The sequence below is a fragment of the Anser anser genome (genome assembly GCF_964211835.1).
Source record: "Anser anser genome assembly, chromosome: 1".
Lineage (NCBI taxonomy): Eukaryota > Metazoa > Chordata > Aves > Anseriformes > Anatidae > Anser > Anser anser.
This window is the reverse complement of record NC_139720.1, coordinates 182441-250163: the sequence shown is the minus strand read 5'-3', so window position 1 is coordinate 250163 and position 67723 is coordinate 182441. Positions and strand designations below refer to the sequence as shown.

The 67723-nt window shown below is 53.8% G+C and overlaps 6 protein-coding genes across 18 annotated transcripts in view; 4 read left to right on the top strand and 2 right to left on the bottom strand.

Annotated features, from left to right (window-relative positions):
* SHANK3 (SH3 and multiple ankyrin repeat domains 3) overlaps window positions 1–14217 on the bottom strand; it is a 389687-nt gene extending 375470 nt beyond the window's left edge. For 3 of the 10 annotated variants that reach the window (XM_083835495.1, XM_083835501.1, XM_083835494.1), the window contains exons 1-2: window positions 13345–13764; window positions 3648–3697 (exon numbers count right to left, since the gene is read on the bottom strand). The gene's annotated coding sequence lies outside the window, so the exon portion shown is untranslated. Of the gene's footprint in view, window positions 1–3647; window positions 3698–4695; window positions 5092–12250; window positions 12343–13344 lie in introns of those variants that run through there. The other 7 variants (XM_083835500.1, XM_083835499.1, XM_083835493.1 and 4 more) reach the window with 6 other exon arrangements.
* An 18370-nt stretch (window positions 14218–32587) lies between these two features.
* On the top strand, window positions 32588–39825 carry LOC310880033 (acrosin-like). 2 transcript variants are annotated; one of them, XM_083795216.1, is made up of 4 exons: window positions 32588–34475; window positions 34746–35011; window positions 35294–35439; window positions 35906–39825. In XM_083795216.1, exons 1-4 carry the CDS (start codon window positions 34297–34299, stop codon window positions 36275–36277), a joined length of 963 nt encoding a protein of 320 aa, XP_083651342.1. In that variant the 5' UTR covers window positions 32588–34296; the 3' UTR covers window positions 36278–39825. The 2 variants fall into 2 exon arrangements, with proteins under 2 accessions (XP_083651342.1, XP_083651343.1); XM_083795217.1 differs by having other exon boundaries at window positions 32594–34475; window positions 35583–36047.
* A 23-nt stretch (window positions 39826–39848) lies between these two features.
* ARSA (arylsulfatase A) lies at window positions 39849–44886 on the top strand. Its single transcript, XM_083795188.1, has 8 exons — window positions 39849–40174; window positions 40499–40739; window positions 41232–41450; window positions 41945–42114; window positions 42589–42713; window positions 42890–43017; window positions 43440–43542; window positions 43649–44886. Exons 1-8 carry the CDS (start codon window positions 39918–39920, stop codon window positions 43948–43950), a joined length of 1545 nt encoding a protein of 514 aa, XP_083651314.1. The 5' UTR covers window positions 39849–39917; the 3' UTR covers window positions 43951–44886.
* A 139-nt stretch (window positions 44887–45025) lies between these two features.
* On the top strand, window positions 45026–50618 carry LOC310880025 (acrosin-like). 2 transcript variants are annotated; one of them, XM_083795195.1, is made up of 5 exons: window positions 45026–48143; window positions 48452–48649; window positions 48920–49185; window positions 49468–49613; window positions 50080–50618. In XM_083795195.1, the coding sequence occupies exons 1-5, from the start codon at window positions 48043–48045 to the stop codon at window positions 50428–50430; spliced, it is 1062 nt and encodes a 353-aa protein (XP_083651321.1). In that variant the 5' UTR covers window positions 45026–48042; the 3' UTR covers window positions 50431–50618. The 2 variants fall into 2 exon arrangements, with proteins under 2 accessions (XP_083651321.1, XP_083651322.1); XM_083795196.1 differs by having other exon boundaries at window positions 49757–50221.
* A 1181-nt stretch (window positions 50619–51799) lies between these two features.
* RABL2B (RAB, member of RAS oncogene family like 2B) lies at window positions 51800–62138 on the bottom strand. Its single transcript, XM_083795235.1, has 8 exons — window positions 61965–62138; window positions 61834–61863; window positions 61441–61520; window positions 55993–56072; window positions 54911–55022; window positions 52871–52968; window positions 52534–52617; window positions 51800–52240 (listed from the first exon to the last, which is right to left on the bottom strand). Exons 1-8 carry the CDS (start codon window positions 62066–62068, stop codon window positions 52160–52162), a joined length of 669 nt encoding a protein of 222 aa, XP_083651361.1. The 5' UTR covers window positions 62069–62138; the 3' UTR covers window positions 51800–52159.
* Window positions 62139–62290: 152 nt separating this feature from the next.
* Window positions 62291–65619, top strand: NME6 (NME/NM23 nucleoside diphosphate kinase 6). 2 transcript variants are annotated; one of them, XM_083847746.1, is made up of 6 exons: window positions 62291–62449; window positions 62536–62638; window positions 62745–62784; window positions 63228–63388; window positions 63655–63832; window positions 65345–65619. In XM_083847746.1, the coding sequence occupies exons 1-5, from the start codon at window positions 62360–62362 to the stop codon at window positions 63819–63821; spliced, it is 561 nt and encodes a 186-aa protein (XP_083703872.1). In that variant the 5' UTR covers window positions 62291–62359; the 3' UTR covers window positions 63822–63832; window positions 65345–65619. The 2 variants fall into 2 exon arrangements, with proteins under 2 accessions (XP_083703872.1, XP_083703871.1); XM_083847745.1 differs by having other exon boundaries at window positions 63655–65619.
* Window positions 65620–67723: the final 2104 nt, after the last annotated feature.

Genomic DNA, 67723 nt, shown 5'->3' with positions numbered 1-67723 from the left:
AGACCCATGGCTGTGCAGCCAGGCAAAACACCCAGTCCCTGGGCGCGTGGGCAATGCCACGGACCAGGCTGAGCCAGCTCGCCATCGAGCACTGCCCTGCCCTGCAGGCACAGACGTAGGGCTGCACAGACACCCCAGCTGCCCTGTACCTGTTGCAATCTCCACTCTCCTGGCTCCAGCTCAGGAGCAGCACAAGGCAATGGGAAACAAGAAAACCAAGAACCTCCAGGAATTACACAATCCCTGAAGCAACCTGGACAGCCCCACGGCTAGCAGGACTGACCCACCCTCCCGTCACTGCCACTGGGGAGGCCCATCACGATCCCCCTGGCTCAGCCTCACCAGTGATGGCCTGGGCCTAGCCCCAGCACAGCCCCACGCTGCACTGGTGCCCCACACTTGCTGGTGTCCTGCCCACCCCCACTGACACTCCAGGCCCCAGAGGCAGATTGCAGGGCGCAGGGCTGGAGGTGCTGCACCCATGTCTGGGATGGGGGGTGTACCTGACCTGTTTCCAGGGACTCCGTGCTGCCCAGGTGCAGCCGCTATCCAGAGCCAGAGCCAGTGTCGGGGAGGATTCCACCCCAGAAAAGCATCCTGCCTCTGCAGGAGCCCGGCGTGCGCACTGATCAGTCAGCCTGCACTCACTACTCGCCTTCTCCTGCTTAGCTCTGGTAATAGGATAACGCTGCCTCCATCTGTTTGTCTGGGACTGAGAAGCTAATCGCCTCCTTGGCATCCTCCCCTCCCCACATCCCTGCCTCCAGCCCCATCCCACCCTTCAGAGCAGTGCAGGGCAGAGCTGCTGCACTCACAGGAGCCAGCAGCAGCTGGCCAGGCAGCCATGCCAGGACAGATCCAGGCAGGACTGAGCCAGACTCCAGGCTCAACGGCAGCCTCCCTGCGTCCCCCAGGCATGGGCTCCTGCTGTAGCTGGGGAGGACAATTTGCTCCTTTAGGGTTAGGAACAAAGCCCTGCAATGGGGTTCGCCTTGGCCGAGCCCAGCTCCACAGGGCCCTGCTCCCACTGGAATCTGCTGTGTTGCTGCTGAGCAAGGAGGAGGAATTTTGTCCAAGTGAGAGTGCTGCCTTCTGTGGAGCAATCTGTTGGAAGCGTTCAGAAATGATGCTGCCACAGCATTCAGCTTTGGGCCCAGCAAGTTGTGGATGCACTCTTGGAGCAGGAAGGACTGACTTCATTGAACTCACAAGCCAGTAAAAGAACAGCTTGGAAAAATGTCCACCTCTCAATAAAAGCACAATTCAAGCCCACTGCACACATTTCAAGGCTGCACCTGCCCTGCATAGGCAGCCAATGCTTAGGCAACTGGCACAGCCCTACAGCTTTTCTGGAAAGCACCACTCAGGGCACAGCCACTCCCCAGCCTTGAGCCACCCAGCACAGCATGGCTTAGCACAGTGTAGCACGGCACTGCATAGCACGGCACAGCGCGGCACAGCGCAGCACAGCACAGCACGGCGCGGTGCAGCACAGCACGTCACAGCACGACATAGCATGGCATGGCACAGCAACTCCCCTGTACGGAAGCACGTAGTGTGGCCCACGCAGCACAGCCCATGCAGCACAGCCCACCCCTGCACGGAAACACGCAGCACAGCCCACGCAGCTCAGCCCACGCAGCACAGGCAGCCCTGCACAGGCAGCCTGAATTAGCTGCAGGATTTACAAGGTGATGTTGTAGGGGTCCTGGAATGAAGCTGCAGTCTGTGAAAGAGCCCGCTGAAGCCAGACCCATGCTCAGAAAAAGCACCTCAGTATTCTTGTGCCTTAGTATTTTACTTTTCCTTTGTCTCATCCTCTGGTTTCCAAACCTTTACACTGAAGCCTACACATTGCAGGCTGCACGCCACAGCTCAGCCTGCCAAGTGCACAGGGCAAGAGGGCTGGGTGAGCCTGGCAGTTCTTGAGCCCCAGCCCCACAGAGGTGTCCATGGGGCCTGTGCGTGCACTGGAGTCCTGCAATTCTCAGTTCGCCCCTTCCCCAGGGCAGGACTTCTGGGATGTGTGCACGGCAAATACCTGCAGTGAATGGGGCTGGCAGGAGACAGGGGCAGAAGCTGGAGTCGGGCTCCCCTGCAAGCCCCAGCACTTCTTGCACTGGTGCATGGTGAGCAGTAGGTGGGAACACACCCTCAGGGACGCACTCCAGGTGTGCACACCCAGTGCACAGAAACAGCATCCACCAGACCCTCCAGTGGCAGGAACCAGCTGGTGCTGTGCCTAGTTGGCGCTGGGGTCCTTGCCGGCCACTAAGAGACCCCATGGGAGACGGGAGGGAGAAGGCTGCTCAGAGGAGCAAACAGGAGGGGCAGGGCAGAGACCAGGGCAGGAAATTGGGTCTCTTGCCAAGCAAAGAATGGAGAGAGTCAGCCCCAGACCACGAGCAGATACTTGTCATTTGCTGTCTTCCATTCCTAAAGGACATCTCTCCCCTGCCTTTTCCCAGCTGGGTCTTACAGCTCAAGCTACATTTCCACCAGCCATGGGCTCCCCAGCACTCCTCCCTGTGCTTTCTCTAGTGCCTCCCTGTCCCTGGTGTAGCTCTGTCTGTCCTTATATAGCTCTGTGCCAAGTTCTTGCCCTACCACAGTCACAATAAGACACGGCTACATCCCTTCCCTGCCCGCATCCATTCAGTGCCCTGGGAGGAAGCATGCACCCCTGACTCTTGTCCTGGCATCCTGGGGTAGGGGCATCCACCACTGCTTTGATTCTCCTAAGGGACAGGAGTTCTGGCACCCATCAGCAGTGGTGCTGCAGGTTAGCCATGCACACATGGTGCTGGCTGGCCTCACACCATGGCTCTGCAGCCTCCCTCATGTCAGCCTGACAGCAGCCATGGAAGCAGCACCAAAAGCCTAAATTTCTCTGTGTGTCCAAAGAAAATGCCCTTCAGAGCACACTGCATAGTCCCCCAGAGCTCCCACTGAGATCTTGTCCTGCCCTGTAGCACAGCATGCACACAGCACCCAGTTCAGACACAGCTGTGGGGTGACATGATCCCACACCAGCCACATCAGCTATGGGGACAGGCAGCGCTTGCAAAGGGTTCAGCTTCCTTAGGCAGGGCAGGAAAAAGCCCCATTGCATGAGTCAGCATCTGAGTAGCCAGGGCTGGAAGAAGCACTCACAACAGTGAGATGACCAGGAGCCTCCTGTCCTCCAAGACCAGTGGTACTTGCCCCAGTCAGTGATGCTATATCTCAGCTGGATGGACCTGGGAGGATTCTGTGAGAGATGGCGTGCTGGATCCCAGAGGGAAGGGTCTGGGCGGACCCTTTCTCCCCTTGTCTTTTCCTTTTGATATCTCCTCAAGGCACATTTATGATGTGATGACCTACTCCTGACTCATAACTGCTTCTGCATCATTTACAACCTGCCTGAATGCACCCTGTTCCCTTCAGTCTGACACCCTCCATCCTTTTCCAGCCCTCAAAAGCCCCATTTTTGCCCTCAAGTCCTCCATGCTGCTGCTCAAGAGCACTGGCCAGGTCTCCATCCCCAGTGCCCCAGACAGGTCATGCCCTCCCAGGCAGAGGCAGCAGGGCCCTCACCAGCCTCACCTCCTGCTGGGAGGCCCAGGGCATTTCCAAAGGCAGAAAGGGAAGAAAAAAACAGCATTTACCTGAAACAACTGTCACGGGCACAGGGTCACAGCACTCCCTCTTCATCAACCTGCAGATAACAGACAGCAAGGACATTATCAGTGCAATGCACCCCATGAAAGGCCCCAAGCACGCTACACCTATGTCTGCCCAGGGAGAGCTGGTGCAGCCTCAGGACAGCAGGGAGATGTGGAGACCCTCCTAGGACCTGAGTCAGGGAACAGGAGCATCCCAGAGCAAATCCACAGGACAGCAGGGAGAGCAGCAGCGTCATCCACGGCTTGCAGCAATGCCCACTGCCCTGCTGCACTGGAGCTGCCCTGCCCCGGCCTCCTGCCCACATCGCCAGCAGGGGACCTGAGGGGCTCCCTCCACACCCAGGCAGGCTAAGGGACCGGCAGCTCCACATCGCTGCTGACAACGCAGCATGGGGCAAAGTTGTGTCTGAGGGCAATGCAACTTCCTGAAAACCACGGGCAGGAGAGCAGGGAGCTGGCACAGCCGTGGGTCAGCAGGACTCCCTCCCACATGCCTCTCCCACTCCTCAGCAGGACTGAGCCTGAGAGCAGGGGCTGGCTCCAGACCAACACCAGCTATGCCAAGAGCCAGCTCCTCTTTTTCAGGCACCAGCCCCAAGGCACCTGCAGAGCCTACCTTCACAAGATCAGGAAGGAAGTTCACCAGGCTAAACTCAGAACAGTGACAGGCAGCCAGGAGAGAGCAGAGTGTTTCCATAGTGCCTCTGCTCTCCTGTGTGCTGGAAATGTGCATGCTCTCTATCCTTGTTTCTCATTAAAGATCCTTTCTGGGTGAGTGGCTGAAATGGCTGCTCTGTTGTAGAAAATTAAAAATGTATGACTTGGGATTTCTCGGAGTACGCTTGTTGTGCTGCAGCTGGTGTCGGCAAGTGCAAGGTGCTGTGGGGGGGGAAGGGGCCGCAGCAAGGATCCCATTTTTGCAGAGCACGCGTGGTGCACCACGCAGGCAGCTGGGTGCCACCAGGCTTTCAGCATTTTACAAGATGTATTCCATTCAACTGGCAGAGGTACCACAGGCACTGCGATTCACCTGGAAAACTCAGCGGCTATTGTGTGCCTCTGTAAAGTGACGCTGCTGAGGTCACCACGCGGCCTTCACACGATGCTCCGGACATAGCTGTTACCACCCTGCTGACCTCTCTCCTGAGAAAAGCTCACGGGACACCTGTGCTGCTAAAACAGAGGAAACCTACTGCAGCAGCTTATGTCAGACCTAAACAAAGCAGCACAGGGCACGCACGTGTCCTGCTTGGACATGCATCGGCCGCAGTGAAAGAAGCTTCTCTCCCATCCCTGAGCACTGGGAATACCAAGGCTGGGACAGGCAGATGCTGAGGCAGTGGACTGCCGTGCCCATAGGAACATCAAACCTGGATGAGCCCAGACTTGCAGGGCTTGGGGCCAGAGGGGTGACACTACACAGCCTCCCGCCCACCATGTACCATCTGAAACCCCTCACTGCAGCACATAACATGGCTCAAGGGCACACAGCAGCCCCAGCCCTTGTGCACCACTGCTGTCAACACTGCAGGGAGACTCGTTTGCTGCAATTAGGACACTTGGACAAAGGGTTGTGTGGTGCTGCAGAGCAGGAGCTCCCCACCCACCAAAGGCACTTTGTGCAGCTCATGCCCTCACTCACCCTGCTGCCTCCGGGCAGCCTCAGCCCCGGGACACAGTGGGTTTGGGCTGGAGCTATACAGCATGGCTACGAGTCACCAAGGGTAGCACAACGCCGACACCCGTCACACCTGGTGGCCCAGCTCCACACCCTCTGGGCGTCCACATGGCTGTTGGACAGGTGCTTAACCACACCACCCAGCCACAGGCAGCGGTCTGGATTGTGGGAGCCTTCTCCAGCAAGACCACACCAAGGCCTCAGGTTGAGGCTGCTGCTTACCCAGCCAGGGCACAGCCCAAGTAGCTATGCTGGGGACCCAGGGCTCCACATTTGCACCCAGCCAAGCACTCCGTGCACTCTTCCACCATTCCCCTGGGACCAGGAACACTGCGGCACTGCAGGCAATGGCTGGGAGCAAGACAGGCAACAGAGTGCTTGGGGAATGAGCGCCTGAACAGCTGTCCTGGGTGCAGTGGGGGTACCAGGGCTCCCCAGGAAACTGCAAAGGCAAGGGGACTCAAACAGGAGGCAAGAGTGGCCAAGGGACTAGGAAAAGTGTCATAAGAAGAGAAAGGAAAGAGCTGGGATGGCTGCCTTAAGAAAGGAGGCAAATAAGAAGGAACCCAGATAAAAGGCTGTAACATCCTGAACAGTCTGCAGAAAGGAGACAACGTTTCTGCTCTTTTCATCTTGCAGCTTAAGGGCAATGGAAAATACAGTGGAACCTCGCGCTAAGAAAGGAAATGTTCTGTCACAAACCCATAATGAGACAGTGCAACTCACTGCCACAGGAAGCCCTTGAGGACCAGAGCTTTGCAAGTTTCCAACCAGGTCTAGATGTTTCTATGGGCAATGACACCAGCAACTCAATCAGTGGCAGGAAATCTGGCATGGATGTGAAACCCCATTCTGCAGGGCTCCACCGAGGCCTGCTGACGGTGAGCAGGATCGAGTCTCACATGGAGGCAGCTGGTCTCCACCTTCTCAACACGGGGAGCCTCTGCTGCTTCCTCTGCTGCCTCGGGCAGAGTCAGAGATGGGCTAGGACAGCAGGGCTGGCCCCAGAGGGCTGTTCCTAGCTGCAGAGCGGTACTCAGCACTTACAGGGATCTTGTTCCATCTCCAGCACGACGGCTCTTCCTCCCAGCTATCCTCTGCACCTTCATCTGTCCACCCAGCCTCCACAACAGACCCAGGCCAGCATGACCACCTCCTGGACTCGTCCTGACACCAGCCATTCAAGCATTGTCTTTCTGTCCTCCTGTGACAAGGGCCCAGTGCAATGTTGGCCACATGAGCACGCATCCTGTAATGTCAAAGCACCAGTTTGCACAGGAAGCAGCTCGGGAGCTAAATTAAATCCTTATAATACGAGCATCTCCTCCCAACCCTGATAACAGGCAAAGGAGATTTATGAGTTTATTATTGGACCTGATAAATTAAACTCTTCACAGAGGAATAAATTATGCAGATGATCTGCAATGTGTTTAGACTGTAGCTTGTACATTGCCAGTATCTGAGCCCTCCCAGTCCCTGAGGAGTCTGCTGCCTGTGCAGCCAGAGGGACCTTGTTCAGAGCACCAGGGAGGCTGTCCTGTTGTTGTTCTTGCTCACAAATGGCAATTCTGCCTTTCACCGGTCCAAGTTTGACTCTTACTGTGAATGTCCAGACTTCCTGCTTTTCGTTCAGCTTCTTCTCTTTCAAAGATAAGAGAGCTCACAGTGATCTCAGCAGCTGGTCCCCAGCAGTCTAACGAGCACGACATGATCAGAAGTGAAGTTAGCAGAAGTAAAACTGTCCCCAGGACAGAACTGGGAACTGGGAAGCATCTGGAGATTCCTGCATCAGGAGGGCTGTGGGAATGTGTCTGCATGGAGAGACATCCATAGGGCTATGATATGGCAAGTGGGACTCACAGAGATGCCTGTGATCAGAGTTCGTGCAGAGAAGACCTGCCCATTTCTGCCTGCTGAGATGTCCCAGGGCCCTGGCCCCACAGAGGGACAATGCCGCTTATTCCCTCTCACATGCATGCTTGAGGACGCATCATCCTTGTCATCCTTGACATCTTCTGCTCCAGCTGCTCCAGACAAGATCTGCAGGCAAAGCTTTCCCCAGCAGTGGGCAGCCACGAACCCAGGGCCAGGAGATGAAGAGCCACGAGCAGATACCACTGCACATCTCCATGCAAGCCCAAGCCCAGCCACTGCTCCGGCCATACCCACAGCCAAACTGCCACTGTGCCAGAGCCCAGCCTAGCACAGCCTGATGCAGCACAGATGCTCCAGGCACCCCAAGGGCCTGCAGGACTCATGCAAGAGGTCAGCAGGCAGGCAGGACGAGCTACAGCACTACCATCATGCCCTAGCAGGCTCTTGTCACAGCCCCAGGGATCTGCAACCCAGTGGAAGAGCAGGAGTGTCGACAAAGGGGTATGTCCTGCAGCCCGAACCCCAGCGTGATGCCCTGTATCCCCGCAGCATGCCGGGAGCTGTAGTCCCTTTCCACCAAGGCCAGGAAATGTTACATCAGGCTGTGAGGAGGTCACTGAGCCTTGCGCTGAGCTTCCCATGGGGAAGGCCCCAGCCAGCGCTGAACAATAGCGTTGGGGCTGAGCGCATACGGGGCTGCTGCTCTTCCTGCCATTCTTTGCACTCCCCTGAGGATGTCTATAAAAAGCAGAAGGATCCAGACCAGGAAGTTTAAACCACTCCTTAAATCAGCCACACAGACCAGCCTCGCCCAGGGTGGTGGAGCCCCGTGGTCCCTAGCTGGGGAGACCGTAAGGAGGTGTGACACAGTCCAGGACCAGTCAGTTCTGTCCTGAGGAAAAACACAGCCCTAAACCTAACTGCACTTCGGGTTTCTCTGTGCAAACAAGTCCCAGCCAACTGCCAAACCCACCCCTGTCTCTCTGCTGCTCTTGAGCTCACACAACCACCCACCTTAGCATGAAACTGCAGCCCAAAGAGTCACCTCCTTCCAAAGGACCAGCACCTCAAAGCAGCAGCTGAAATACAAAATGCTGCTGGGCTGGAGCACAACCACCAGCCCCACACTGAAAGGCTCATGGCAAGTTGAGGTGCAAGAGGCTGCTTGTGGGGTGAACACCACGCACACGTGCCAGCGGCTCAGCTAGGCCCAGCTCTGCCTGGGGGGAAGTGCTGGGATGAGAACAGGCACCAGTGGTCCCTCCTGCACCGTCCCAGGCACTGCACAGCCCCATGCCCCTCCAAAGTCACTTGTGCGGCCACAAACGAGTCTTTATCCAAAATCCAGAATCATAAACTCACAGAGCTGCTGCCAGGGAGTGAAGAATACGTCGCAGCCAAAGAAGATCTTTCAATATTTAATGATAGATGATCCTCCTCATCGACCTGCTTCTTGGGTTACAAAAGTCTCCATCCACTCTGCTCCCCACAAGAAGATGGGCAGCCTGGCTGTTCAGTAGTGACACAGACACCTGATCCCCTAAAAGTTTAGGCTGATCCTTGAGAGACTTCCACAAAGCCAGCGCTGACTCCCCCTTCCTACGCTACCAATGGGAGCCAAGGCACTCAGAAGCCAGCGCTTGTGCCTGTTGTCACAGTTACAGCAGCTCAGCTGCATTTAGGAGTGGGATGGCAATTTACTCTTTGTGCTCGTTTTAGCTCCATGGCCTCCCCTGTGACAGGTCTGCCATTGCAGAGGGGATCCCCGCCCCACAGTTCTGCTGCCCCTGGGGCAGCTGTGCCCCCTCTGTCCCCAGTGTCAAGGGCAGAACTGGACCAGCAGGTCCCAGCATCCAAGCTGGCAGCGCTGGGTGCAGTGCTGGGAGGAGGCAGGCAGACTGGGGCAGGGCACAACCGATCCTATCCTGGCTCTGACGGCGCCAGCTCGTTTGTTCCCCTCTCAGCTCCTTCTTATCTCCTGCGCCAGCAGGCAGGAGCCCAGAGCACTGCTCGTGACATTACCTTGGGCTGTGGCTGGTCCCTGCCACTCTGAGGGCCTGAATGCAGCCAGCAGAAGCGGCTCAACTCCATCACAGCCACACATGCCCCTGCCCGGCTTACACAGCAACATGCCCAGTGCTACCCCAAATGCCATGGCCAGATGCTGGCCTGGCTCTGCAATGCCCCACAGCAGCGAGACGCTGTCTGCCATGCTGCAGGGCAGGACCTGCCTGCAGGCAGCCCAAGGGCCCTGTAGTCCCGCCATCAGGGAACCTCACCCCGCTGGGCACCCCAGCTCCACGCACACCTTCCTGCTCTCCGCAAGACAGGGAAGGGAGCCCAGCCTGCCAGCCCTGCACCCAGCCTCAGCCTGCTGCCCCATGCACCCCACACAGCCCCACGCCCTGCCCCACACCTCCCGTGTGGAGACAGCAGCAGTAACAATTTTTATCTGGCTGAAATCTCAACAGACTATTCTGTAATGGGCTGCTTGTACATGTGCACTTTTATAAGATAACAGTGGTTTAACTAAACGATATGGTACAAAACACAGAGTATAGATTATTCATTATCAAGAAAATACCAACAACATCAAGAATACTTAGGTGTTGTGTGAATATTTACATGTTCTAAGCTGTAAAACAGAAAAAAAAAGATTATCTAAAAAAAGAACCTTGTAATATCCTCCTTTGTGCCCTTTTTCCCCCTCTCAATCTCTGTTGCCACATGCACAAGAACTTTGTAATGAATCTAAGTGTTAGTTAAAAATAAATAAACTATGGAAACTTGTTATGCATTGTCTCCATTACCTGTATGTCACTATTGAGAGAGAACGACAACAAAAGCGTTGAGTGAAATTTATGAATTTCTGGTGGAAAAGGTCCCTAGCATGTAAGAGCCATCCCTATTCCCACTCAGTTCCCTTGCAAGCCCAGCCCCAAGCCTCAGTGCCTGCATGCAAGCAATGCACGCAAAATGTGCTGCATCTCACGCACAGCCATACAATCCCAAAGATTCAAGCTCACACTCACACTCTCAGGGTGCAGGCTCTTGTGCAACATCCACATTTGCAAGGGCTGCAGCAAGCACTACTTGGCCAGCCTAGGAGACACCAGCCAAGAGCAACTGCACATCCCAGGCAAAGACACCTTCTGGGGCACCTAGGCCAAGACAAGAGCAGAACTGTGCCAAGGTCATTCCCTAGCCCTCATCTCCTCTCCTTGCAACCCAAGGCTCTGGCACAAACACACTACAGCTAAAAGAGCAGCTGGTATGCTAACACAGCAAGACATTTGCTATAGGCATGGTTACACAGCTAGCCTCCTGTTTGACTATGTTTCTCACAGATGCTTGACAGATGTAACCCTTACATCACTGAAGCCTTTGAGGATCCCTGTCCATAGGCATTAAGGCAAGAAACAGAAGGTACAGTTCCTGTTTAAATCCTGTTTGCTTCCAGGGCTACCGTCTCTTCATTCTCACATCCTGATTCACACAAACACGGACACTCGTGTGTACCAGTACCTGTGCAAATCCAGCTCTGGAGTTTCCTGCTTCCTTGACCCATTTTTAGAAGAGGAGGAGAATGGCAGACTCCCATTTTTCCAGCAGTTCCCCAAGACATCAGGGGGCAGGCCAAAACTGCAAACTGAGGCCCAGGCACAGAAGCATGGCCACATAAGTCCCGCACACAGGACTGTACAGCACATCCTGAGTCTAGAGGACAGCACATTATCCAGAAGAGACTGGGTTGGAGATGCCTGACTACACAAATTGTGCTTACATACTGACAACAGAACACATGGAAAAATGGTGTGCTGAGCATCATGCACAGGTATGTGCAAAGCCCTGGGTGTGGATAGGCTCAGTTATACGCAGGTACGCAAAGATCAAAAAGAGACGTGTTACAAAAACAATGATGTGCCCTCACCAGAAGTAACCCTGCTCTGTTTAAATGCTTCTGGACCATGCCACAGGCATCATGGTCCCTACCCTCTGAGGCACACTGCGCCTGTGTGCATGATACCAGAAAGCAGGGCTCCCGTTCCCCAGCACGTACACCCAACCATAAATCATGGCCCCTACTTCCCAGCACGTACGTGTCACTGCAAACCATGGCATCTACCCCCAGCTACATTCAATTCACTGCAAATCACAGCCCTTATCCCCCCAAATACGCCCCCACTACAGCCACAGACCCTCCTCTCCAACCTGCATACCCCGTAGCACGTCACAGCCCTCGCTCCCCAGCACAGGCACACCAGTGCCAACGACAGCTCCTGTCCTTAAGTGCTGGCACCCTAGCGCAGCCCATGATTCCTATCCCCCAACACCTGCCACAGCAAACCACGACTGCCACTCCATGTCCCAATACACAACCCCACGCAAGCCACAGCCCCATTCCCCGGATCATTCGTCCAGCCGCTCACCGGTGCCCCTAACACCAGCACGGACACCCAGCCACAAACCGTGGCCCAGATTCACCGGCGCAGACGCGCCAGACCGCACACCGTGGCCCCGTTCCCAGGGCATAACCCCACCGCAACCCACGGACCCCACGAGGCAGCGCGCTGAGGCAAACCACGGCCCCCGGCCCCCCGCCGCGCGCCGCGCCTGCCGCCGCCCAGCGCGGACGCCCCGCCGAGCGCCGCGGCCCCCGTCCGCCCGGACACCCGGCCCGCAGCCCGCGGCACCCGCTCCCCGCAGACGAGCCCGCGGAGCCACGGCTCCGCCCGCCCACGGACCCGCTGCCGGCCGCGGCTCCCCCGCGCCGCTGCCCGAGCCCGCCGGGCAGCCCCGCCGCCGCCCGCCGCCACGCGGAGCCGTCCCCGCGCGCGCCACAGAAGCGCCCCGCGCCTCGGCCGGAGCGCGCAGCCCCGCGCCCCGGGGCGCGCTCCGGGGGCCCAGCGGCGTCCGCGAGCGGCGCCCGCCGCCCCCGGCCCCGCCGCCGCCGCCGCCGCCGCCGCGGGCTCTCCGCGCGCCCGCCTCGCGCCCGCCCCGGCGCCGGCCCTGCCCCGGGGGCCGCTCTTACCTGCGGGGCGGCGGGCGGCGGGGCCCGAGCCACCATAGCCGCGGCGCGGCCGGGGGCAGCGGCGGCCGCCGGCAGCGGGAGAGCCGCAGCGCGGAGCGGGCGGGGGCGGCGGGGCGCGGGGAGGATCGCGGCGAGCGCGGCGGATCCTCCGCGAAGTCGGCCCCCGCCGGCGGCGGTGGGGCGTTAGTTTAAGGAGTCGTCATGGCGACGGGGAGCCTGTGCGCGGGGAGGGGAGGGCGCCGGGGAAAGTTCGCACACGGCGCCGAGGGTCTCCGCCCCGCGCTCCGACGGCCGGCCGGCGCCTGCGGCCGCCGCGGTGCGGGGCTGCCCGGCTGCCCCGAGCTCCGGAGCTCCCCGCGCCTGCCCCCGCCCCCCGTGCTCCCCGACCCCCCGGCGCTCGGGCTCTCCGGGCCCCCGGTCTCTCCCCCGCACCCTCCGGCCCGGCCCCGCCGCTCCCGCCGAGCCCGCGGCCCCCGGGAGGTGCCCGCGGCCAGCGGCAGCCGACGTGGGCGGGGAGCGGCGCTCCCCGCCGTGGGGCACCCGCCGTGGGACACCCCAACGTGGGGCACCCGCCGTGGGGCACCCCAACGTGGGGCACCCGCCGTGGGACACCCCAACGTGGGGCACCCGCCGTGGGGCACCCCAACGTGGGGCACCCGCCGTGGGGCACCCCGCCGCAGCACGGCCGCGACCCCGGCATTGCCGGCTGGACGGCGGCAGTGTGACAAACCAAGAGCAGGGCAGCGGGTACTGAACGCAGACACAGCTGCACGACCCTGCCCCACAGCCCTGCCCAACGGCCCGGCCCCATGCCGCTCAAAAGACCTGCCCCAGGGCCCAGTCCTGTAGCTCTGCCCCATGCTGTAGCCTGAACACAGCCAAGACCCGTGGCCCTTGCTGCCAGCCCAGCCCCACTGACCCCGCAGCAAAGCCCTTGGGACAGCCCATTCTGCACCCCAGGGTGAGAAACCAGAGCTGCCAGCGGAACCTTCCCTTGCCCGGGCTGCCCCAGCCCCATGTCTTGGCAGGGATCAGAGGAGCCCCAGCCGCATGATGCTTGGGGCAGCCGGGATCCTGCAGCCCAGCCCCATTACCTGCCGTGGGCCCGCGTGGTGCTGCTCAGGCTGCTCTGGCTCCTGACGCCCTCAGAGCCTGAGCCTACAGGAAACCTGCAGCCGCCGGCTCAGCCCCTTTCCTGCCAGGAAGGGGACACCCCTGCCCCTGCGTCCTGCCAGCTGCCAGCTGGGCTGGGCCAGCAGCGCGGGACGCACTCGCACGTCCTGGGTCACAGCCTGGCCATGGGCTCCTGCGTGCACACACGTGGCTGCATGGGCATAGGTTTGTGCTGGAGTGCTGCGGGATGTTTTGCGTGGCTGGGGCTTGGTGACGCCGTGTACAGCTCAGGGTCAGCGCACACACGCAGGGGTCAGGATGTGCCTCCGCATCCTATCTGGGGAGCCAGGAAACACCTTGCCGGAGCAGAGATTCTCCCTTCCTGCGGGAGCGCCACGGCTGGGAGGAAACCCTGAGAGCACTGCAATGGCAGCAGAGGCTGCAGCAGGAACGGATGGACAATGGGCTGACTGATGGTGCCCAGCCTAGAGGACAGGCTGGGCGCTGTCTGCCCCGGCCACGCACGGGTGGGATGAGCTTGGGAAGGGCAGAGTGTGAGGCTGGACCAGCAGACACAGGTGGAGCTCGTGGCAGTGCGCTGCACGGCAGCACTACGGCCCAGCCTAGCCTTTGCCCGGCGAGCAAGGGGGACGCTGCCCTTCCCAGACAGCTCCCAGTGGGAACCCTCCCCTCCACTTTGGGCCCCCCACCTGCCCAGCCTGGCAGGCCCTCATGCCCCCCATCTGCTGAGCCTTGCTCTCCCCCTGCCCTGGCTCTGTTCCACAACCTCTGTGCAAGTATCAGCGGCACGTGGCCAGGGTGCAGCACAGGGACCCGTGTTTGAGGGGGCTGCGTGGGAAGGAAGTCAGGCAGGCACGCCCGAGTTGCATGGGGACCTGCGCCCAGCAGCTGCACAACCCCACAAAGCAGCTCTCCTGAATGTCATGTACCCTTCCAGGGACAGGCTACTGCATTGTCCCAGGCGGTGGCTCTCTCTCTGCATGACAACTGTCCCACCTTTGGTCAGCATGAGTCACACACAGCAGTCACACCCAGCTCAGGGGTGATGCAGGAGAGGCAGAGCCATCCAGCCAGCTGCAAGTCCTCATGAGGCCCTTCTCTCCGTCCACAGGGCCACTTTCCAGCGTGCCCTAAGACCTGCACTGGCCATAGCTCCTACACATCCCCTCTCCACCCTCCAAGGGGAGCAGGACCCACCAAGAGATGTCTTCCTGCTGCTTCCCAGGGCAGTATTACCACCTCAGAGGCTCAGAAATAGCGTCCAGGCTCTGTCTGTGCCCTTGGCCTGGTTTTGATCATGAGATGTTTAGTTGCAATTCTTTGGGTATTTTTTAGCTCATTGAGGCAAACTTCCCGGATTTCCTTCACAAGCCTGGAGAGCCGAGAACGCACTGTTCCCACACAGCTGACACATTCCCCCAGTCCCATGACTCCGGGCATTTTCAGATTGCTGTGATGATCACAGCAGCAGCTCAGAGCTGGAGCTGTGGTATGCTCTGCAGCCTCACAGCACTGAGAACAACTCCCGTATGCACAGGAGGGAACTGTTCGTTGGGTCATAGGGATGGGACCAGTCTTAGGCACATGGCAGTGGGATGGTATGGGGCTCACAGCCCTGGGAACCCCACATAGTCGAAGTGGCGTGTGAACAGTTCCTGGTGGAAATCAATTGAGACAAATCTGACTGCAAGGCACAGGGAGCAGTTGAATGGCCAGGGACAGGCATTCATGAGGTGGTGTGAGGCAGAACCTCTTTCTTCTGTCCAGTAGCCGCAGGAAGGGCACAGCTGCACTGGAGCAGGCCACTCCTGAGCCCCACGGTGTTACAAAGGGCAGCTCAGAATGCATAGCATCTGACATATTGAATGTGGCAGCACCCCTTGAAACAAGCCAAGTGTGAAATAGAGCTGGTATGAGCTGGGAGAAGAGACATTGCTCAGGGAAGAAGAGACAAAAGTGTGCTCAGCTCAGGGTATCTCTGCAGCAGCCAGCACATGAGCACAGGCGATGAGAAATCCATGCCTGTGTACATGCAACTTGCCCATTCCTGAGAGCCAGGCAAGCCCAAAGAGTGGGAAGCCATCCCTCCTCCTGCCTGTTCAGGAAGTCCCAGAGCAGTCCTGTGGAGAGGACCTGTGTTTGTGTGCATGCAGAGATGAGCTTGCATACACAAACATGCACAATAGGCCTGTGCCAGTCACGCCTGAGCCTCACCTTCCAACGAGGAACGTAAGTGTGATGACACTTGGGTGAGCATATCAGGCAGGTCAATCTGCTAGAATGCAGTCTACGAGGTTGGGCCAGATCACAGACAGATAGGCTCTGGCTTGGTTAAGTAGGAGTCCCAAGCGGGGGCTCTGCCATGGGGCAGGTTGATGGTGGTGCACACGCAGATGGCTCTTGAGGAATGGGCTCTTGGGCACACTGGTCCCTGGTAGCCGACACCAGGAACAGGAGTGCTGCCCAGAGTCCTAGCCTGGGTCTGTAGAACTGAGCTTGCTGCCTGTGCTGATTTCTCCAAAGGTCAGAGAATAAGTGCAATGCAAACGCTGGTGAGTGGGAAGCAGCAGGAAGCAATGTCTCCCAGGCAGGAGCGAGGAGCCAGGCGGAGGCAGGGCCCATCTGGTCCCTCCAGTCTGGCAGCCAGGAGAATAGCAAATAGTGCACTGGGGACCCAGGAGAGACAGGGAAGGGGCAGACAAGGAAGGCATCCAGGGCTGCCCGTCCCTGCTCCCAGACATACCAGGGCATCCCACACCAGCAAGGCTGGGAAACCATGTCTGGCAAAGGAGCTAAGGGGACCCTGGAGGCATTCCTCTGGGCGGTGAGGTACAGCACAGAAGGAAGTAGCTCCTGGCTGATGACCATGGAAAGATTAGAGAAGCAGAGAGCCAGGCAGAGCTCAGGGGCTTCAGTTAGGGTCTTGGGGGACTCAGCTTCTTGCCCACCTACTGGGGGTGCATGGCTGCACATGGGGATGCTCTGCCATGTCCAAGATAGAGGTATCACTCTATCAGCAGAGGCAGATAATATCTGTGAATCTTATACTCAGCACATGAACTGTGCTGCGTATGGAGCATGGCACTGCCTTTCCCCTCTCCAGACATCTGTACATGTGTTTTGCTGAGATTTCATGCCCTGACAAACGCAAGCTGTTGGGCAGCAGGGCCCAGCGTCCAAAGGACAGCTCAGCTCAACATTCCCCTTTGTGCCCCCTCATTTCACTCTTGCCCTTTCCAGCACTAAGTGGCCCAAGGTACAGCATGAAATGGCAGGAAGGTGGGAGGCCAGCTGAAGCCCCCTGGGCTGCTGCCCTTTGGAGGGAAGGATGTGGCAGCAGTGGCTGCTCCCATGCTCCTCTGCAATACACGATGAGCTGCACACAAAAGCAGAAGGGCAGAGCTGGCACCAGCTTGGGCCAGAGCCCAGCTGGGAGCCACTGTGGGGCCGCAGGGGAGGCAGCATTCCCAGCACTGCCAGGGTCACAGAGGGGATCATGCTTGAGCTGGCCATCTCCTTCAGCCTCCATCTAAGTCCGGTCTCCGGGAAGGTCAGGACATGGTCATGGAATTAATGGGTGGCTCTTGAAGACGCTTTCTCCCTGGCAGCAGTTAGAGTGAAAACACAGCCCAGCAGGAAGCCCAGGGATGTGTTGTAGGCTCAGTCCTCCCAGGAGAGAAGTGGACAGAGAGACATGATGGAGACCTGCACCCCACTGCCTAGTCCACCTGAACAGAGCATTGCAGCCATCACCTCTCTAGCACATAGTAACATCTGCATGAGCTGCTCAGGCTGCATTAGCTCACATGCCAGCAAAGTGTCTCTCATCATACAGTGACACCACTTCTCCTGAGGTGCCCAGAGTGCCTGGGGACTGACTCCAGGAAGAGGAGCAATTGGCTCCAGCTAAGCACAGGCAAGGACAGGGCAAATGTAGTAGACAGAGAATGCTGATGAGCCTGCTTCACTGCACAGTGCTGGTTCACAACTACTCTCTGCAGCCCTTCTTGAGGGTGATTCCTGCTGAACCCGATGCTCAGAGACTCATTAGAGTTGCAGTGCTGAAACCTGTGGATGGAGATGACACTTCACCCATCACCTAAGATGATACAAAAGGATTGCAGTGTGGCTTCTCAGCAGCATTGGCTACCTCAGCCAAAGCCTCAGGTCTCTGCTGGCCCCCGAGTCCCTCTGACCAGTGAGCCTAGTTCAAGGTCTGGGTCCTTGTCTGCAGGCAGCACCGTGGCCTGGACCAGCACCTGGAGCTCTGGGCTGAGGCTGTGGCTGACCAGAGTGCTCGGGCACAGCAGCATTGTCCACAGCCAGGGTGAGACCTGTCAGTTGAGGGACAACTTGCTGAGAGCTCACCAGGCTCACCTCACAGCCTCGCTACCTCCTGTTCCCAGCACTGCCACTCCTTGTTGGGTCGTCTCTGCAAACACAAGTGCAGAGCAGCCCAGATACTGATGGGTGTACAACCTTCAACCCCACATTGCCATTCCCAACGTGAGTGCTCAGTGGCTGCGCTTGCCTACCAACACTTCTGGTATTTGTGCAATAGCTGCATTTGGGATATGCTTGGACCTGGAATCTCTGAGTAGGATTCTGCCTCTCCACTGAGTCCTACCTAGATGCTTATAGAATAAACCACATTTTTTCCAGGACCCCTTCTCTGTGCCATGTCCCACATGCTGGATCCCACTTTGCAGCCTCTCCCCTTCATTGCCATTCCTGGATGTTCAGGCCAAAGCTGCAGGTCCAGGAACAGGTCTCAAAGGTGGACAAATCCAGGATAAGGTCTTGTGTTTTCCAACCGCTGATGAAAGCAGAAGGTGCAGCTGTCTCTTTTCCCTGAGCTCATGGTGTAGGAGCAGCTGCTGTGGGACTCCGAAACATCAGATCTTCCTAGCTGACACAGATAAGCCTTGGGCTCTGCCAGCAGCAGCCTCTGAGCATGCAGCTAAGGGCACCCTGTGCCTAGCCCTCTGTTTCCTACAGCAGAGGCTTTGATGAGTGCATGCATTCCATTGTGCATTTGCCTGATTCAGGCTGTAATCTACCTGGGCAGAGAGCACAGGCATATGGTGAGGGGGATCGAGGTGACAGTCCTGGGCCTCTTGCTGCAGCCCATGGTTTCTCAAAACACACGTCACACAGTTCCACTGTGTCACAGGAGCATGCAAGACATCATATACATTACCACATTTCCTGCCCTTGCTACTTGTGCCTTGCTGGGATCCAGCTCCACAACATCACCACCTACAGCCTGTGCACAGCAACCGGCATCATTATCCTCCTGTGGAAACTTCCTGTGCTGAGTTTTGGACACAGTCCCTGTGGTCCTGCTGCCAAGGAGACTCTGGCTAACACCTGTTAGTGAAGATCTCTCGTCTGCAACAATGCCCTGCGTTATCAGATCTTTTTCCAGCCCAGCCTGCTGCATGGCAAACACCCTGACTCTTAGGCACCTGACTGGATTACACCTGTTGAATGGGAAGTCCTGACATGTGCCTCACATAACCCTCTACACAAGACAAACATTGTGGTAAGATTTAAGAACTCTCTTACTAGATGACTAACCATCAGCAACACTGTGCCTAGGATCAGACAGACAGGTGACATAACAAAGCTTTACTTACAGCTCCCTGTGCTATAAGGCAGTGTTATCTCTTTTCCCTTACACAGATCACAGCTGTCGGTATGCTGACACAGCTTTTGGACACAGTCCTTACTCCAGTCTCTACCCTAGGTAGTTCTTTTCCTGACGGGGTGCTAGCTGTGGTGCTACCTTGGCACACAGAACTCTCCCTTGACATCTTTCCAGGTTCACATGTGGACTCTTTCTCTGGATGCCAATCCTTGTGCTTCTCCCACAAGGGAGCAAGGCGCCTGCCCCTTCCCACTGCTTAATCACCATTCTCTGTGATAATGAGGTGACAGCTCCTTGAGGGAAACACGCCTGCTAATTAAGCCCTTAATTTGGTGGCACTGCACATTTCCAGAGGCTGGTTCTCTGCCTGCCAGTCCACAAGAATGTCCTTCCCCAGCCCGGCCATGGCACAGTCTTCTGCCCTTGTACCCTGACTGTGCTTGAGCCACAGGACCCCACAGTCCCAGACTCTCACCGCAGAGGACTGGGGTGAAAGCAGCTGCCTGCATACACCCCACCTCAGCTGCCACTGCCCACTGCATCATGATATTAGAGAGCTGAGCAAGCTACAGGGACACACTGACTGTGGAGCAAGAGCACGCAGGGCTGCACACGTGCACAAGGGCTCAGCCAAGGTGTGCACACATGCAGACAGTGCTCACCAGGGACCGTGCACATGCACTGGCAGCGCTCACCACAGGATGTGCTTGCACACAGGCACTGGACTACCTATCTTGAGGGCAGTGTTCAGTTTGGACTGTGTGTCCGTTCAATGTTCACTCTGGGATGTGCATGTCTCTGGTGTATGTTAAGTCTTGCTCTACCTGGGAGGGTCTGGCTGATGTCTTTGGTCTGTGTCATATCAGCCTTGGGGCCACCATGACAGGGACCGGGTGAGGGGAAGAGCTGTCTGGCCAGCAGGGAGTGGGTCAGAGTCATGACACACCCAGAGGGCTGTCTGCAAGTGGTCAGAAAAGGCAGCAGCATGGGATCATCTGCAGTTAGTCCACGGCTTTTATGGAAGGTCTGTGGGAATGATAGGAGTGCAGAGGTCTACAGGCTGAACAGATGATGGTCTCTTTTCCCTGTCAAAGGGTGTTAAAGATGCAGACAGTGTTGATACTTTGCACCTCATGAGGGCTTTGCACAGGCAGAGTTCTTAGTCTGTCTCTCTTGGCACTTGTGAAGGAGTAGTTTGGATGGTACAATAATGGCTCATGGCAGTGGTTTCCACTCCCAGGTCTTTGCTTTGTCACTTGACCGTGGTACAGGGGCATCCAGCTCCCTTTGGGTCCGTGAGCCCAAAGGCATCAAGGCTGGTGAGGCCCCATCTCTGCTACCCAGTGTTGATAGCACCTGGAGTCTGCAGCCAGGGATGGTTCTGCAGGGGACTGGCTTTGGCCAGGATGACCATGGTTTGTCACTTCCTTGCAGCACCAAAGCACTCTGTCCTTCTAGTCTGGGTGGAAGAGGCCAGCAGGCAGACAAGAGGCTGCATGGCCAGCAGCTTTGCCAGACAAGGGACCATCTCCCTGGAGTCCCCGCTGGCACATTGTCACAGCACAACATGGCATAGCAGAGTGTTTCCACACCATGCAGACACTCCACAACCATCATCAGGGACAGTGGGTTCAGAGGACAGTGCCCTGCCTCCATGTCCTCCACGAGCACACAGGGAACAAGCAGGGCACGACTGTTGCCCTGAGCACTTGCAGCTGGGGACCTCACAACAGGACAGGAGTCACTGCGTTACATGGGACAATTTCCCAGCCATGGCCAGGCTCCCTGAGGAGGCAGCTGCTAACTCCACTTGTGTCCTGGCAGGACAGTGGCTCCTTGTCCGCACAAGGCAAAGCATGACCCCAAGAGGGATGCGACCTGCTGCATAAAGCCAACAGCAGCCACTCCCAAGCTAATTGGTAAGGTGCTAAACCCTGAGTATTATTCATCGCTGTGATTACACATTCAGATAAGCACGAGTCGTGTAGTTATTGCCATGTGATTACAGCTCGCTCTGGGATTAATCAGGTATTTCTCTCTCTCTCAAAAACCCTGGAAGACAGTTAAAGCAATCTGCAGGAGTGTCCAGAGGGTAGGAAGGAAGCTGTCTGGATAGGGACAGAGATGAACAGAGGTGGGGAGCATGATGATGACAGGGATGGGAACAGGGTTGAGAATAGGGATAAGGATGGGGTTGCGGTGGGGATGATGATGTGGCTGAGTCTTTAGCTGTGAACAGGGATTGAGATGGCAGTTTCAGAAAGGGCAGGTGAATAAGGCAGGGAAGGAAACATTTCAGGAAAAGCTAAGCTTGCTGCAGAGAATGATTTCACAGGACTGTATTAACACAGCAGCTGGGCTTGCCCAGCCCCTGCGTGCTAGTGCTCAGTTTGGGGCACAGCTCTGGGGCTCCCAGGCCAGACCAGGCACTTTTCTCAGTCATGGAGTCCTCCTGAGCCAGGCCAGCGTGACCCACCACAGGCAGCACCAGAGAGAACAGCTATCCCACGGCTGGGGCAGTTATCTTCATGCCTGGAGGCAGCTTTCTGAGCAGGAAGGGGGCTGTGTTTCACCCATGCGCATGCTGGGAAAAGACTTGCCTGGGCCCACCAGCACTGCCGACACAAGAGGCAGGTGCCTCTGCAGCCCTCCTTGGGGCTGGAGGACTCTGCCCGCAGGGTTGTGCTGCAAAGGGGCAGCAGGGCACAAGGCAGGTGGCTGGGGAGGGGGCATGGCTCATGCCAGAAGATGAGCAGTCACTCTGGACTTCAGTGTGGCAAAGGCACTGTCCTAAATCTGTAGGGTCATCCAGGGAGGATGTAGCTATTAGAGAAGTGAAATGCCCCAGGAATCAAATCTCTTCTGGGCTGTGGGGCAAGACCCACAATTGCTCACCTCAGGGTGACAGCCACAGCAACAGTATGTGCAAGGACATTCTAAGTTTCCCCCAGGAAGCAGTGACTGTGGGGTTTACATGCCACAGCCACTGCTAAACATGATCATAGAATCATGGAATAATTAAGGTTGGAAAAGACCTCCAAGATTATCTAGTCCAACTATTCCCCTAACACCAATATTACCCACTAAACCACATCCAACTTTTCCATAAACACCCTGTGGAATAATTGCCTAAGGTGACTTGAACTGATATTCACATTTTAAAGAAAATGTACAGCATTGAAGAAGCTTCCAGGGTGGAGCATAGCTGCACTATATAAAAGTTCCCTAGGTCTCCAACCTCAGATGCTATCACACTGGGGGAACCTGGTGTGCTGACTGTAAGGAACAGTACAGAGTGTAGATCAGAGTGGAGACACCGCGGCTAGGCTCTGTGACCAGGTGGGGACCCGATTGTTCTTGTGCACACCTAGACCAATAAATTGCATATTTGCTACCCTGAGCCAATGATCTGTCATGTTTTTGACAAAATGCTGTTCTCTAGTGTACTTTGCTCATTATAATATCCTTATAACACCAAAACACATCTCCATCCCCAAAACTCCCCACCTCCAAGGTGTGACCACCCCTCACTGAGCATGCGCTCTGAATTTCTCGGAACCTATACCTTTAAATGAAAGTGAGAAAACTTTTTACTAATCATAACCAAGATATGCCTGACTAGAGTTACTCAAGCTCCACCTCAAATATAGAAAATAATATAAATTGACTTAAGAGAGAGGGGATGTGAGAGAAGATACCATTGTGACTTCTGGGATCAGTTGATGAGCTGAGCCTCTCTTCCCCCCCCACTGGGACACCTTTGGGTAAGATTTGAACACTTGGTCATACCAAGTGCCTCCCTGGGAAACTTAGAAATCTCTATAGAGACTTTGTGCCTTTTAACATGTTAATAGCCAGGCTGTGTTACGCATACTTTTGGCATTTGAGTTTTCTTTGTAGACAGTGAATTTATCACCTGCAATCCAAAGAACCTGTGTACCTGTTGCTGTTACCTGGAGATGAAGCTTGCAAAAGAGATAAAGGATAATAAGAAGTTTTGTGGTTTTTTTTTTTAAGTATGTAAACAGTAAAAGGAAGACTAGAGATAATGTGGGTCCCCTGCTGAATGAGGGGGGTGTCCTGGTAATGGGGGATGCTGAGAATGCGGAGATAGTGAATGCCTTCTTTGCTTCGGTCTTTGCTCATACTCCTCCCTGGAACCCCTGGACCCTGGAGGGAGAAAGAGTCTGGGAAATGAAGAAATCCCCCCAGTTGACAAGGGAGTGGTTCAGTAGTGTCTGAGTGGGCTCAACGCACACGAATCCATGGGTCCCAATGGGATGCATCCACATGTGCTGAGGGAGTTAGCGGAGGTGATCGCCGAACCGCTCTCTATCATCTTTGAAAGGTCCTGGAGAACAGGAGAGGTGCCTGAAGATTGGAGGGTAGCCAATGTCACTCCAGTCTTCAAGAAGGGCAAGAAGGAGGATCCAGGAAACTACAGGCCAGCCAGTCTCACCTCTGTCCCTGAAAAGGTGTTGAACAGCTTGTTCTGGATGCCATCTCCAACCAATTGGAAGAGAAGAATGTTATGAGGAGCAGTCAGCATGGATTTACCAAGGGGAAGTCGTGCTCGACCAACCTCATTGCCTTCTATGATGACATCACCAGCTGGGTAGATGGGGGGAGAGCAGTGGTTGTCATCTACCTTGACTTTAGCAAGGCTTTCGATACTGTCTCCCATGACATCCTGATAGCAAAGCTGAGAAAGCGTGGGATAGAGGAGTGGACAGTTAGGTGGGTTGAGAACTGGCTGACTGGCCGAGCTCTGAGGGTGGTGATCGGCGGCGCAGAGTCCAGCTGGAGACCTGTGACTAGCGGCGTTCCCCAGGGGTCGGTGCTGGGTCCGGTTTTGTTCAACATCTTCATCGACGACCGTGATGACGGAATAGTGTCTGCCCTCAGCAAGTACGCCGATGACACAAAGCTGGGAGGAGTGGCTGACACACCAGAAAGCTGTGCCGCGATTCAGCAAGACCTAGACCGGCTGGAGAGATGGGCAGGAAGAAACCAAATGAGGTTTAATAAGAGCAAGTGTAGAGTCCTGCACCTGGGAAGGAACAACCGGACGTATCAGTACAGGCTGGGGGACGACCTACTGGAGAGGAGCTCTGTGGAGAAGGACCTGGGGGTCCTGGTGGACGACAGGTTGACCATGAGCCAGCAGTGTGCCCTCGTGGCCAAGAGGGTCAATGGGATCCTGGCATGCATTAAAAGGAGCGTGGTCAGCAGGTCAAGGGAGGTGATCCTCCCCCTCTACTCTGCCCTGGCCAGGCCTCACCTGGAGTACTGTGTCCAGTTCTGGGCTCCCCGGTACAAAAAAGACAGGGAACTCCTGGAAAGAGGCCAGCGGAGGGCCACAAAGATGGTACTGGGCCTGGAGCATCTCCCCTTTGAGGAAAGGCTGAGAGACCTGGGCCTGTTCAGCCTGGAGAAGAGAAGACTGAGAGGGGATCTTATCAATGTGTATAAATACCTGAGGTGTGGGAGACGGAGGGATTTGGCCAACCTCTTCTCAGTGGTTTGTGGGGATAGGACTAGGGGCAATGGCCACAAAATGGAGCATGGGAAGTTCCGCACCAACATGCGAAAGAACTTCTTCATGGTGAGGGTGACAGAGCACTGGGACAGGCTGCCCAGGGAGGTTGTGGGATCTCCTTCTCTGGAGATATTCAAGGCCCGTCTGGACGCCTACCTGGGCAACCTGCTCTAGGGAACCTGCTTTGGCAGGGGAGTTGGACCCGATGATCTCTTGAGGTCCCTTCCAACCCCTACAATTCTGTGATTCTGTGATTCTTCCAAGCTCCACCATTCTGTGATTCTGAAGTGCCTGCAAGCTGAGCACAACAGAGTAGCCCTGAAGCCCCAGGCGATTAGCAACAATATGAAGTTCAACAAAGGAAAATGCTGGGTGCTCCACCTGGGACACTGCAATGCCAGACACAAACACACAGCTGGAGACAAGTGGCTGCAGAGAAGCTCTGCAGAAAGGGATCTGGGAGTGCTGGCTGACAGCAGATTCAACATGAGCAAGCAGAGTGCTCTGGCAGCCAGAAGGGCAAACTGCGTTTTAGGATGCATTAAATAGCACAGACAGCTGGTCTAAAGAGGTGATTCTCATACTACATTTAACATCGGTGTGTGCAGTTCTGGTCTCCACAATATAAAAAGAATGTTAAGGTCCTTGAAAGCATCAGAGAAGGGCAACAAAGCTCGTAAAAGGGCCGGAAGACATGCCTTATGAGGAGAGGCTGAGGACACCTGGGTTGTCTAGTCTGGAAAACAGAAGGCTAAGAGGAAACCTCATCGCTCTCTCCAACTTCCTGAGGAGAGGAAGTGGAGAGGACAACACCAAACTCTTCTCCCTGGTAACTGATGACAAGATGCACGGGAATGGCACAAAACTGCACCAGGGGAGGGTCAGACTGGACATTAGGAAAAATGTCTACTGTGAGGGTAGTCAAACACTGGAACATGCTTCCTAGAGAGGTGGTTGATGCCCCATCCCTGTCAGTGTTCAAGAGGCATTTGGACAATGCCCTCAATAATATGCTTTGACTTTTGGTTAGCCTTGAAGAGGTCAGGGATTTGGACTAGATGATCTTTGAAGGGCCCTTCCAGCTGCACTATTTTATTCTTTTGCATGGGTATGTGAGCTCAGGAACAATCTGTACAGAGCTACTGGAACTGCTCCTAAACAAATGCCTTGGGGTTCAGCTTTTCTGCAAGGTGGCAGAGGCCCCAGCAAGCAGAACCAGACCCAAAGGGAGTGAAAGCCGTCTCAGAACAACTAGGTGACGTGCAAGCTCACTGAAGTGCACACACAAACACAGTGCAGGGGGAGATATGTGCACCTGCACACAAGCCAGCCACATGGCAAATGCTCTGCACTCACGGAGGAGGACTGTGGGGGAGAGCAGGGAGTGCTGGATGTGCAGGCTGTCCTGCTTTGCCTGCCTTTGATGTATCTTTGCTCTTTACCAGTCTCCTGTGGCCGGTTCCTGTTGCCCTGTGGTTCAGCTCATTGTGTAGAGATAACCTGACACCCATGCAAATTGTGTCATGGAGCAGTTCTCCCCTTACTATGTGCCCTGTGGCAGAGCCTCTCCTGCAGCATGCTCCTCCCCATGCCCAGGATGATGGACCAGCACTCACGTTGATACATGGGATTATTACACTCAACACTGAAGCATTAAATATTGAGCGGCAGTTAAATGCTTATTAGATAGATTTAAACATTGAGACCCAAAGAGCCATTAAATATGCAGCGTGCAGGATGGGGGAATCCAATGATTGACTGCACACCATCTCCGTTGTGCAGAGCTGCTGCAAGCTTCCCAGCCCATTTGAAGTCTCTCTGCTGTAGATGTGTCTGTTCCATCTTCTGAAACATTATCTCACAGCAGCCTCTTGCAGCTGCAGGAGGTGGGGGAGAAACAAGCTGTGGGAAGCAGCAGGGTGTGGAAGAGCAGCTTAGTGATAGAGATAAGAGCATAGATCTGGTGCAGAGTGGTGCCAAGCAAAGATTGATCTGGTGCAGGCCTTGCCTCACTGCATCCAGCTATGTCAGCCTCAACAGGAATGTGGGAGTCCTGCAGGACAGCTGTGGGGCCATGCAGGGCCAGAACCTTCCCATGGGGCCAGGAAGTCCTGGGGACACAGCACAGCACAGCACAGGTAGACCTGTAGGCTCCGGGCCACCCTGCAAGTTTCCCTTTCTTGCCACCACACTCTGCACTCCTCGCTCCCAATTTTCCCCAGCACAACACTCTGCACCCCAAATGCACTCCGACAGACACAGAAGCTCTGCCCCCACCCCATGACCACTGCCTCAGCACCCAGCTTCAAGCACCATCTGGTCCAGCCCTGATCCCAAGGGACTGCCACAGCATCTTCCTTGGGAGCTTGTAATGGAGAAGGTGTGAATGCCTCTGGCTGTAGTCCTGGAGCTGTTTAAGGCCTCACATGTTCTCAGATCCACTGTCAGGTGCACTGCCTGGGTACAGATCACCTTCCTGCCCCAGACAGAGCAACAGAAAACATCAAGCAGCACCCCCAGAGCCACCACTGGCCCTGGGGAGCTGCTATGTCAGACCCTACATGACCTGGCAAGCTCTGGGCTGGCTGCGGGTGGACGGAAGCACGGGGTTTTTGAGAGGGTGGTGAGCAAACGAGGAAAGCTGGGCTGCCAGAAGCAGTTTCTTCCCCTTCAATACTTTTTCCTGAACCCACTCCCCTTCAGCCAGACTCTCCTGCTGTCTCCAAGGCTTTCTCAGGCTGTCATTCTTCCTAACCCCATTCCTCTCTTGTCAGTCTGTTGACTCCCCTCCTAGCTGCTTGGATCACCCCACCACGCATAGCCTCGGAACTCATCTCAGACAGACCCTTAGCCTGCAGCAAATACTGCATTTGGCTCCCATTTGGGAAAATATCAGCTTTCTCCACATCACTTTGCCTGGCACTGAGAATATCCCCTCTGCTCCTGGCAACCCATGGCATGGCACTGGTGCTGTAAGCAGCCAGCATCATCCTGTGGTCTGCTTCCTCTGCTCCTACTCATTCAGCTGCGCTCACGGTCTGCAGGAAAAGCACCTTCTTGCACCACATGCAACCTGCTTTATTTAAAATGAGTCACAAGCCTCTTCTGCAGGAGCCCTCATCCCAGCCAATGTCTGTACTTCATGTTCAAAGGCCTGCCTGCAGCACATCTTCCCCATCACCTGGCAATGGGGCCACTCACTCCAGGGAGCAACTGGGAGCACAGACCTGTGTGGGTGCAGGCAGGGAGGCTGGACAGGAAAAATGAGGGACTGTGGGACAGCAGCTGAGCTGCACTTGCTCTGAGACAGGAATGCAAATCATGGGGGTAGGAACGAAGGAGGGGGAGAGGGACCTCTTGAGATTGCAAAGGGGTGCAGCATTCCTTCAGTGCTGTGGGTTTACATGGGCATAGGGGGACTGGTCTTAGATATGGGACTATTTTGTCTTGGGAAGGTGTCCAGCTAACTCTGTCTCATCCTGTGGTCCAGGGAAGTGCTCCTTGGTGCTCTTTACTGTGGCACAACCTTCTAGGAGTGGGGCTGCAGCCCAAGGTTGAGTTTTCTTTGCCCTTTCTGCCACTCACTTCCCAGCTCCCTGCCAGCAGGGCTATGCAAGAACAAGTACCTGTCACTCTTCTAAAAGCAGCCCAGAGGGGTGGCAGGAGGGGGCTGATTCTGAAGCACCCAGGGCAGAGGAAACATCACCTACCTCCACGGAAGCCAGATGCAGCCACAGCCCTGCTGGGTTCCAAGCCATTATCCAGGTGCAGGACAGAGAAACACATGCTAAAAGTGGCTCCTGGAATCCCTGGTCTGCTGGGACATGGCAGCGCACATGGCAAGGAGGCAGGCACCTACACACTGGGCCAAGTGCCACTGCCCTGTGTTGGGAAGAGAGAGGCCAGGAATTTGGCCAGAGCCTCCCCCTGCTCCCCTCGAGCAGGGCTGCCCGTGCTGGTGCAGGGCAGCAGCCTCTGAGGGCAGGGCAGCCCAGGGACACAGCCTGACCCGGGCACAGCCAGCCTCCCCCCGCTGCACACAGCCAGACCCAGATAACCAGCAGGAACTTGGCTTTCCAGCCCACAGCTGGAGTGACAGCAGAGAGAGCTTTTCTGAGCAGGGCTGCATGCGCCATGACAGCCTGGATGGCCTGCTGTTGTCAGTCCCTGCCATGCTCTGTCCCATGTCATCTCTTCCGACACCATGGTCCTGGCTCGCATGGCCCCATCGCAGTTTGCGTGACCTAGGAAGGCTCCGAACTGACAGCTAGGGACAAAGTTGCCCCCAAGGCAAGGGCGGCCAAGCACCTTGCTCTAGGTGCGTGCCTGCCCCACAGTGCCAGGCTGAGTGTGGGCACGCTCACCAGAGGCACAAAGCGTCCAGTGAGATGGTGTGAGAAGCCCAGTGCAACCAGCCTGCTCTCTGGGGTGGGGAGGCAAAAGAAAGTGTGACAAACAGTGAAATGGGAGCAGGTACCCAGCTCTGCATAGGCAGGCAGGTGAGGATGGCTCCCAGCATGACACAGTGCAGGACGTTCTGCAGGCAGTGGCCACACGCACCTTGAGACTGAGCATGGAGTGACTCTTATTGGAGAGGAACTTTCTCGTGTGCTCAGACAGAACCATGCTGTAAGCTTGTTTCATTTTAACCTTTCATTTTCAGGCTGCTGTGTGGTTGAGATGACAACCCAGGCACTAGTTCTGTGGAGCTAAGAGGATGTTCAGCCTCTCTGGGAAGACCTACCCAGACACAAAGGGTGGCAAAAGCTGCATCCATCACTCTGTGCTCATGGAGGTGGGCACCATTGCTCTTAGAAAGGTCTGAGGAAAGAGAAACCCTCCTGCAGGGTGAAAATGCACCTGACACAGCCCTGGATCAAGATAGGAAAGACATCAGACTCTTCTCTGAGTCCCAACAGCAAGGAGTGTCATCCCATTCCTACACTGCAGCCAGCCCCCAGGGTTAGGCCCCTCCATGACTCCAGCACCCTGGTCTCCTCTTCAGCCCAGTAGGATCTGGGCAGGTGGCTACCCAGTTGTTCTGGGCTTTGGGAGCCTCCACAGAGGCCATGCAGACATAGTGGCCCTTCACCTTGCCATAGCCGTCCCATTGTTCTGCAGCCCAGGATAGTTTCAACCATCTGCACCCCACTTGTCAGCTCTGGCAGGTATCGGCTTCCCTGGCACAGCTTATACAAAAATTCAGCCTTGAAATGGGTGTAGATGAGAGGTGCCAGGTGCCAGGGCAGGATGGGACAGCCAGGATTTATAAAGGGGAAATTGTGTTTAACCATTCTGATAACCTTGTACAATGAGATGACTGCTTTGGTGGATGAAGGAGAGCAGTGGATTTTGTTCACTTTCACTTGAATAATGTTTTTGATACTTTCTCCCAACACCTTTGTAGGCAAGCTGACAAAGTATAGATTAGAAAAGTGGAATATGAGGTGGGCTGAAAACTGACTGATGGGCTGAGCCCAGATGTTGGTAAACAGCAGCATCAAGTCCAGCTGGAGGACAGTAACTAGTGATGTTGTTTTACTGTGAGAGTGACTGGGAAATGGCACAGGATCCCAGAGAGGTTTTGGAGTCTCTGTCCTTAGAGATACACAAAATCTGACTGGTCACGGTCCTGGGCAACCTGCTCTGGGTGGCCCTACTTGAGCAGGTTGGGGTCCCTTCAGAGGTCCCTTCCAACAATTTCCAGGGGTCCCTTCCAACCTCAACCACTCTGATTTTGTGACAGCTTCTCACAGCACTGTCCTTCCTTGCCAAGGTGAGCCGGCCACTCCATGCCTCCTGGTGCCCCACATGCTTATGCAAGGGAATGGTTCTTCAGAGATTTTTCTAGCCCTGGGGGCAGGCAGTTGTGCTTTTCATCACAGAACACAGCATAACTGCTTTGCTGTTGCTCTGCAAGCTGTATGCATGCAGAGGCAAGGGCTCCATCCTGAGACAGTTTGTTCTGCATGACCAGCAGCCCAGCAGCGTTCTCCACCACACAGATCATCCCTGCCACCCAGCCCACAGCATAAGCATGCAGATGGAAAGTAGCAGACATGGTCTATGGAAAATAATGTCAGGAACAGGATAGAAGAGACCCAGCAGGAGACTCCAGCTGGCATGTGAGGGGTGGTACTGGGCTGAAGAGGGACATCCCAGATCCATCTGCCACCTGGAAGCTGCAGGATGTCTGCCCAGAACCACCCCCTGCCCAGGAACAGTGAGGCCATCTGCTGGGGACAATCTCTGCCACGTCCTCACACTGGCAGAGCAGGACATTGGTCTAGGACCAGGGCTCCCCACGTCAGGAAGCAGCAGTAACTCTGGCCATTCTCCTGGGAGGGCTACAGACTCTTCTGAACGTCATTCCTCTTCCCATGCCCCCTGAAGATAGCCCCTCCACACACATGTCTCACTTGTGCGAATCTCCATCCCTGCTGCTCAGGCAGCAATCATCCACATGCCCTGTGTACTCCAGGCTATGGCTGCATGTGCTGTTGGTACATTGGTCCCCATTCTGGGGACTCAACTTCTTATTTATCTACAGGGCCTGGCCCCCTGTGGACAGAGGACTTTGCTTCTAGCCCTGCCTATAGTCACTGGGTTTTTGCAGTGCTCTGCGTAACCAGCACACCAAAGCAACACATACAAGTTCTCCGAACAGCCCAAGCTAGTCAATGTCCCTGGGACCCCATTTCACAGCACCCACCCTTCTGCTAGTTGCAGCACCTTGAACATTACTCCAGCCTAATGATGAGCACCGCATCCCATCCACCACTCTACAGCACCCTCTTGCTGCCCTGCTTCACCAGCAAAAGACTCCTAGACCTTCAGAAATAGGCAATTTGAAGCACAAAGAAGAGAGCTGGCTGTTATGCAAGAGATTTCCAAGTGCTCTCTCATGAAATGTGACTGTCCATGTAGCTGCACTCAGCTTCACAATAGTGCCACATGAACACTGATGCTTGGGGCAGAGAAGGGACCAGAGCCTGTCATTGGTGGAGCAGTTGCCTCACCTCTTTTCTGTGGATGTCCAAATTTCCCTCACACCCTACTGCTCTGCCTAGCAGACCCTTGTCCTTGCAGTTCACAGCCCTCAAACTCTACGGCAAGTTTTCCCCTGTGTCTCAGCACCAGGCAGGCTCAGGGACATGCTCCTGTCCCTTCAGCACCCGTGTCATGCACCAGTGACAGCACCCCTGTCATCAGTGCAGCATGGGTGAGACCCAGCTATGAGGCAGCAGCATCGAGCTGGCTCAGAGGCAGCTTTGTGCATAGGGAGGCACAGGCAGGCTGTGAAACAGTGCTGAAGAGGATCAGCAACAGCCGCTGCCAGGCCCACCAGCCTTGGCAGGTGGAGGACGAGAGAGAGGCAAGAAGGCTGTTCCAGAGGTGCAACCCAAGCTCTGGGAGCTGCTCCCCTGCACGTGCAGAACAGGAGTGCTGCCCACACCCCACACCTACCCCGAGGTTGTCCTCTCCACTCCTCGGTGCTCTCCAGCTCCCCCACTGCGAAGCTCCTTACCTCCCACTCCTCCTCTGCATTGACATTTTAAACCACAAACCCTGGAGAAGAGGAATATTGCAGTCAGGGGCGCCCAGAGCTCCGTCGGCATCGGAAGTACCAAGGGCAGCGCCCATGCCGTTCTCACCCCTGCTCTGCCACCCCTGCAGCTCCTGCTCGCCCAGCCCGGTCCTGGCAGCCCCGGTGAGACTGCCACCCCGGCAGGAAGCTGGTGCGAGGACCTCCCTCGTCCCCTCCTTCCAGGAGGGAACAGGGCTCATCAAAACGGCAAGCGGTCCCAGGGCCTGAGATCAAAGCTCCGGACACAGGAGGTGTCCGGTTCCCCCGCAAAGCCCGGAGCAGCAGCGGCTCCAGCTCCCCGCCATGCGCACCCCGCACGCTCCCGCCCGGCCGCCCGGGGAATTGGGTGCCCCGGGCCGCGCCGGCAGCGGGGTGGCAGCGGGCGTGTCCCCGGGAGGACAACTTCCCACCCCCGGCATGGGGACACAAGGGGGGACAGCCCCCCCCCCCGGCACGGTCCGCGGGGGGAGAGGACCACAGCCCTCCCGCACCGCGGGGCCGGGACCCCGCGACGGGCGGCGGCGACCCCTGGCGGCACGGTCCGCGTGTGCGGACAGACGGGGCCACACACCGCACCCCGCAAACACAGGTTGCACATCAACACGGCCGCACCCCCACAGGTACACAGCCTGCACACCAACACGCACACGCAGCAACCCAACACGCATGCATGCACGTGGACCGCACACCAACACGTGTATAACAAACGCCATGCGCGCTATCACACGCTGCACACCAATAGCTGCACATGCACATGCACACGCAGACAGCATGCCAACACATACACACACAGTCTGACTGCACATCAACACACAGAGTATGACTGCAAACTAACACACATTCTGCACACCAAAACACACACACGCACAAACACACCGCACGTCAGCACACACACACCAATACACATTGCACACCAGCACCAAGTAATGTGCACATACAAATCTCTTGTACAATATGGAAAGCAGGCACACATGGCATGCACACATGAATCTGAGAATGCATCTTCACAGTCTGCACACACAAATCACCTATGCTACAATGAATGTGTACAAGGTGCACGCACACGATGTGTGTACGTAGATACAGGGTGCACCCATTCAGAGTGCAAGCATGCCTGGTGTGTGCACACTCGGAGTGGACACCACCAAAAGGCACTTCAACACATCTGTGTACTTATGCATGGACATGGCATGCATCACCAGGATTCATTGAAACTGCATGTCACTCACTGCTCATCTGCCCCAGCTGTATCCAGCCTAGCTCCACAGCGCTCACACATGCATACTGTCTACAGTAGCTATGTGCTCTGGTGTGTGTCTTCGGGGAGAACCTGCTGGTAAGCAGCTGCAGAGAGCAGGGTGGCAGTGAACTTCCCACACAGGTTACAAAATCACGCTTTGGTGTCTCCTGCTAGCTGTCAGCAGGCAGTGCTTGGAGCCATGAGCTGTGCCTGCCGTGTGGCCTGCACACGCTCGTGCCACCAGAAGAGCGTTCAGGGGGTGTCTGTCAGGGGAGCCCAAGCCCAGCTTCCGCCTCCTTTCCTGCCTGGAACCCCCCCGTGCAGCCACCCAGGTGGCACCGGCACAGCCGTGCCCAGCACCCGGAACCAGGGGCTCTGTGACATCGGCGTTGGCGCTGAGGGCTCCGTGGGCAACGCGGGCACCACACCACGATCAGCTGCTGCGTTGGTCGTGACAAGCCCAGGGCATGAGCAGCTGCCTCTTGCCACGGGGAGTGATGAAGGTGCCGCCCCTCCTCCTGTTGCTGGCCATGTGCTGGCCTGTGCAAGGCACATCAGGAAACTGTGTGTGAGTAGCCTGAGGCTTTGGGAGGGAGCCTGGGGGGACCCTTATGGAGTTCACTGGAGGACGTCCCCTCGTCCCCTGTAGCCACACCAGAGCTTCCAAGACCCCATGGGGGAAGCTTGATGCCTCACCAGCACCCGGGCTGCTGGCACGACTCATCTGCAGGGCTAAAGCAGAAATGGGCATGGTCAGAGACAACCCAGGGGCCCCGCTGTCCACACGGTGCCTCATGGGGAGGGAAGGCGGCTCACCTTCAGCGTGAACAGAGCAAAGGAAAGGCGAGCAAGGCAGTAAAGAGTTTCTGATTACAGGACCTGCGGGCTCCGGCCCATGGCCGATCACTACGGCATGATGCGCGTCGTGGGTGGCACGAATGCCCAGCCAGGGGCCTGGCCCTGGATCGTCAGCATCCAGAATCCCTGGTATTCAGGCGTTGGGCATGTATGTGGAGGGTCCCTCATCAGCCCACAGTGGGTCCTCACAGCAGCACACTGCTTCGATAATGCAAGGTAAGGGCCCATCTGTTTCCCTGCAATATGGCCGGTGCCTGGGCACTGCAAAACCCAGCTGAGGGACTGCTTGTGAGAAGGCTCGGCTCACGCCGAGCTTCCTAGCAGCCTCCACATCAATGTTCCTTGTGCCCAAAGCATACAAGGGCTATCACAACCCTCATAGCACTGCTTTCCTTTTTCCTCCATAAAGCAGAGTTCAGGGAACTGCTGGGCTGCTACAGCACATGGCTCTGCCTCCGTCTGACCCCTTTCTCTATCTCCTTCCAGTTATGTCACGATGTGGCGTGTGGTGATCGGTGCCAACCGGTTGACTCAGCTGGGCCCTGAGGTTGAAGTGCGCAATATTAAGCGGCTAGTGATTCATGAATACTATAGAAATATCAAAACAGGGTACGACGTTGCACTGCTGGAATTGGACCAACCTGTCCAGTGCAGCTACTATATACAACTTGCCTGCGTGCCTGATGCCTCGCTGAGAGTGTCAGAGCTGTCAACCTGCTACATCAGTGGTTGGGGTTCCACAGAGGAAAGATGTGAGTTCCCAAAAACACTGCTGTCCAGAGTGAAAGTTTAGCATGCTGGGGAGACGGGTTGGGCTTACCTGATGGCAGAGGCACAACCCAGGGTCAAGCCATGGGGAAGAACGCCTACAGAGAGGTGGGCCAGACCCATTTCCCAAAGCAAGACAGAAGGGAAACATAAGCACAGTGCCTCTCAAGACACAAAGCCAAGGGTTGGGGAAGGGGTTCACCCAGGCAGGGGGGAAAAGAACCAGCAATGAGTTGCTGGGTGCCAATTCCTCTATCTGCTCGCAGCTGGACGATCTCCCGATGTCCTGCAGGAGGCCATGGTCCATCTCATTGACACCAAGCTCTGCAACAGCAGCCGGTGGTATAGAGGGGCCATCAAGACCCACAACTTGTGTGCTGGTTATATGCAGGGTGGCATCGACACCTGCCAGGTAGGAGCATGCTACAAGTCAACACACTGCCATGTGGGTAGCCCTGACGTACCTGCCCAAACGAACACCAGCACATGCAAGCCACCCTTCTAGCTCTGGGTCTCCACCACTTCTGGAGCTCACCTCCCCTTTCCCATCTGCAGGTCCTTGCCAAGGCTCCCCTTGTCCCATATCCCCAAGACTGCCCAGAGAGCCCATGCAATGTTCTTGGTGCCCGGCAGACCCACTCCTGGAACACCCTTCTTCCCACAGCTGGGATTGTTGCACAGGAGACATGAGAGAGAGAGAGAGACCTACCTTCCATGTCCACGACCTCCTCCCAGAAAAGCCACTGTAGGCTCCAGAACCCAAGCAGAGCTTTTCTGTGCTGTGAATACAGCTCTGGGAGGAGCTGGGAGAGAGGAGCCAGCTCTGCTGCTGACAGCGGACACCTAGTAACACCTTAGGCTTCTCTCCTCCACTGCAGGGTGACAGCGGTGGTCCTCTCGTGTGCAAAGATAACACTGCTGACTACTTCTGGCTCGTTGGTGTGACCAGCTGGGGGACAGGCTGTGGTAGAATGCGTCGGCCTGGAGTATACGCCTCCACTCAGCACTTTTACGAATGGATCCTGGTACAGATGGGACTGCACTCATCAGTACGAACCTCTCCAACTTCACGTCCAACTTCACGGGATTGGAGTCATTTTCTCACTGCCTCCACTCCTTTCCAGAGGCCAAGGCCAATACCAACACAAACAAGCGAGATTAACGACTGCCCATTTCCTCTTCAGAAACTCAAAGAATTCTTTACTCGGGTGCAGGAGCTCCTGTATGCCCTAAGGGGAAATAATGCTTGAGCAGCAGGCTGAGCATGATCCAGTGCAGGCTACAGTGTACTATAACCATTTTCTTCAGGGGCAGTATCTGGTGATCCAAAGGCAGCCCCAGTGCCAAAGGCCTGCTCTGTCCTGCCCACTCTCCTCTAGTTTTACTTACTCAAATATACTTAGTTCAAGAAATAAAACTGCCTATTTTCACAGCTAACCATGCCTCATCCCAGTTCAATCTCCTGTGCAAGGCAAGGATTTCCATACGTGGCACTTGCAAAATAAGGCTGTGTGCAGACCATGGGTCACAAAGCAGAAAGAGTCACCCCAAAAGTACAAGTACAGACTGGGAGAAGAACTCAGTGAGGGCAGCCTTGCAGAGAAGGACTTGGGGCGCATTCAACATGAGCCAGCAGTGCACACTCGCTGCCCAGGCCAACTGCATCCCGGGCTGCATCGAAAAAGGAGTGTCCAGCGGGGGGGGGGAGGGAATTGGCCCCCTCTACTCTGCCCTCGTCAGGTCCACCTGGAGCCCTGCGTCCAGGTCTGGTGCCCCCAGCACAAGAAGGATGTGGGGCTGTTAGAGTGGGTTCAGAGGAGGGCCACGAAGATGATCAAGGAGCTGGAGCACCTCTCCTGTGAAAATAGGCTGAGAGAGCTGGGGCTGTTCAGCCTAGAGAAGGCTCCAGGGTGACCTCACTGTGGCTTTTCAGTATTTAAAGAGATCTTATAAAAAAGATGGAGAGAAACTTCGATCAGATAATGACAGGACAAGGGGAGATGGTTTTAAACTAAAAGAGGGGAGATTTAGATTAGAGGTTAGGAGGAAATTCTTCACTGTAAGGGTGGTGAGACACTGGAACAGGTTGCCCAGAGAGAAGCACAGAATCACAGAATCATTAAGGTTGGAAGAGACCCCCAAGATCATCTGATCCAACCATCGCCCTACTACCAACGTCACCCACTGAACCATGTCGCTAAGCACCACGTCCAACCTTACCTTAAACACCCCCCAGGGACAGTGACTCCACCACTTCGCTGAGCAACCTGTTCCAATGCCTGACTACTCTTTCTGAGAAGAAATGTCTCCTAATTTCGAACCTAAACCTCCCCTGGCACAACTCGAGGCCATTCCCTCTAGTCCTATCACTAGTGAGAGAAGAGGCCGACCCCCAGCTCCCCACAGCTTATTTCCTTTCAGGTAGTAGATGCCCCATCCCTGGAGGTGTTCGAGACTAGGTTAGATGAGGCCCTGAGCAACCTGATCTAGTGGGTGGCATCCCTGCCCACGGCAGGGGGGCTGGAACTAGATGACCTTTCAGGTCCCTTCCAACCCAAGCCATTCTGTGATTCTATGATTCTATGAAGAAAGCTGAAACCATACTTGCTCAGGGAGGAGGGTGCAAGCAATGGGACAAGGGAATGCAGGTATTTACTGCAGGTATTTAATGCAGGTATTTACCGCCCAGAGGTCTTAGGGACAGCAGCTGGCAACATCAAGTGTCTCTAGAGCCAGCTACTGGTGGGGTCCTTGTGTGGGTGTGCATGCAATGCACCAGTGAACTTAAAGGTGGACTAGCTCTCGCACCAGGAGATCCAGATCAGGAAAGACCCAAGGTCTGCCCCAATGAGTGGCTGAGGAGCTTGACATCCAGCCACAGCTATTACATGGACTTAATTCCCATGCTATTATTTGAAGGATATATGAATCTGCTCTGCCTATGAATCAAGGGAGTAAAGCTGCATGTATGGTTCACTACTGAACGCCAGTCCTGATAACTGGAGAGGCAGAAAAATTCTGGGTTGTGTTTTTTTGTACTATGTGGGTGCTGGTAAAGGCATTGCTTCTTGTGCACATGAGCACAACATACAAAGAGACTAGACGCAGACACACAGTGTATGCACACCCAATACGCATATGCACAGTGTGCACCCAGCTGGTTACCCGCATGCATGCACACACTGCATCCAAAGTGGTACGTGCATATGCAGAGCACACTCCCTACACATGCGGGGCTGCTCTCAAACATACAACTAGCAAGCACCCCACAAGCTCACAATCCACTCTCATGCACTCAGCCTGTAAAATCTACCCTTACCATTCCCAACCACAACGTGCCTGCACGTGTCCTTGCAGAGTGGGCTCCCACAGCAATGCAGCAGTCACTTGGACCTCCCCTTCTAAGCCCAGCCGCATGGACACTGTTCATCTGTATGTTCTACCCCTGCTTGCTGGCATTGGTGCAGCCTGAAGCAGTCACACAGTGCCTTGCCTGGCTCCGTACAACTATGTCACCTGTGCACAGTGCACACAGTCCCACATGTCCTTCCCTCTTCCTTGTCTGGTTCCTAAAACTCTGTCCTCATGTCGTGCCCTTCCAGAGCTCAGAACTGCAGTTGTTCTCCTCCCCTCAGCATCCTGCCTGCCATCCCCTTGTGCCACAGTCACCATGGCCAGGCACTGCAAGGCAACCACTGCAATGCCCTATGAATGAAGTAGGCTACATGAATTATACAGCAGCTTTGCCTCCTGCTGCAGTACCAGCCCCCTTGCTCTGCCTCTTGGCCCTGAATAATTGATGGCAATGAACACAGCAGAAGCAGCAGCCCGAGCACCCTACTTGTGCCAGGGCCAGGCCTTCAGGAGGCACAAGGTGACACACGTGGGAAGGCCAGGAGCTATACCAGCAGTCTGAACTGTTGAGAATAGGGAGTGATGGGAAGCTAAGTTCCCAAGCAAATTATAAAGTGGTTGTAAAAGTGGGATGGGTCTTAGGAAGTGCTGACTAGTAATAATGGCAAAATCCAGAATAGATTGATTACACAGGCTGAATACAAAATACGGTGTATCCACATGACAACATTCAGACTAGGACTTCAGCAAGTTTTACACCTGCTTTGTTTTTGGGTGAAAGTCCTCACCTCTGCCTGCTGTGTGGTTAACCCCATCCCACCACCAGTACATCTGTTAGTACAAGATCTCTGGTCTTGCTTTAATCTCATTTTGGGTACATTAAGCACATGGTGCTCTTCAGGATATTAGGCCCCAATTCGTTTTCAGTGCCTGTCTTCTGAGTTTTCTCGTTTTCAAAAGCAGGCACAGCAAGAGTCTTCTCAGGTGCAGACTCCCACCACAGAATTGCTATTGCTCTTTGCACGGCCCCTTCCTTACTCTGATTGCAACTCATTGACCGCGAGGGATACGGGCTTCTGTGTCCCAAGCGCTGCCAGCAGCTCTTATTCGTAAACATGAAATTCTGTCATTGCTGTACAAATACACACCTCACTTGAGGAGCACCAGGACTCCCACAGGGCCTAGTCTGCCCCGAACAAAGCTCACTCTACTGATTTTGCGCCCCGCAGGCACCCGGGGAGAAGCCAGGTCACTTCTTCCAGACAGCAGGCACCCGGGAGCAGAGGCCTGGGCCAGCCGGCCGGGGCACACACAGCCCGGCCCCGCTCGCCGCCTCCCTCCGAGGTGCTCACCGCCCCCCGGCAGCCTCCCGGCGGCCCGGCCCCAGCCCGCCCCGTTCCGCCGCGGGCCGGCAGCGGGACGCCCCCGGCCGCCACCGCCCCGGCATGCCCCGCGCCGCCGCTGGGTCACGTGGCTGGCCGCGCGGGCCGGGGGAGCGCCCGCCCGGCACAGCCCGCGGCAGGCGGCGGCAGCGCCATGGGGCCGCGGCGCCCGCTCCCAGCGCGGGTCCCGCTGCGGGCCCTGCTGCTGGCGGCGGCCCTGCGCGGGGCGGCCGGCGCCCTGCCCGGCGCCCTGCCCAGCTTCGTCGTGCTGCTGGCGGACGACCTGGGCTTCGGGGATCTGGGGAGCTACGGGCACCCTTCTTCCGCCACGCCCAACCTGGACCGGATGGCTTCTCGGGGGCTGCGGTTCACCAGCTTCTACAGCAGCGCCCCGGTGTGCAGCCCGTCCCGGTACGGGAGCTGCCGCGGGGCGGGGGCAGGCATCGGGGCGGCGCTCGGCAGCGACCCGCGGTGCCGGAGGGGCAGGCGGTGAAGCCGCTGCGCCCCGGGAGGCGCCGAGGCGCAGCCGCGCTGGGAGGGGGCCGGGCGCGCGGCCCCGCGGCGGCGGGGGGCTGGCGGCGGCGGCTCTGAGGCCGGGGCGCGAGGTCCCCAGGAGTGAGGGACCCGCCGCGGAGAAGAGCTGCGGGCCGCCGGGTGGTGTGGGGCGCGGGCTGTGCCGTGCCGTGCCGTGCCGGCTGTCACGGCCGTCTCCTGCCTCTCCGATCTCTTCCGCAGGGCAGCCCTGCTGACAGGCCGCTTCCAGATGCGCTCCGGGGTTTACCCTGGCGTGTTTGACCCGGACTCCCGGGGAGGCCTGCCGCTGTCTGAGGTCACTGTTGCAGAGGTGCTGAAGGCCAAGGGCTATGCTACGGCCATGGTTGGCAAGTGGCACCTTGGCGTGGGCATTAATGGCTCCTTCCTGCCCATCCACCAGGGCTTTGACCACTTCTTGGGAGTGCCGTACTCCCACGACCAGGTGAGAGATGGGTCCAGCCCACGAGGGTGCATCAGGACCAGGTGGGGGGAGTGCCTCAAAGGTGAACCTTGTGTTTGAGGACGTGTAGGCTGAGTTTGTGCCTGCATGGGCAGATGGGTGTGGGTGGCCGTAGGCCAGGGAAATGGACGTTGGTGGGGAAAGACCTTCTCTGAGTTTTTCGTATGGTAGAGCAGTTCTGCAGAACATAGGTAGCAGTTGTGCCTGAGGATGTACACCCTTTAGTGGATTGCAGGACGGAAGGTCAGCTTCTGGGCTATAAAGAAATATCTGAACTGCTGTCAGCAGAAAGTGATACTGGTGCAGCATGGTCCTTGGATGGTGCTAGGGTGGACACAGACCCCTGGGTTTCTGAGAGTGGTTGCCCAAAGGGTTCTTGTAGGACCTGGTGGTGGGTTGCTGTGAGTCTCTTTGTCCCCTTCCATTCACTGTCCTGCAGAACAGATGAAAGGCAGTGTTGTTTGTTCTCTCCAGGGCCCCTGTCAGAATCTCACCTGCTTCCCACCTGATACCAAGTGTTTTGGGACTTGCGACCAGAACCTTGTGCCAGTCCCACTGCTCTGGAACCAAAGCATCGTGCAACAGCCAGTCTCCTTCCCTGATCTGGTGCCACTCTACAACAAATTTTCCCGGGACTTCATTGCTGACTGTGCACAAAGAGGCCTGCCCTTCCTGCTCTACTATGCCTCCCATGTAGGAGAGGGGGAGGGCTATTCCAGGTCTGAGGGTGGGGGAGGAAGCCTTTGTTCAGCTCTGGAGAGCTGGGAAGCGCCTCAGCTCCTGTAGCCCTTGGGCTGTGCTGAGCAGTCAATACTTGGATGAGGGATGGGTGAACTCCCCACGCCTGGCTGACTTGGGTTCGGTGTTCCCATGTCCAGGCTCTGTGGCAGCACCGTTCTGGTGTTATTCTTGCGTGGCTGCTTTCTGGAACGTTGGCTGTTTCCCTTGGCCAGTAGTCCATCTGGGAAACCTTACTACCGTCTGAGTCTACGCATCCTGCCCGGGACTCAGCTTCTTTGTACCATTTCTGGGAGGTGTTTCTGAAACTTGGGGGCATGCCCCTTGTTATGTCTTGGGCATTGTCATATATCTCTGTCCTAGCTGGGGTTTTCGCTGTCTCTGAGTGAGTTGGGAAAGAAACGCAACTCTGGGAGTTTGTGTAGCAACCCTCTCTGCCTTTTCTCCAGCATACACACTACCCCCAGTTTGCAAGCCAGGAGTATGCAGGACAGTCACAGCGTGGGCCATTTGGTGATGCACTTTCAGAGTTCGATGGCTCAGTGGGACAGCTGCTGCAGGCGCTGCAAGAGAATGGTCTTTTGAACACAACCTTGGTGTTTTTCACCTCTGACAATGGGTGAGTGGGCTCCCTGGAGGGACTTCATCCACTGATAAGACTGTACTACCATGATATGGGACCCCATTGACTGGGGCCCAAGGGACATGGCGTGGCAGTGCCAGGTGACATCCTAGTGACCTGAACTGAGTCAGTGGGTGGACACTGTTCTGCTGAGGACCTATTGCATGATCTCCTTGCTCCCATCAATCAGCTGTACCCCTCACAGGCAGAAGCTGCACCGGCTTAGGTCCAGGACTATGCAGCCTGAATATCCCCAGATTCCTTTCATGTGTGGGTGGCCTCAGTCTCTAGTGCCCTGCTCAGGTGTCTTGCACAGCTTCTTCACCCCTCCCATGCCTCCTGCCTCACAAGGCTGGAAAGGATCTCAGTGTCACTGGCACAGTGTGTTTCTTGTCATGGTCCCACTGGCAAGCAGGGAACGGGTTGTGTGGACCTGTGAAACTGATGGTAGGTGGTTCTTCTCTCTCACAGCCCTTCTACCATGCGGATGGCACGTGGAGGAAGCTCTGGCCTTCTGAGATGCGGGAAGGGCACAACATATGAAGGTGGCATGCGGGAACCAGCAGTAGCTTATTGGCCAGGCCATATCACTCCAGGTGAGACTCAGCACTGCTTGTGCCTTTTGTGTGCTTATACCAGCCAAGGCAGGGGTGTCATGGCAACTCAGTTGCCTTGGGACAAGCAGAGGAGGGGAGAGAAGCGAGGATGGTAGGGATGAGAGTGGGATCAGGCATTTGAACCTTTCTTTGTGCCTTGCTGTCGTGGGTGGCAGGGGTGACTCATGAGCTGGCAAGCACCCTGGACATCCTGCCAACACTGACTGCCTTGGCCGGAGCGGCTCTTCCCAGCGTTACCCTGGATGGCTATGACCTCAGTCCAGTGCTGTTTGGATCAGGGAAGGTGAGTCCTGCAGGCCAGTTCTGGCTGGTGCGGTATGTGAAGGCTGGGTATGAGGCCTGAGCTATGCGCGTGATGATCAGTGCCAGCTGAGGGGTCAGGGGGAGACCCATGAGCTGGGAGATTTTGTCTGGTCTGGACCGTGCCATGGGCTTCCCTGGTCTGCTCTGGGGCACACTGTAACAACCACAACGTCTTGCGAAGCCTAGTCCCTGTGGCTGCAGTGGATGGACAGGAGCCTCTGCAGCTTTGAGCAGGGAGCAAACAGGATGCTGCTGCTCGTTAGCTTCCTCATTTTCTGGCCATGTTCTGGCTGTAGTGTCAGGGCTTCTTTGTGATTCCCTGGAGACTGTCTGGTCGTGTACTTGGGCTCTTGTCCAGCTTCATGGCTGCACAGACAAGATCACCTCTGTTGCTTTCCACAGAGTCCCCGTCAGACCATGTTCTTCTACCCACCATCCCCTGATCCGCTGCATGGCCCCTTTGCTGTCAGGCTTGGGAAGTACAAGGCCCATTACTTCACACAAGGTTAGTCCCGCCTCCCTTCTGCACGGGCAGCTTTGTGAAGTCCTGCCTGGTTCTGCTGTCAAAAGCTGAGTAGCAGCTGAGCTACACTTGGACATTTCTGTTGCAGGTTCCTTTCACAGTGATACCACCCCAGACCAAGCCTGCCATGGGCTGACCCCACTGACCCATCATGTGCCACCACTGCTCTTTGACTTGGAGTCAGACCCTGCTGAGAACTATGATTTGTTGCAGAGTGCTGCAGGGCCGGAGATTTGGCAAGTTCTGAAGGACATCAAACTGGAGAAGATGCTTTTTGAACAGCACATGGAGTTTGGAGAAAGTCAAATCAGGAAGGGCAGGGATCCTGCCCTGCAACCCTGCTGCGTACCAAACTGTACTCCCAAGCCCTCCTGCTGCCACTGCTCCTAGTCTCTTGCTGCTCCATCCCCTTCTGTTGCTTCACAGTGGTGCCTGTCCCAAATGCACCAGACCCTCCCCCGCAACTAATCAAGCTTAGCCTTGGAGCTACCTTGGAAGTTTGGCTCAGTGACACTTCTGACAGTGTGCTGGCATAGTGAGCTGCAGGGTTGGAAGGTTACCAACCCTGCTGGGTGTGCAAATATTTGTTGGACCTTCAAGCTGAGCTCTCTTGAGAGAAACTCTGACTTGATCAGGGAGGGACCAGGATGTAGCATCATCACCAGAGCCAGCACAGCTCCTTCTAGACCATGTTTAAGATGAAGCAAAGGGCATGCCCCAGTGGAGATCTCAGCTCAGTTGGAAGTATGCTGAGCAGTTGAGAGCTGCAGCATCATCACTTTCCGAGGGCTAAGGGCACAGTAAGAGAATGATGAGATGGATGGTCCTTGCGGTTTACGGGGCGGGGTTCTGTACAGATACAGCAGAAGGTATATGTCTAGGTGGGAAGTCTCCTAGGGAGTTACTGAAACGCACCTGGGGGACAATGCAGTCATAGGTCACAGCCAACATGGGTTCATGAAGGGTAGGTTCTGTTTAACAAATTTGATTTCCTTTTATAAGATCACCCGTCTAGTTGATCAAGGGAAGCCAGTTGATGTAATCTTTTTGGATTTCATTAAAGCTTTCGATACAGTTTCTCTTAGGATCCTACTGGACAAAATGTCCGGCATATACTGCTAGATAAAAACGTATGATGGGTGAACAGTTGTCTGATGGGTAGGGCTCAAAGGGTTATGGTAAATGGGGTTACATCAGGCTGGTGGCCAGTCACCAATGGGGTCCCCCACAGTTCCATTTTAGGGCAAGTTCTTTTCATTTTTTTCATAAACGACTTGGATGTAGGACTAGAAGGGTGTTTTGAGTAAATTTGCTGATGATACTAAACTGGGAGAAGCTGTTGACTCTGTTGGGGGTGAAAAGGCCTTGCAGAGAGATCCGGACAGATTGGAGATCTGGGCAATCACCAACCGCATGAAGTTTAACAAGAGCATGTGCCGGGTCCTGCACCTGGGACGGGGCAGCCCTGGTTATACGTACAGACTGGGTGACGAGACGCTGGAGAGCAGCCCCGCAGGGGGGGATCTGGGGGTTGTGGTTGACAGCAAGTTGAATATGAGCCAGCAGTGCGCCCTGGCAGCCAGGAGGGCCAACCGCATCCTGGGGTGCCTCAAGCACAGCATTGCTAGTCGGTCAAGGGAAGGGATTATCCTGCTCTACTCTGCGCTGGTGTGGCCTCACCTTGAGTACTGTGGGCAGATTTGGGCACCACAGTACAAAAAGGAAGTGAAACTGTTGGAGAGTGTCCATAGAAGGGCTGCAAAGATGGCGAAGGGCCTAGAGGGGAAGACATACGAGGAGCGGCTGAGGTCACTTGGTCTGTTCAGCCTGTAAAAGAGGAGGCTGAGGGGAAACCTCATTGCACTGTCATCTACAGCTTCCTCACGAGGGGGAGTGGAGGGGCAGGCACCGATCTATTCTCTTTAGGGACCAGTGATAGGACCCAAGGAAATGGTGTCAAGCTGTGACAGGGGAGGTTCAGGCTCGATATCTGGAAAAGGCTCTTCACTGAGAGGTTGGTCACACACTGGAACAGGCTCCCCAGGGACGTAGTCATGACACCAAGCCTGTTGGAGTTTAAGAAGCGTTTGGAATATACTCTTAGTCACATGGCCTGAATTTTTGAGTAGACCTGTGTGGTGCCGGGAGTTGGACTCGATGATCCTTGTGGGTCCCTTCCAACTTGGGATATTCTATGATTCTATGAAGCAGCTTAGGGTATGCAGCTCAAACAAGTCTGTATGACAACAAACACCTCATGACTCCAGAAGGTGGAGATGTGGCTGGCAGTTGGTAGGCCTGGTCCATCTGTAAGGTCTGTGAATGCTGGAGCTGATTGCAATCAGGTGGGCTGCATCCAAATGACAGAAAGAGTCTCCTCTTGTTCATGAGCTAATCCAGCTTCAAGTTAACTAAGTGAAGTGCATGTGCACAGTGATCCCCCCAGTAGCTGGCCCCACGTGGTGTTTCCAACTGCTGGGTCCCAAGGAGCTGTGATTCCTTATGGCATTACAAGTACCTGGGCCTTGTATCCACAGAAAACAAGTCGTCTTCTCTAAGGCCTTCTGTCTACTATAGGCAGATTTGAGGCACCACCATCAGGTCAATTTTCAGACACAGCAGTTTTGAGTCCAGTTTGTTTGGAGCCCAGTTCTGGTGCCTATAAAGCCATGCTCAGCATCAAGGATCTTAAGAACAGCTATTCCACTTTCAACCAGAGGCTGAATCTTGTGCTTCTCTGACATCCAAGGAACTAGGTTGCCTTTACATCCATTTGCACAAGCACAGATAGCAGTAGGAAACTCCCCCACCTCTCACAAGCTTTACAGCTGCTGTTCTTCAAGTCTTATGTTCTTACTGAATGTATCAGTACAGGCTGACCTGCTGGAGAGGAGCTCTGTGGAGAAGGACCTGGGGGTCCTGGTGGACGACAGGTTGGCCATGAGCCAGCAGTGTGCCCTGGTGGCCAAGAAGACCAACGGGATCCTGGCATGCATTAAAAGGAGCATGGCCAGCAGGTCAAGGGAGGTGATCCTCCCCCTCTACTCCGCCCTGGCCAGGCCTCACCTGGAGTACTGTGTCCAGTTCTGGGCTCCCCGGTACAAAAAAGACAGGGAACTCCTGGAAAGAGGCCAGCGGAGGGCCACAAAGATGGTACTGGGCCTGGAGCATCTCCCCTTTGAGGAAAGGCTGAGAGACCTGGGCCTGTTCAGCCTGGAGAAGAGAAGACTGAGAGGGGATCTTATCAATGTGTATAAATACCTGAGGTGTGGGAGACAGTGGGATTTGGCCAACCTCTTCTCAGTGGTTTGTGGGGACAGGACAAGGGGCAATGGCCACAAAATGGAGCACAGGAATTTCCGCACCAACATGCAAAAGAACTTCTTCATGGTGAGGGTGACAGAGCACTGGAACAGGCTGCCCAGGGAGGTTGTGGGATCTCCTTCTCTGGAGATATTCAAGGCCCGTCTGGACGCCTGCCTGGGGAACCTGCTTTGGCAGGGGAGTTGGACCCGATGATCTCTTGAGGTCCCTTCCAACCCCTACAATTCTGTGATTCTGTGAAGTCACTGTTCTCTTCTTTCTGGGGACCCAGTCCTGCTTGGAAAAATTGCAGTCCAAGTGGCTGGCCCCAGCCTTTCTCCCATAACTTCCCAGCATTCCAGCATGCAAACGAGATGGGTTTCACCCATACAGCAGTAGGAAGCAGGCTGATAAGAGGTTGATGCAGTATTTAGCAAAGCCATGGAGAATGTGGAGCTGAGAGCAGCAATATCAATAGAACTACGTGTGTTTAGCCACATATACCAGACTCCACAACTGATATTGCCAGACTAGGCCAAGAATGACAATATTACTCATTAAGATCAACAACGTGAATCCTGCTACAGGATGTTGCTATGGCTGACATAGCCTGTGTAAGCTGTGCATTTCCACTATGAGTTGTGTAGGAAGGTTAACCCTGCGTTGGTATGCTTGGCTTGTTCAGCTTACACATGACTCACTGCTCATCTGCCCCAGCTGTATCCAGCCTAGCTCCACAGCGCTCACACATGCATACTGTCTACAGTAGCTATGTGCTCTGGTGTGTGTCTTCGGGGAGAACCTGCTGGTAAGCAGCTGCAGAGAGCAGGGTGGCAGTGAACTTCCCACACAGGTTACAAAATCACGCTTTGGTGTCTCCTGCTAGCTGTCAGCAGGCAGTGCTTGGAGCCATGAGCTGTGCCTGCCGTGTGGCCTGCACACGCTCGTGCCACCAGAAGAGCGTTCAGGGGGTGTCTGTCAGGGGAGCCCAAGCCCAGCTTCCGCCTCCTTTCCTGCCTGGAACCCCCCCGTGCAGCCACCCAGGTGGCACCGGCACAGCCGTGCCCAGCACCCGGAACCAGGGGCTCTGTGACATCGGCGTTGGCGCTGAGGGCTCCGTGGGCAACGCGGGCACCACACCACGATCAGCTGCTGCGTTGGTCGTGACAAGCCCAGGGCATGAGCAGCTGCCTCTTGCCACGGGGAGTGATGAAGGTGCCGCCCCTCCTCCTGTTGCTGGCCATGTGCTGGCCTGTGCAAGGCACATCAGGAAACTGTGGGTGAGTGGCCTGAGGCTTTGGGAGGGAGCCTGGGGGGACCCTTATGGAGTTCACTGGAGGACGTCCCCTCGTCCCCTGTAGCCACACCAGAGCTTCCAAGACCCCATGGGGGAAGCTTGATGCCTCACCAGCACCCGGGCTGCTGGCACGACTCATCTGCAGGGCTAAAGCAGAAATGGGCATGGTCAGAGACAACCCAGGGGCCCCGCTGTCCACACGGTGCCTCATGGGGAGGGAAGGCGGCTCACCTTCAGCGTGAACAGAGCAAAGGAAAGGCGAGCAAGGCAGTAAAGAGTTTCTGATTACAGGACCTGCGGGCTCCGGCCCATGGCCGATCACTACGGCATGATGCGCGTCGTGGGTGGCACGAATGCCCAGCCAGGGGCCTGGCCCTGGATCGTCAGCATCCAGAATCCCTGGTATTCAGGCGTTGGGCATGTATGTGGAGGGTCCCTCATCAGCCCACAGTGGGTCCTCACAGCAGCACACTGCTTCGATAATGCAAGGTAAGGGCCCATCTGTTTCCCTGCAATATGGCCGGTGCCTGGGCACTGCAAAACCCAGCTGAGGGACTGCTTGTGAGAAGGCTCGGCTCACGCCGAGCTTCCTAGCAGCCTCCACATCAATGTTCCTTGTGCCCAAAGCATACAAGGGCTATCACAACCCTCATAGCACTGCTTTCCTTTTTCCTCCATAAAGCAGAGTTCAGGGAACTGCTGGGCTGCTACAGCACATGGCTCTGCCTCCGTCTGACCCCTTTCTCTATCTCCTTCCAGTTATGTCACGATGTGGCGTGTGGTGATCGGTGCCAACCGGTTGACTCAGCTGGGCCCTGAGGTTGAAGTGCGCAATATTAAGCGGCTAGTGATTCATGAATACTATAGAAATATCAAAACAGGGTACGACGTTGCACTGCTGGAATTGGACCAACCTGTCCAGTGCAGCTACTATATACAACTTGCCTGCGTGCCTGATGCCTCGCTGAGAGTGTCAGAGCTGTCAACCTGCTACATCAGTGGTTGGGGTTCCACAGAGGAAAGATGTGAGTTCCCAAAAACACTGCTGTCCAGAGTGAAAGTTTAGCATGCTGGGGAGACGGGTTGGGCTTACCTGATGGCAGAGGCACAACCCAGGGTCAAGCCATGGGGAAGAACGCCTACAGAGAGGTGGGCCAGACCCATTTCCCAAAGCAAGACAGAAGGGAAACATAAGCACAGTGCCTCTCAAGACACAAAGCCAAGGGTTGGGGAAGGGGTTCACCCAGGCAGGGGGGAAAAGAACCAGCAATGAGTTGCTGGGTGCCAATTCCTCTATCTGCTCGCAGCTGGACGATCTCCCGATGTCCTGCAGGAGGCCATGGTCCATCTCATTGACACCAAGCTCTGCAACAGCAGCCGGTGGTATAGAGGGGCCATCAAGACCCACAACTTGTGTGCTGGTTATATGCAGGGTGGCATCGACACCTGCCAGGTAGGAGCATGCTACAAGTCAACACACTGCCATGTGGGTAGCCCTGACGTACCTGCCCAAACGAACACCAGCACATGCAAGCCACCCTTCTAGCTCTGGGTCCCCACCACTTCTGGAGCTCACCTCCCCTTTCCCATCTGCAGGTCCTTGCCAAGGCTCCCCTTGTCCCATATCCCCAAGACTGCCCAGAGAGCCCATGCAATGTTCTTGGTGCCCGGCAGACCCACTCCTGGAACACCCTTCTTCCCACAGCTGGGATTGTTGCACAGGAGACATGAGAGAGAGAGAGAGACCTACCTTCCATGTCCACGACCTCCTCCCAGAAAAGCCACTGTAGGCTCCAGAACCCAAGCAGAGCTTTTCTGTGCTGTGAATACAGCTCTGGGAGGAGCTGGGAGAGAGGAGCCAGCTCTGCTGCTGACAGCGGACACCTAGTAACACCTTAGGCTTCTCTCCTCCACTGCAGGGTGACAGCGGTGGTCCTCTCGTGTGCAAAGATAACACTGCTGACTACTTCTGGCTCGTTGGTGTGACCAGCTGGGGGACAGGCTGTGGTAGAATGCGTCGGCCTGGAGTATACGCCTCCACTCAGCACTTTTACGAATGGATCCTGGTACAGATGGGACTGCATCCAGCGGGAGAGGCTACTTCAACACCACAGCCAGTCTTTGTCTCAACCACTGTTCACAGGCCAAGGCCAACACCATCACCATCATCAGGCCCATTTATATCATGTGCATTTCCACGCAAGAAACTCGTGGAATTCTTTAATTTGTTGCAGGAACTCCTGCAGGTTATAAGGGGAAATAATGCTTGAGCAGCAAGCTGAACATGATCTAGTTGCAGGCTACAGTGTACTGTAACCATTTTCTTCAGGGGCAGTATCTGGTGATCCAAAGGCAGCCCCAGTGCCAAAGGCCTGCTCTGTCCTGCCCACTCTCCTCTAGTTTTACTTACTCAAATATACTTAGTTCAAGAAATAAAACTGCCTATTTCCACAGCTAACCATGCCTCATCCCAATTCAGTCTCCTGTGCGAGTATTTCCATACTTGGCACCTGCAAAATATGCAGACCATAGGCCACAAAGGGGAAAGAAAGTGTCACCCGAAAAGGCTGAAGCCATGCCTGCTGAGGGAGGAGGGTGCAAGAGGACAAGGGAATGCAGATAGTACTGGCCCAGAGGTCTCAGGGACAGCAGCTGGCAACATAAGTATCCCCAGAGCCAGCTACTGGTGGGATGTGTGTGTGTGTGCGCACGCGCGCACAATGCACCTGTGAACTTAAAGGTGGACTAGCTCATGCACCAGGAGACTCAGATCAGGAAAGATCCAGAGCCTGCCTCAATGAATAGCTGAGGAGCTTGACATCCAGCCACAGCTATTACAGGGACTTAATTTCCATGCTATTATTTGAAGGCTATATAAATCTGCTCTGCTTATGGAGTGAAGCTGCATGCATATTTCCCCACTGAACACCAGTCCTGATAACTTTGGAGTTACTGGTTTGTGTTCACGATCATGTAAGTGGTGCTTATGTTTACATGAGTGCTGGTAAGGACATTGTTCTACCGGTGTTAATCTGTTTTCCATCTGAATACGAGAGGGCATTTCTTTACTGTGAGGGTGACAGAGCATTACAACAGGTTGCCCAGAGAGGTTGTGAAGTTTCCTTCTCTGGAGATATTCAAAAACCTGCCTGGATGCCATCCTGCGCAAGGTGCTCTAGGTGATCCTGTTCGGCAGAGGTGTTGGGACTAGATGATCTTCAGAGGTCCCTTCCAACCTCCACCATTCTGTGACTGTGTGATTCTGTTTTGCCATCTGCTTTAATGGTATATGTCTCTGTGTTCTTGTACCCGGCTCTTTGGAATGCACACTACATCATGTATGGGAACAGGAGCAGCCACATCCATCAGCCTGGGATGGGAGAAGCCTTCTGGGTGTGAGAGTCCACCCGATTAAATACTAGAGGACCTGAAAGGAGAAATTTCCTATGTCCAGAAGTCTACCGATCTAGTTGCCCCATAACAGAATGGGGAAGAGAAACCCAAAGAAACTGCAGCAGAGATAACAGGGGTGGACTGAAAGTCAGCACTGGCTAGGTTGTGAAATGAATGGGGAGGGCTGGCAGTTGAACTCTACAGTAATTGGACTGCCTTATAACAAAAGTGCAAGAAGAACCCAAGTTCAAACCTTTAAAAAAAATCTTTAGTGTTTGTTTTCTCCAGTAGATACTATTAAAGCATCTGAGCAGGACCCTTCTCTGCAGGTCCAGCAGTGGCTTAGCTCTCCCAGCAAGCTTTGCCTTGAAGAAGCATGCGGTAACTAGTAACAGTGTGGATACTTCACCCTTTCCTTGACTGATGTGCAGAGGGTTAGGGCCCAGTCAACGAAGGTCACGGTCGTTGACAAGAAGGAGAAAGGCCCAGCTGCCCATCACCAGAGTTCTCAGGGCATGAGAAAAATTGCTTTCCTCTGTGGAGGACAGCTCTAACTAGCCCCTGACAACTGGAGCAGAGAGACATGATAGACTCAGGGTCTGGTCCTTAGGCAGATGGGGGCTTCTCTTCAGGAAAGCTCTCCTCCTTATCCGACGAATTCTCACTCTTCTTCTCAAGGTCAAAGCTCTGGAAAGAAGTAGGACAAGGAAATGCTGAAAATCATGACAGCTACATTCTGCTGTGATTCTTTCAAGCTCAGGCTAGGGCAACATGAGCTCTTCAGAGGGTCGCTACCTCACCCCTTCCAACCTAGATATGAACAGCACACAAACCTAGTGGTGTCACCAGCATAAGGCATATCTCTCCTTCCTGCAAAGTTTCATCCTTCAGTACAAGCTCTGCTTTTACTGAGGCGGAAAAGGGCAGAGCTAATAATCATTTAAGAGAGGAAGGAGTGCAGGAAGTAGGGCCTTTCTTACCTCCAGTTCTTGCATGACCTCATCCATGAAATCTCCTGAATTCTGTTTATAAGCAACGGCCAGTTTGATAGCATCATTGAAGAGCTGATGAGAAGAACACTTGTCACTCAAAGCAAAGGGCACTGGGTTTCTTTAATATGTGGAAACTGTACCCACATCCCAAGGAAAAACAAACAAACAAAAAACCACTCTACAACTACCTCTAGTTAACATGACTGTCATGAGTAGCCACGCAGAAGTACCAGCCCATTTTCTACTCTCTGTGCCTACAGCAGTGTCCATGTCCTTGGACTGTACAGAGTTCTCACAGACATTGAGCCAAACAGCTGTGTTTTACCTTCACTACATTAGTGCCATCTGCAGCAGACACAAAGTAAAAGGGTAAACTGAATTTCCGTGCAAAGTTGAAATTTTTCTGGGTCACCTTCATATCCGCTGGAGGAAAAAAAGCAAAAATGGTCAGTAAAGCATCACTGTAGGCAGAATGTCAACATACACAGGGATGATGGAACAGATGGAGACCAGAGTCTGATTTAGCTGTCATGGCCTGGTCTCTGCCGTACAAGGTCAGGTGAATCCACAAAAGCTAGAGGGTTTTAAAAGCAACAGCATCAGCAGACAATTGGCAAGAAGACAAAAAAAGGAAAGAGTTCTTGTTGCTTTATCCACGGTGTTTGACTGCATTATAGATAGATTCTGATGTGCTATAAATGCATAATGTTTTGCAGCTCAGAACATATCAGTTCAATCACTTTGCAGCAACTATGAATATTTTCTAGGTACATCCCTGTGATTTTGCTGTGTGTCCACATGACCTGGATACCATTGACAGCACAAACCACGCCCCTCCTTCCAGTTTGGGTGTTTTAACCGTACTTGCTCACTGCCCTTATGCCATGTAACCTATATTACTGTGAATCAAAGACAAAAATCACAAATGACAAATGTACATTTTGTACAAGTGTACAAATGACTCAACTGTTATATTTTTTTTTACTTAGCGGGCAATTAGGTCCAGCTACTCCAACATCAGTAGGCCAGAGGCTTTCAGTTTTGGAATAAATTTACTTCATAGTTATAGAACATGCTGACACAGCAGTAACAGCTCAAAGTTTTGACTAACAGACAGCTTGTATGCACAGAAGGAGGATGACTCCAGACAATCTCGCCTCTCTCACAGAAGCAACAGCTGAAGTAGTTCAGACCAAACACCTGCCAGTGAGCACTGCCCAGGCAGCCACTCTCTACCTCCTTGCAGGAAGCTGGCTCCACCATTTCATAGGCTGAGTCTGTGTTAAGAGTGATCATTTCCTTGTCCTGGTGGAATACAGCAAAGGTAAGGGAGAAGACTTTCTTGAAGCAGTGTCCACTCTCACATAGAACACTAGGAGCAGGATTCATCTACACAGAAGTAGTATCTATAATATGACTGTCAACAGCAAGTTCATTTGTCTGGGCTTCCTGTACAGTCCATGCAATCAGTGGATTCAAGGTTGACTTGACACATCCTGTAGGAAAGGCTTTTATTAGGTAAGATCATCATAGCCTAAACCACACCACTGAATCAAATGAACTTCCACAAACTGCAGTGGGAGCCCAGACACCTTATTCAGATGGAGACACCTATTCATAGCTGTGATGACTTTCCACTATGAATGTCAGCAAGGATGCCCGTGTCTGACATGGTACTTGACAGAAAACCAATAGAGCAGGAGACTGTGGACCTGTGGGTATGTCTTCTCTCTTAGATGCTGAGCAGAAAGCTGATGCTGATGCATTATGCACTCTCATGGAATGCGGAAGACAGATCACAACCTAAATAACAGCAGTTATGAAAGCCTAGCTAGCATTCCTAAGAGGAGGCAATCATTCAGTCATCTGCAGTGGAAGGTGAACAAGTTTTCCAGCAGGTATATTTAGATACTGTGGCATGGAAGAGTCCCATGGAAACCTGCACACTGAATTAGCAATGCAAAGGCATTTACTGAGTGCATCAGGGGAAGCCGCAGAATAGATTATGCTCCTTTTCCACCAAGACATCCTGTAATTTTTGACTAAGTACTGCTCCAGCTTTTGTATACTTGCTGGATGAAATGGGCAGCATGGCAAGGACAGAATTGGAAGGACATCGCTTGAATAAATTTTAAATTGATTAAATTTGTATTTTAATTGCTAATAAAACAAGGACAAGAGCCTATAAGACACCGTGAAAGGCCACTAGAGGACCCAGCTATTTATTTGGTAAAACACAGCCCCCTGAGGGACTAATATTCAAGAACTTATCTGGACCCAACAGATGAATGACATTCTTTCACAAATAGGTAAGAAGAGAATAACTTCACAGTTCTGGGAGGCTAAAAGAAGAAGATATACTCACCATCAATTTTATTGGCTACCACAACGCAAGGGATCTCTGGGCGGAATTCTCTCAGCTCCTTGTACCAGCTACTCAGGTTCTTGTAGGTGACTTTTCGCTGCACATCAAACACCTTCCAAAAAAGAACCAGCTATATCATGGGTTCAACGGTAGGACAGCTCCTGATAAAACTACCGCACCAAACATATGTACAGCATCCATAATTTTCCCAGGAGGACATAAACATGGGAAACCGGCCTTTGTTAGAAATCATGAAAGAGAATATGGAGAACATCCAGCAAGCCTTGAAATATGTAGCCAGCCCCCTTCTTTGCATGATGCAGGCAACAGTCCCCCATTTTCATTTACATGCTTATTTCATTCAATGACAAGCACTTTATCACCCATGACATATCACTGGGAAAGACCTGTTCTGCTAAGTCAATAGGGTCAGATGTGAGGCTTCTCTAATATAACAATTACATTAAAATATCAGTAAAGTTGACTGATGCTCACAAGTGATGAGATATAGTGAAAAGTTAGAGTACTAATACAGACCAAGGGACCTAAGTGGGTTAGGAGTCAGAAAACAAAGCTCATTTGAGCTAGAAAAATGGGAAGCTCAAAGTATGTGAAAATAGTAAAGGCAGAAGACCAGAGAAGAACATCTTATGTAGTACCTCTGCAGAACATGTTAAAACTGTTTTGTACTACATAATTCAAAAGTCACATTGCAGAGCAAGAAGAGAGTGCCATTTCCCTCACATCACCTGACAGGACTGCTTCTAAAGAAATGCATTTAGTTGTACATACCACATTATTGGAAACACAGTGATGAAAGAAAGGAAATTTAGAGTAAAGAAAACCCAGGGCATACAGTATTAGTGCTATCTGGAAAGATACAAGAAAGGTAAACATACCCAACTACAGTGGCTTTATCTGGTGAGAGAATAGGAAACAATGTAGGAAAGTTTTTTAAAACAACTGGAAGAGACAAGAAATATAGGACAGTATAATTGGAAAAAGTAACATACAGGCCAAGTGTCAACTGGAACCCCATCAGCCAAAATTCCACCAGATCACAGCTGGGACACTGCCCTTACCATGATACAAGCATGAGCTTTATGGTAATAGGATGCATGCATGCTCTGGAACCTCTCTTGTCCAGCTGTGTCCCAGAAATCTATAAGACAGAAAAACAAACAAACAAACAAACAAAAAACAAGCTGAGGATGATACAATGCCCTAAGTTCTGTTTTCCTTATCACTGAAACCCAGGATGCAAAGACCTGCCCATCTACTCAGGGTCACACATTAGGTTTCACCTCACTAACCTGAAACATTCCAGTACCAAGAAATCATGCAAAACTAGGATCTTTTGTTAGCTACAACAGTGGTATAAACATTCTAGCAAAAGAGAAGTCATCAGATAAGAACAGTAAGATAAAGCTAGTCAAAGGTGAAAAGAGTAGTAACAATGTATGGTACTTTGTCACTAGAGATGACAATAAAAAACAATATCCAAATGTCTTGAGACAGCTTGATTTCTTACGTCTGTGTTAATCTGTGTTAGCCAGGTGCCTGCTAAATGAAAGGTTCCACTGACTCTCCCAGACAGTCTGAATCTGCTCCTTCCAAGGGCACAACTGCTTCTAAGATTATGAAGTTAGCCTGAGACAGACGGGTCCCAATTCATTAAGTACCTTGTATACTAGGTATCATGAAGCATACCTGAACAGTCATCAATATTTTAATGCCATTTTCTGTTTGTGTGCCTCAAGTAGAGATTTTCCCCCCTCCTCTTGCTGGATTTATGGGCTAAAATTTGTGTCTTATATGTTGTACAAATTTATGCAGCTTCAAGTAAGAACCACTAGATGTAGTTATGCTGTCAGCTAGACTGAAGCACCCCAGTCTCCATAAAGACTATTATGCCACTTCCCTTTGTGTCTACTTGGTATTGAAATACAGGTTAGTTTCTGACTGGATACTGTATCTGACTTTCTGGACCGTGACTTCTTAAACTGCCCAAATTATAGGCAAGTATTCATCAGACTACATTTGCATTCATTCTGGGAAGTTTTGCTTAGCTTCTAAAATTGCTTGACTCTTTCAATGTGCCATTCCAGAATCCTCACTTACAAGGAACAAACACCAAGTGACCATGACCTACTGCCAAGGCGATCAGCTCCGGGCAGGCATGTTCTGTACACATCACACAAGGGCGTTTCCTGAGCCAGGGAAGCCCCGGGGGAGTACAGAGACCTGCCAGGGGCCAGCAGCTGGGGTGAGAGCAGCTGCCGAGGCGTGGGCGGCCCAGCACACCCCCACATAAGCAGCCCCTCAGGAGCACAGCGTGGCAGTTGGCGCAGGACGGCGCCCCATGAGGGAAGGCCATTCCACTGGCTGAGTGGGAGGCGTTGAGAACACCTTAACCCTGCAGTCAGGCTCCTTTCCCTGCCCATCTGCACAGATCAGGGGTGCTCACCCTACCTGATCCTCAAGGCAGAATGGTGGGCACTTGTCTCAGGGCAAAGGCCGTGGGTCTGGCTGCGTGGTCTGTGCTGTCTGCCCCAGCCGTGGATGATGCTTCCACCAAGACGGAGCTACTGAAAGGCGAGGCTGCAGCACAGACTCCCGACTGCTTGAAGTGCCTGGATCTTTCCCTTGGGGCAGGGACAAGCGGCAGAACTGCCTGCAGAAGGTAGGAGGACCTCCAGTACCAGGTGGCTGAGCTGCAGGAGGCAGTGAGAAGGCTGCGTAGCATCAGGGAGGCTGAGGAGGAGTTGGATAGCTGGATCCTAGCACGATCTGCAGGGGAATCACAGCGCACAGCCAAACAGCCCAAAACTCCCTCACTGTCACTCACTGAAGGGAGTGAGACCAATGACACTGGAGGGTGGAAGCTGGCAGCAACAAGGATCAACAGGAGGAAGAGTCTTCCCCCAAAGCCTCAGATGCCCTTACAAAACTACTTCACCCCTCTGCAGACTGAGAAGGAAAGACCTATTGCAGGGATGGTGGAGCAGAGTAAGACAACACAGTCTGCTCCCTGTGTAACAACTCGTCCAACTAAGAAAAGGTGACAGGTGATAGTAGTAGGCAAATCTCTTCTGAGGGGCACAGAGGTGCCCATCTGTTGACCTGATTTACTCTTGAGGAAGGTCTGATGCTTACCAGGGGGGCTCATACCAGGGATGTTACCAGGATACCGACAAGCCTTGTACAGCCTAAGGACTATTATCAGCTGTTGCTGTTTCATGTGGTCACCAGCGATGCAGCCAGGAGCAGTCTGAGGAGTATCAAGAGGGATTACAGAGCCCTGGGAGCAGCAGTAAGGAACTCAGGAGCGCAGGTAGTTTCTTCATCAGTCCTGCTGGTCAAAGGGAAGGGGATTGAAAGGGCCACTCAAATTTGGCAAATCAACAGATGGTTACAGGACTAGTGCCACAGACAGGGGTTCAGCTACCTAGACCATGGGACTCGCTTTCAGAAACCTCGTCTGATGGGGTCCACCTGTCAGAGAAGGGGAAGAACATCTTCGGTCACAGGCTTGCCAAGCTGGTGAAGAGGGCTTTAAACTAGAGTTGCTGGAGGAGGGGAACCTCAATCGATCCTGTTCCTCCCAGTTTGATGCCAGTGTCAGCAATAGATGCCCAGAGCCTGAAGAAAGGTCATGGGTCAGCAGGAGAGCACCTGAAGAGCAACACAAAGGTGTTCCAGCCAGTAAGGCAGCTTCATTAGGGGCTCAAATTTAATGTTTCTGTGCTAACGCACGTGGTATTGGAATAAACAAGAGGAGTTAGAGATGTACACACACCTTCAGGGCTATGACTTCATTGGCTTTACGGAGACCATGGGATGGCTCCCATGACTGGAGTGTTAATGGAAGGATACAGGCTCTTCAGGAAGGACAGGCAGGGGAGGCGAGGGGGAGGCATCACCCTCCATGTCAATCAGAAGCTGGAGTGCATGGAGCTCTGCCTGGGGATGAATGAGGAGCTGAGAGCTTATGGGTCAGGATTACAGGGAGGGCAGGGACAGGTGACATTATAGTGGGAGTCTGCTACAGGCCACCTGATCAGGAAGACCAAGCAGATGAGGTCCTCTATAGACAGATAGAAGCAGCCTCACTTTCACAAGCCCTGGTTCTCATGGGGGACTTCAACCGCCACATTATCTGTTGGAGGGACAGCACAGCAGGGCATAGGCAATCCAGGAGGTTCCTGGAATGCACTGATGACAACTTCCTTCTCCAAGTGATAAAAGAGCCCATGAGGAGAGGTGCATTGCCAGACTTCATTCTCACCAACAAGGAGGGGCTGGTGGAGAATGTGAAACTCAAGGGCAGGCTTGGCTGCAGTGACCATGAAATGGTGAAGTTTTGGATCCAGAGAGCAGCAAGGAGGGAGCACAGCAAACTTGCTACCCTGGACTTTGTGAGAACAGACTTTGCCCTTTTCAGGGATCTGCTTGGTAGAGTACTATGGGACAAAGCCCTGGAAAGAAGAGGAGCCCAAGAAAGCTGGTTAATATTCAATGATCACCTCCTCCAAGCTCAGAAGCAATGCATTCCAACAAAGAGGAAATCAGGCAAAAATGGATGTACATGGAGATTCTGGCCAAACTCAAACAGCAAAATGAGACCTTGTGCTTTCTTACACTACAGATACTAGTTGTTTAAGCATTGCAGCATTTCCTAACTCAAAGCAATAATATACACCAGCAAGTCTCTGATAAAGGATCGTCTCTAATTTTGTAAAGCGTATTTCAATCATGAACCAACTGAACAGAATTCAGAGGAAGCATCAAGAATCACCAGAGATCCATCCTGTGAAAAAGGCAGAATAAACTGAAGTTATTTAGCCTAAAAGAGAGAAGAAATAAAGGGAAAAGCTACAACACTCAAACATGTGGAAAACTGATGCAAGCAGAAAGGGGAAAAAACTTTCAGTGCCGTGCCCAGGAAACATAGGAAATAACTGGTTTACCTTGGATAGAGAAGATTCACACTGAGTGTCAAGAAACTTTCTAGCAGTAAGGACACATATATTGGAATAGATGGCCTAAGCAGTCTTTATCATTAGAAGTCTTTGACTAAATGAAATAGGTAAGTATCCGTGAAGACTGTCATTAAGTAAAGAATTTCCCCTGTATAGAGATGTGCTAGATGACATCTCACAGTCCCTTCCAGAGCTGTGGTTTCTGAAAATGCAGAAATTGTAGTGACACAGGCAGCAGTACAGAACTGCAGTGCTTTCATACTGATGGACAGCTAAGCTCTACCATGCCACTCTCTCACTCCCCTTCCTCAAAAGAACAAGGGGAGAAAATGTGATGAAAAAAGTCTTATGGGTTCAGATAAGGACAAGGAGTTCACTCACCAATTACCATCATGGGCAAAACAGACTCACCATGGGAAGATTAATGTAACTTTATTGCCTACTGCTACCAAATTACAGCAGTGAGAACTAAAACCAAATTAAAAACACCTTCCCCCACCATCCACCCTCTTCTACATCTTCTGCCTGAGCTGTGCAGGGGAACGGGGAGTGGTGGATGCATTCAGTCCGTAACACTTCATCGCTGCCATTCCTTCGTCTTCACTGTCCTCCCCTGCCCCCCAGCATGGGGTCCCTCCCATGGGATGCAGTTCTTCCTGAACTGATCCTAGGCTTCCCACAGACTGCCGTTCTTCAAGAACTGGTCCAGTATGGGTCTGTACCATGGGCAGCAGCTCCCACCAAGCCTCCTGCTCCAATGGGGGCTCTTCTCTGAAGGCTGCAGTTCCAGCCTAGAGTCTGCTCCACCATGGAGATCTGCTCTGCTGTGGTACACCATAGGCTGCAGGGGGACAGCCTGCTCCACCATGGTCCTCCATGAGCTTCCAGGGATCTTCAGCCCCAGCACCTGGAGCACCTCTTCCCCTCCTTCACTGACCTTGGTGTCTGCAAGGCTGTTTCTCTCACTTTTTCTCACTCCTCTCTCCCAGCTGCTGTAGCACAGCAGTTTTTTTCCTTTCTTAAATCTGCTCTCCCAGAGGCACAACTAGCATTGCTCATTGGCTCAGCTCTGGCCAGCAGCGGGTCCCTTTTGGAGCCAGCTGAAACAGGCTCTTATCTAACATGGGGCAGCTGCTCAGCTCTTCCCACAGAAGCCACCCCTGCGCGTCCCATCCCTTCCCCCCCGCCCCAGCTACCAAAACCTTGCCATGTAAACCTATTACACAGAATCACAAACTGGTTTAGCTTTGAAGGGACTTCTATCAGAAGGGGGAGTGACAGAGGCGCACAGTGGAGCTTACCTGTTTATCAGTGTGAAACCACCGCAGTTCTGTGATTCTGATTCTTTCGTTCTCCCATTTCCCTGACTACTACAAATCGACATTTGGCATCTCTTTGCCCATTGCAAGTACCTCCCCCGCCGTATTTTGAGGTCTCTATACTGCTGCGTATGCCAGCGGCACCGTCGGCGTCACCCTCCCTCCACGGAGCCGGCACCGCCCCGTCGCCGGGGCCCCCGGAACTCCGGCCAGGGCACTCCGCACTTACCCACCAGGACCGGCTTCCCGTCCACGCGAGCGCGGTGCTTGTACAGCGTCAGGGCGAAGGTGGAGAGCTGCTGGGGGCGGCTGCGACCGCGTTAAGGAGCCGACGGAGGCGCACGTCCCCTCACCCGCAGCGACTGCCGGCGCCGGGCCGGCGTGCGCTCCCCGGCCGGGCCCGCCGCAGCCCCCCCGGGCCGGGCCCGCCGCAGCCCCCCCGGGCCGGGCCCGCCGCAGCCCCCCGGGCCGGGCCCGCCGCAGCCCCCCGGGCCGGGCCCGCCGCCCGCCGCCCCCCCACCGCCGCCCGCTCTGCCGCGCCCCACCGCCCGGCCGGCTGAGGGGGCGGCCCCGGCGGCACGAGCGGGAACTGAGGGGTCCGGGCGGCGCGGCGCGTGGATACAATCCGTCGAGCAGGAACCTCTCCAGCAGCCTGCGGAAAGAGAACGGCGGAGGGTGAGGCCGCGGCCCCCGGGCGCCCCCTCGCCTTCCGCGAGGCCCGGCCGGGCGGCGGGGACCGGCGCGGCCACACACTTGGACTTGCCCACGGCGCTGTCGCCCAAGCAGATGATCTTCACGGCCTCCTCGGCGCCGGCCGCGGCCTCCTCCCGGGCCTGCTCCGCCGCCGCCTCCGCCATGGCGCCGCCCCCGCGTCCCCGCTGCTACGCGACACGCGCCGCCCCGCCGCCCGGCGCCGCCCCGCCGCCCGGCGCCGCCCCGCCGCCCGGCGCCGCCCCGCCGCCCGGCGCCGCCCCGCCGCCCGGCGCCGCCCCGCCGCCCGGCGCCGCCCCGCCGCCCGGCGCCGCCCCGCCGCCCGGCGCCGCCCCGCCGCCCGGCGCCGCCCCGCCGCCCGGCGCCGCCCCGCCGCCCGGCGCCGCCCCGCCGCGCGTCAGCCGTCAGGTGGTCGCGCGGCCGGCAGCGGCGGCGCGATGGCGGTGGCGGGGCGCTGCGGGAGGCCGCTGCAGCTGACGCTGGCGCTGCTGAAGCCGGACGCCGTGGCCCACCCGCTGGTGCTGGAGGTGAGGGCCGGGGGGGCCGGGCCGCCCGCGCCGGGCCGGCGGTCCGCGCCGCCCGCCCAGCCGCCGCGCCTCTGCCTGCCTTCCAGGCCGTGCACGAGATCATCCTCAGCAACCGGTTCCTCGTCGTGCGCGCCAAGGAGCTGCGCTGCGGGCGGGAGGAGAGCCGCCGCTTCTACCGGGAGCACGCGGGTAGGCGGCCCGCGGGTGGCCCGCGGCTCCGGGGCGGGCGGGCCTGGCCGCTGGGCCGGGCCGGGCCGGGCCGGGCCGCGTGACTCCAGGCGCCTTTCTCCCGCAGGGCGGTTCTTCTACCAGCGGCTGGTGGAGTTCATGGCCAGGTACCGGCTGCGTCTGCGGGCGGGCAGCGCGGGGCGCGAGGAGGGAGCTTGCTTCGCGTGGCAGGCGGACCCTTGTCTTGCCCGAGCATCCGGAGGGGTCCGCCTCGGCGTGGGATGCATCTCGGCAGGAGACGGTGCTTGTGATGCGCTGAGGGTGAAAGCTATGGGCTGAGGGGTGGGCAGGTAGCAGGGATCGACCCTGCAGGAACGGCATCCCGGCTGTTTTTGGTTGTCATCACCTAGGAGGAGGTCACATGCATGCTATATTTCCAAACCATGGTCTTATTTTCTAGTGTCGTAGTAGATCTGTATCTCTTCTCAGAGAGCACTGCGTTGTAGTTGCGCTAATTTGCTTCTTGGAGCTTGTCATATTTATAAGAATGAGGAAGTTATACCCTGTTGTAACCTTACCTGTTTCTGCTCTTTCCTTGTCCTTTTCGTAGTGGCCCTATGTGGGCTTATATCTTGGCCCATGAGAATGCTATCACCCTCTGGAGAACCCTGATGGGACCCACCAAAGTATTCCGAGCCCGAAACAGTGTCCCAGACTCCATCCGAGGAGCTTATGGCCTCACTGACACCAGGAATACCACTCATGGCTCAGGTAGGCTTTCTTGGCTGAGTGCTGGGCAGGGACTAGAGATCAGTGAGGAGTGAATGAAGGTGTTCTGGCTGCCTTTGCTTACTTTCTGTTTGTGGTGTCAAAGTTCATGATTTTATCTCTTCTGCAGATTCCACCTGCACCTATGCTGTTACAACCAAGCCTGGCACTTTTCTTTACATCCTTAGCTTCTGCCCTTTCCTTTGAAACGTAGTGCATCTTTGAGGTGCAAGACTATCATCTCTCATCTTTTTCCTCTATTCTAACAGATTCACCAGCATCAGCCAGCAGAGAAATTGCCTTCTTCTTCCCAGAGTTCAATGAAGAGCTCTGGTACCAGCAGGAGGAGCCACATCTGCGCTGTGGTCAGGTGTATTACAATGCAGAGGAGCGTGTTCACTGTGTATTCAAGGATGAAGAAACAGAGTTGACCTGAGTTACCTGGGGGTATGGTTTACTGATCAGGAAGTAGCTTCTAGCCACTCTGTTTGGGTCAGCCCCGTAACAAGATATAGAACCATGACATGTCATGAGGAGTGAAAGGGAAGGAAAGACCTAGTGCACATTACAGAGAGCTGCTTGGGATTGTTGTTCATGCAGCGTGCAGGTTCTGGGACACTTCAGAAAAAGCTTGTCCAGTAGCAGTACTCCAAGTTGATACAGGTATATACCCATGCACTTCACCAATCCCTCATGTACTTTGTGTATGAGCAGTACAGGTGAGTTCCTCAGAGGATTAGCTGAAAATGGGATTGCCTATTTCCAGTTATAGGCGGCTAGGGTATGATTAGCTCTGCCTTATATTAGGCTCCAGATTCTTATTATTTACTCTGTTCTCTCAGTTCCTAAAGGAGGAAGAGGGGAAAAATGCAATGGTGAGCAGTGTAATATTAACTCTTATGTCATCGCTTTCCTGGATCCAAGCTAAGAAAAGATTGTCTTTGGTCTTGCGATTCATATCTTAAGAATCTTGTAGAGGGCACAGTTAAAAGCTGTTCTCTAAACTAAAGCAGCATATGTCGTCAGCTGAGTTTAGTCTGGACTAACGAACCTGGAGCACATCCTGTAGAAGTTGCAGAAAGATGTGGAACAGTCTGGTGCCTGTGAAGCATCTTACATTTTGTGCTTTTAGAGTTTCTGGTTCATGAGCTTAGTATTTCTGGTGAAATTTGTTAGTGGCTTTTAAGGATACGAATATTGTGAATCTATAATAAAGGTTAAAAAAAGGTAGTTGAATGCGGGTACACAGAAGCTGTAGAAGTTCTTCCTGGAGCTCTTTACATTAAGCCTTGTAACAAAATATCTAATGGCAACTCAAAGACTTAATTGCATACTCTAAGATTATGGGTTTGCTATGCACTGAAGCACCGAGTTTCATATCCTTTGTAAATTATATGAACAAAATCTTTCAATCATCCCGATAATTGATAATATTACTATATGGTGGTGCACGAGTGTGCTTTTGATGAGCATGGCAGAACCTTGCATAGTACATTTGTCTTCTTGTACTAATGCATTTTGAGAATGTTTAATGCGTTTAAACAGTCCCTTAATAGCTTCTTCCAGTGCAGATTTTTTTTAATCAAGGTGCCATGTCATACCAAGTGAAATTTCTTTCACGTAATTTCAGATGCACTGTATCAGTGAAGATACGTTTGTAATGTACTTAGGACAACAAGCTTGTTTGCTTGAGGCCTTTTTCTGAAGTTTAACATGACAGGTGTCAATGATAATAGTCGCTACACCTCTGTTGACTGAGCTCCAAATTAATCAGTGTGTTATTTTCTCACGGATCAAAAGCAAGTTTCTCTTTGACTAGTTTAAGACTAAGTTTAAGCTATGTGAAATCTTTGGCAGTTGTTCAAAGTGTTGCCACAGAGCTTCTTTGATTAAAAATACAAACACTTTTTTCCTTCCTTACTATTATATAAGATTAAATGCAGCTGTTATTTTTTTCAGGTACAGATCAAAAGGATCTGCTGACTATTTCTGCATTTTTGCTGCTTTTATTTACTAGCAGTATCCAAAGGTGGATGTGTTCATGACTGAGTATGAATTTATACAAGCCTGAAATCTTGCTGTCCTGAATGCTACTGACAATTGATATTTTATTGGTTCCCCAAATTTGTGTGTGTTTTTTCTTGCAACTGTTAATCATTTTTTTCACCTTTCTTTTTACAATGTGTTTTCTTTATTGGATATTAATTTGGGATGTCATTAAATAATAATTCCTATCTCTGCTGTTCATTTTAAGTGTTTATTTTTCATAATCATTTAAGGTTATTACATTTGGTGAAACTGATACGCTGGCTTGGTGTCATGATGTTTTCACAATATAATTAAGAGCTCACAATTACCAATACTTAGATAGCTGCCAGTTGTTAAGTTAGTATTAACATTTCTTTGGTCTAGCAAGACTGTACTTAAGCAGAGGTAGTCAGAACTGTCAAGTTCCATTTCCCCAGACAAGGTGTTTGTTTTGCAAAACAAAAGATGTTCTGTGAAATTTATCAGGAGAGCTAATATTGAAATTAGATGTTAGATGCAAGAGGTAATGTGAAAAATATTTTTTTAATGTCTAAGGTAGCCTTTGGATTTGAGATGACAGCAGATGCTTATTTTGAGGGCTCTACTGAAATCCTTTCTGCTTTTTTGCCCTTCCTTGTAAGAGCTCGAGATTTTAATATTTACTTTTTTACTCCTTCTCTAGTGACAGTTAGCATGTATTTTGTACACTGTCTGGTGCCTCTTGGTCCTCTGATGATGAGTCACCTTTGATTTTGTAACTTACAGTGATTTTAATTCAAAACAACCTATACCCTTTCTCAGTCTTCTCTTCTTGCTCCCCCATTCCCTGTCCTTAATCTATCTTTAAAGAATAATCAATTCAACTTGTGCTGTGTTTTTTATTTTTTTACATTTGAGTCAAACACCTCTTAAGAAATCTTGGTAATGCCTGGCATATGCTATTTCTTCTTCCATATTGATTTTCAGTTTCTTTTTTTGAGCTCCAAACATTATGGTTTAAAATAGTAAAGGCAAATTATCTGAATGTTGGTTTAGCTTAACTTTGCACTGTTTCATGCTGCAACGTTCTGATGCACAGTAGACAATTGTATATTTGTTGTTGTTGTCCACTTCTTAAAAAGGCTTAAACACCTTCAGCCTCTTGTTTATTTACACCTGAATAACGGTATATACCTGAATATTAGGTATTCAACACCTAGTGGTACTTGAACATGAGACTGAGAGAAGTTTAACCAGTTTCCCCACTGTGGAGGGGATGCTCTGGTATTTCATAAAAATACTGCAGTCTTTTAAGTATAATTTGTCCAACAAATTGCTTAGCTCCCATACCTCTCCTTGGACTAAGGATATGGGATAGATTTCTGAAAGTTACATAGAATTTCTTTTCTCTGGAAAAAAATAACTACGGTCATTTTTAATTTAAGTACGGAGCTTCAACAACAGCTTGTAGAATTGACTTCTCTTTTTTTAGGTGTTTTGTGGAAAATGTGGAAGTCAGGTTTTGTTTCATAGAATCACAGAATGTCTAGGTTTGGAAGGGTCTTTAAAGATCATCTAATTTCAACTGCCTGCCATGGCCTGGGACACCTTCCACTAGACCAGGTTGCTTAAAGCCCCATCCAACCTGGCCTTAAATGCTTCCAGGGATGGGTTATTCAAAACTTCTCTGGGCAACCTGTTCCAGTGCCTCACCACCCTCTGAGTAAAGAATTTCTTCCCAATGTCTAACCTAAGTCTTCCCTCTTTCAGTTTAAAACCGTAACTCCTTGTCCTGTCAATACATGCCCTGACAGAGTCCCTGCTTTTTTTTTGTAGGCCCCCTTTAGGTAATGGAAGGCCCTAACTCCTTCAGCTTGTCTTCATAGCAGAGCTGCTCCAGCCCTCTGATCATCCTCATGGCACTCTCTGGGCTCATTCTAACAGGTCCGTGTCTTTCTTGTGCTCTCTTAAGAGCTGAATGCAGTACTCCAGGTGTAGTCTCACAAGAGCAGAGTAGATGGGGAGAGTCACCTCCCTCATCCTGCTGGCCATGTTGCTTTTGATGCAGCCTAGGATACAGTTGGCTTTCTGGTCTGCAAGCGTACACTGCTGACTACTGTTGAGCTTCTCATCAACCAACACCCCTAAGCCTGTTTTGACAGGGCTGTTTTCAACCCACTCATCACCCAGCCTGTATTCATGTTTGAGGTTGCCTCGACCCAGATGCAGGACCTTGCACTTGGCCTTGTTGAACTTCATGGTGTTAACTTGGGCCCACCTCTCAAGCCAGCCAGTCCCTCTGGGGTACATGATGTCAGTTGCTCTTATCTG

What these genes read in the sequence shown, in the direction of transcription:
- LOC310880025 (XM_083795195.1), top strand. Translation starts at nt 48,043, where the DNA reads ATGAGCAGCTGCCTCTTGCCACGGGGAGTGATGAAGGTGCCGCCCCTC. An exon ending in CACTGCTTCGATAATGCAAG is followed by an intron (nt 48,650 to 48,919) that starts GTAAGGGCCCAT and finishes ATCTCCTTCCAG; the next exon opens with TTATGTCACGATGTGGCGTG. An exon ending in GGGTTCCACAGAGGAAAGAT is followed by an intron (nt 49,186 to 49,467) that starts GTGAGTTCCCAA and finishes ATCTGCTCGCAG; the next exon opens with CTGGACGATCTCCCGATGTC.
- NME6 (XM_083847746.1), top strand. Translation starts at nt 62,360, where the DNA reads ATGGCGGTGGCGGGGCGCTGCGGGAGGCCGCTGCAGCTGACGCTGGCG. An exon ending in CTTCTACCGGGAGCACGCGG is followed by an intron (nt 62,639 to 62,744) that starts GTAGGCGGCCCG and finishes TTTCTCCCGCAG; the next exon opens with GGCGGTTCTTCTACCAGCGG. An exon ending in CTGGTGGAGTTCATGGCCAG is followed by an intron (nt 62,785 to 63,227) that starts GTACCGGCTGCG and finishes TCCTTTTCGTAG; the next exon opens with TGGCCCTATGTGGGCTTATA.
- RABL2B (XM_083795235.1), bottom strand. Translation starts at nt 62,068, where the DNA reads ATGGCGGAGGCGGCGGCGGAGCAGGCCCGGGAGGAGGCCGCGGCCGGC. An exon ending in AGGTTCCTGCTCGACGGATT is followed by an intron (nt 61,521 to 61,833) that starts GTATCCACGCGC and finishes ACGCGGTCGCAG; the next exon opens with CCGCCCCCAGCAGCTCTCCA. An exon ending in AGGTCATGCAAGAACTGGAG is followed by an intron (nt 52,241 to 52,533) that starts GTAAGAAAGGCC and finishes ACTTCTTTCCAG; the next exon opens with AGCTTTGACCTTGAGAAGAA.
- LOC310880033 (XM_083795216.1), top strand. Translation starts at nt 34,297, where the DNA reads ATGGCCGATCACTACGGCATGATGCGCGTCGTGGGTGGCACGAATGCC. An exon ending in GGGTTCCACAGAGGAAAGAT is followed by an intron (nt 35,012 to 35,293) that starts GTGAGTTCCCAA and finishes ATCTGCTCGCAG; the next exon opens with CTGGACGATCTCCCGATGTC. An exon ending in GTGGCATCGACACCTGCCAG is followed by an intron (nt 35,440 to 35,905) that starts GTAGGAGCATGC and finishes CCTCCACTGCAG; the next exon opens with GGTGACAGCGGTGGTCCTCT.
- ARSA (XM_083795188.1), top strand. Translation starts at nt 39,918, where the DNA reads ATGGGGCCGCGGCGCCCGCTCCCAGCGCGGGTCCCGCTGCGGGCCCTG. An exon ending in GCCAGGCCATATCACTCCAG is followed by an intron (nt 42,714 to 42,889) that starts GTGAGACTCAGC and finishes CGTGGGTGGCAG; the next exon opens with GGGTGACTCATGAGCTGGCA. An exon ending in TGCTGTTTGGATCAGGGAAG is followed by an intron (nt 43,018 to 43,439) that starts GTGAGTCCTGCA and finishes TGCTTTCCACAG; the next exon opens with AGTCCCCGTCAGACCATGTT.